The 68,576-nt window shown below is 52.1% G+C and overlaps 4 protein-coding genes across 5 annotated transcripts in view; all 4 read right to left on the bottom strand.

Annotated features, from left to right (window-relative positions):
• Nucleotides 1–2,616, bottom strand: part of FEV (FEV transcription factor, ETS family member) — a 5,132-nt gene extending 2,516 nt beyond the window's left edge. Inside the window, exons 1-2 of the mRNA XM_056496336.1 lie at nt 2,531–2,616; nt 1,502–1,576 (exon numbers count right to left, since the gene is read on the bottom strand). Of these exons, the coding sequence (XP_056352311.1) occupies nt 1,502–1,576; nt 2,531–2,582 (127 nt within the window). The 5' untranslated portion in view covers nt 2,583–2,616. The remainder of the gene's footprint in view (nt 1–1,501; nt 1,577–2,530) is intronic.
• A 4,091-nt stretch (nt 2,617–6,707) lies between these two features.
• On the bottom strand, nt 6,708–9,235 carry CRYBA2 (crystallin beta A2). Its single transcript, XM_056496390.1, has 4 exons — nt 8,986–9,235; nt 8,443–8,584; nt 7,267–7,409; nt 6,708–6,896 (listed from the first exon to the last, which is right to left on the bottom strand). Exons 1-4 carry the CDS (start codon nt 9,144–9,146, stop codon nt 6,749–6,751), a joined length of 594 nt encoding a protein of 197 aa, XP_056352365.1. The 5' UTR covers nt 9,147–9,235; the 3' UTR covers nt 6,708–6,748.
• A 14,876-nt stretch (nt 9,236–24,111) lies between these two features.
• Nucleotides 24,112–55,830, bottom strand: CFAP65 (cilia and flagella associated protein 65). Of its 2 annotated transcripts, none has more exons than XM_056496313.1 (33): nt 55,785–55,830; nt 55,278–55,346; nt 54,792–54,946; nt 54,007–54,109; nt 52,445–52,611; nt 51,142–51,341; nt 50,342–50,472; nt 49,054–49,276; nt 48,466–48,731; nt 47,050–47,250; nt 46,265–46,627; nt 45,404–45,541; nt 44,292–44,537; nt 43,650–43,874; nt 43,255–43,407; nt 41,848–42,013; nt 41,160–41,288; nt 40,444–40,669; nt 39,385–39,513; nt 38,937–39,113; nt 38,210–38,276; nt 34,293–34,403; nt 33,324–33,515; nt 32,424–32,582; nt 30,975–31,115; nt 30,403–30,519; nt 29,717–29,854; nt 29,130–29,195; nt 27,335–27,549; nt 26,843–26,992; nt 26,043–26,321; nt 25,240–25,377; nt 24,112–24,671 (listed from the first exon to the last, which is right to left on the bottom strand). In XM_056496313.1, exons 2-33 carry the CDS (start codon nt 55,344–55,346, stop codon nt 24,635–24,637), a joined length of 5,277 nt encoding a protein of 1,758 aa, XP_056352288.1. In that variant the 5' UTR covers nt 55,785–55,830; the 3' UTR covers nt 24,112–24,634. The 2 variants fall into 2 exon arrangements, with proteins under 2 accessions (XP_056352288.1, XP_056352289.1); XM_056496314.1 differs by having other exon boundaries at nt 24,121–24,671; nt 40,444–40,663; nt 46,472–46,627.
• Nucleotides 55,831–59,193: 3,363 nt separating this feature from the next.
• On the bottom strand, nt 59,194–67,876 carry LOC130255793 (motor neuron and pancreas homeobox protein 1-like). The gene is made up of 3 exons (XM_056496807.1): nt 67,268–67,876; nt 60,240–60,400; nt 59,194–59,720 (listed from the first exon to the last, which is right to left on the bottom strand). Exons 1-3 carry the CDS (start codon nt 67,701–67,703, stop codon nt 59,412–59,414), a joined length of 906 nt encoding a protein of 301 aa, XP_056352782.1. The 5' UTR covers nt 67,704–67,876; the 3' UTR covers nt 59,194–59,411.
• Nucleotides 67,877–68,576: the final 700 nt, after the last annotated feature.

Genomic DNA, 68,576 nt, shown 5'->3' with positions numbered 1-68,576 from the left:
ATCTGGACTTTTGGACAAGGAGGATTCCTACTGCTGGGACCCAGCCACCCTGCAGAGCAGCCCTGCACTTACCTAGACACCCCACTCTGCTCCTCTGAGCAGCATTCCCTGCACATTGCTGCTCCTGCTGCAAGTCCTTGCAGCACAGTCTCTTTCCAGAGCAGATGATGTGCCTTTGCAGTTATCCCTGTGCTCTTCTACCATTATTTTGTCTAAAGGTGCTTGGACCCTGTATAGAGGTTTGGCACCTCAGCAGCAAGAAGTTCTACAGCTCTGCTACTTTTCCCACAAAAAACCCACCTTGTTCTGCTTGTTTTAGACCCGCCTATATTATCTGGTGCTCCCTGTATCTTGCTCTAGAAGAAGCAGTGAGCAGCTCTTCCCCATCCATCCCCATTCCACCAAAACCCACTCAGACATCCCGAGCCAGGTGGTGGAGCCCCAGTTTTTCCAAGGTGTTGTATTCCCTAGTTTCCCATCCTAGGACCAAGGTGGGGGATCTCTCCTCCCTAGGGTGCACCTGCAACCCTTGCCTCTTCTCCATCACCACAGCCCCCTCCCTGGCTTCCAGCTATCTCCCACCCGTGGGTGTTCCACCCCATGCCAGGAGGTCAGGCAGGTGTTGTGGGCTGCATCTGGGTGGGGTGGTGAGGCTCAATCCTTCCTGCTGCAGGGTTCAGTGATAATGCACCTGAGAGCTCCCTAAGGAAATATCCACGCACCCAAAAAGATCCTCCTCACTGCAGCACAGTGTTTAGAGTATGGCTGGGCAGCCTGCAGTGCACAGGCAAATGGGTTCCCCCGTTTCCATCTTTTCTCCCTCTCCTGCCACTAAACCAAGGGTCCATTTTTCCTGCTCGGAGCACCCCTGGTCTCTGCCTCCTAGCAAACAGGAAAGCTACACAGCCCAAACCAAACCAGGCTCCAGGCTGCTCCCTGGCCAGCGCTGGCCGATGCCCGTGACCCCTGTGCGGGTTGTTCCAGATGGATGGCTCCGGTTCCCAGGGACCCATCACTCCCCAGCCCTGTCCGAGCCCCAGCACTTCACTGGCAGCTCCCTCACGAATGATGTCTCAACTCTCCTCTCCACTCGCAGGAACGGATCTCCCTAGCCCGGATTAGCCCGCCCCGCTCCCGGGATGGGTGGCAGCTCCCTCCTCGTCGGATGTCCCGAAGCTCCTGGGAGACCGGAGTTAGGACCCTGCACTCTCCCCGCTGCGGGGCTCGGGGGGATGAGTACCCCGCTCCCCACTGATGCTACGGGACGGGAGCTTCCGACCGTCGGGGTTCGCCGCTGTTCCCGTGGGAATTGACGGCAGGATGCTCCCAGCCCGGGGCACTCGCAGCAGGGAGCGGGGGCTCCGCGGTGGCCGTGTCCTGCATGGGCAGTGCCCGGCAAAGGACGCGAAAGGGTCTCCGGTGGCTGCCCCAGGACGTCCCCGCTCCGTGCCGGCCGAGGGGAGCGGGGCCTCTGCAGGGGAAGGGGCAGCGGTGCTCTTACCTTTCTGCACGCCGGGGCTGAGGGACCCCCACGCCTGGCTCTTCCCGTCTTTGAACAAAGTTTCCCCGACTGGATCTGGGGGAAAAAGGGGGCGCGGGTGGGGTGGAGGGAGGGCTGGACCCCCCAGCGCCCACCCGCGGGCAGCGTCCCCGCAGCCCCCGGCCGCTCCCCCTCGCCTGCCCCGCCGCTGCGGCGAAGCCAGGAAACGCGTCCAGGAAAAAGGAAATCCGATTTCCGACCCAGCCGGGGAAGCTTTTAAATAGGAATAGAAGAACCCGCGGGCTGGGGTAGGGAAGAGAGAGGGAGTGAGGGAGAGAGCTGTGGGTCAGGGGGAGAGGGAGAGGAGGCAGATGGGTGGCAGGATGGGTGACAGGAGCGGCGGGTGGAAGCAAGAATGTCTGTCGGCATCTGGGGAGTGGACCGCTGCGGAAAGGAGAGATAAATGGATAGATGGATAGAAGGAAGGAAGGAGATGGGTGAATGGATGGAAGTACAGAAGAGACGATGGTGAGTGGGTAGATGGAGGAAAGAAAGTGAGAGAGATGGATGGATGGAAGGGCAGGTAATGGATAAGATGATGGGAATACAGGCTGATGGAAGGGACACTGGGTAGATGGAGGGGTTGGCTGGTAGCAGGGATGGAAAGGGGGATGCAGGGACAAGTGGGTGGGGTGGAAGGATGGATGGAAGAACAAGGGGAGGGTAGGTGAAAAGATGGGTTGGAAGAAGAGAAGGAAGGATGAAGAGATGGAAGGACAGGGTGACAGTGAGTGGATGAAGGACGGGAAGAGGAGTGTGCAAGTGTGGAAAGCTGTGAGGGCAGCTGAAAGGAAGAAGGAAGGGATGGTTGTGGTGCTGGAGGGCAGGAAAATAGAATGGACAGAAGGAGAGGGCATAACAGGGCGGGCGCTGGAAGGAGATGGGGCAGAGGAGAGCCCCAGGGCCTCAGCGGGACAGGGCGGGCAGGGGCTGGGCGCTGTGCGGCGCACGGCGCTGCGGCGGGGCAGCGGCCGAGGGATCCGCCCGTACCTGGCAGGTACATGTTGAGCAGCAGTGGCACCGCTCCGGTGCCGTGTCTCATGGCAGCTGTGGGGGCGGCCCGCGGGCTGCATGTTTTAATATTCCTGCCCCTATTATTATTATTATTATTCCACTTTATCAGGGAGCAGCTGATGGCGAATAAATGGCAGCGGGACGGGCAGGGGACGGGCAGGGGCCGGGGGAAGCGGGGGAGGGGGGAGTTTCCAGGCAACTCGCAGGGGCTGGGGCCCCGGCTCCAGCAATTTCCTCCGCTGTAATTAAAGCGGGCGCTGCCCCCCCCTCCCTCCCCCTGCTATCGGGCCCGCATCAGACTTTAATCACGGCCGCGGGTTTCTATGGAGAGCGGTTCGGGCCGCTTCCTGCCTCTTCCGCCTCCTTAACTCTTCGCAAACACGGCTGACATCCCAGCTGGGAGCGGGCTCGGACACTGCCTGGAGACTGCCCGGGCCCGGCCGCTGGGCCAGCATCGCCTGGACCCGGCTCTCGCTGCCGGCACCGGCAGCAGCCCCGGCGCTGTCCCCTGGCGTCCGGCTCTCCGTGCTGCTGCCCGCGGGGTCCGTGCCTGCCCCTCGCCCAGCTCCAGCATCACCAGCACAGTCCTGGGGTCTCCTCGGAGTTCGCAGGGCCCTGGGGTGGGCCGGGTGAGCCCCCACCAGGTCCCTCCGCCTCCAGGACAATGGTCATGGGGTTCCTTTGCAGTGCCCAGGGTTTTGGGGAGGGTAAGTGCATTTCCAGCAGCTAGTGGCACCAGGTCATACTACAGCTGTGCCAGCTTCCTGGCTCCTCTGTGCCCTTCTGAATAGTCCCTGCCCCAGAGACAGTAAAGCCTGTGACTATCCCACACATCCAGCCCTGTCCCAACCTGTTGCACATCTTTATTAGGATCTGTAGAAGCAGGATAACCCCCAATACCCACACAAACCAGGATGGCCCCATCTCCGTCTGCTTGTCCTGGGTACATTCTGAAGACAGGAGGACATTTCGTGGAGAAACTTACAACGGAGAAAGGTGATACCAGCTCCAAAAAAGACACATCTGGCCAGGTCTTTCCCAGTCACCCGTGGCTCCAGCTGCTATATGCACTTGTGGGGTGCTGTCAGAGTCTCTGTCCCCCAGGTCATGAGTGGGCCTTCCACTTGGGTCCCACAGCTTGAGGCAGCCAGGCAGTGTGCCAGCAGCTGTCACCAGTTCTACTCCATGAATCCAGCACCGTACAGCCAAGCTCACAACTTCTCCTGTAGTGTTTCATTGATATCTGGCAAAAGGATGAGCTCTTACGCTGGATTTTGCTGCCTTTCTGGAAAGTCATTGCAAGACATGAACCTAATGGAAATCAGGATATGGCCATGCCAGACTCACTGTTATTATTTATACTGCAGCCAAAATGTGCCTGCTGTGCATGAGAAGCTGCAGCCCAAGGGGAGCGATGCTCAATTGGAGTGGCACAGCCCAACAGAGCTGCTGTCTCCTCTTGGCAGGAGGTGTCCAAAGTGTTTAGGGAACAGAGGGTCCCTTGGTTACTGAGCTCCACCTCTGCTCCAGGTGCTCCACCTCTGCTGCCTGTCTCCATCACGGGCAAAGAGCAGATGATGGCAACAAGAGACATGAGTAGAGACCATGGTATTCCCCCAGCAATTCCCCACCAATCCTGCTTGGTTATAACAACCTTTAAAGAGTTTATCTTACCCCAGCCTGTCCCCTGAGCTTCCTTGAACCTCTCAGTGGGGTGTCGAGCTCTGTACAGCCCAGCAGCCCTGGCTGCTTCCTGCATCCCTCTCCTCCCCAGCCCCGCAAAGTGCAGCTCTCCCAGCAGCGGCTCCACAGCCTCCCAGACTTGCTTTCGCTGCCTGAGTCACTGAAACAAACCGCAGGCAACGGAAAACAAGCCCCGGAGACAGCAGGGTAAGGTGGGGAGCGTGCCAGACCCACCAGCCCGTCCTCTTCTGGCAGCCTGGGTGACCATGACACTCGTCCTGCAAACCTGCATGGTGGAGGGCATGGAGGGGGCGTCTGGGCTGAGGGAGATTGCATCAGCCCAGAGTGGGGAGGGGGCGGGGGTGCAGTAGGGATCAGGCTGAGAAATTGGTTTAGGGCTGCAGGAGCTGGAGAAGGGGATGCTTTGGAGGGCACTGGGGATGGAGACATCTGGGTCCCTGGGAAAGTGGGGGGCTTAAAGTGGGATGTGAGAGGACTGGGATCTTTGAGTGATCTAGGGTCAGAGGTGTGCAGAAGGGTCAGATCCTAACAGCTGGCAAGTCCTGTGTCCATGTGGAGCTTTGGGGACCTGAGTGATGTGACCCCAAGTCCAGGAGGAGCTGGGACATGGGGGAGCTGGGGCAGACCCCAGGATGAGGAAGGCAGAGTATATGAGAAATCCAGGAAACAGGGACCCCTGCTCATGGGGGAACAATGGACTGGACTGTGGGTCTGAGAGGGATCTAGGAGATGAGGTTTCAGGTCTGTGGGGCTACTGGGGACAGAGCCCATATATGTGGAACACCCAGCTGGAAGCAGCTGCAGGTCCCTCCGGCTGCAAGAGGCAGTCTGCCCCCCACCCCCCTCTCCAGTGCTCTCATCCCACCCCAAGAGGAGCAATAAGGACCCCAGAATTTACAACGGCCCCCGCAGCCCACCCGTATCCCCCCATCACAGCCCCGTGTGCAGGAGCCCGGGAAAGCTTCACCTGTGAGCCGGCGTTGTGGAGCGGAGCCGAGCTGACGTGGCCCTGGGCTGGCTGCACCTGGCCAGGTGTGCCGGAATGTGTTTGTGCTGGGGGAGAGGCCGTGGCGGGGTGGGGCCAGTGGGGACACAGAGGAGACAGGGGAGGGCTGGAGGACACCCTGGAGCCGGGATGGGGATACACAGGTGTGGGTCTTCTGCACAGCAATACTGGGGCTGGAGGGGAGAGGGGGCACACAGGGATTCACTTGTGTGCTCAGTCGTGTGCAGTTCACACACACACACACACACACACACACACACACACACACACACACACACCAGGGCTGACACCTTGTCAGCACATGCTGACTCACACACCAGGGCTGGGGTCTCTGCTCACTGCTGGGTGAGGGGTATGCACAGAGTGACCCCCAACCTTCTGAGACACTCCCTGTCTCAGGGCCAAGCATGCTTTTAGCAGGGGTAGGCATCAGGGAACCCAAGTATCTGAGGCACTCAGAACTTTTCCACCATTCATCCATGTCCTGGGTGTGCGGAGCACCTCGGGACTGAAAGCCTGTGCCCCGGGAGGGCTTTGGAGTGCCAGAGCAGGATAGAAGACGAGGAGGAGGAGAGGAGGATGAAGCAATGGGCACTGGGAGCACCTAGGGATGGGTAGCCTGCAGCCCAGGAGAGTTCAGGGTGCTGGAACCAGATGGAAGAGAAGGAGGCTGGGAAAGGGTGCTGGAGGAGGAGGAGGCTGGGTGGGGCTGCCAGTGTCCCGGAGCCGGATACTGGCACGGATATGCTGGCGTGGCAAGGCTGGGGGAGGACACACACACCTGTGAGCATCAAGCCAAACTCCCTAACACCTGTGGAACACTACCCTCAGACCTCCTCCCCCCGAGCTCTTCAAAACCCACCTCCCCCTCAGCCCCTCTGTGCCAGTAGCCCCAAATCCAGCACAACTGTGGCTGCCCCATTTGTTGTCAGTGTCCCATCCTGCCCCAGACTACCCCTATGTTCTTCCTCCTTCCCAGGCCCACAGGAGGCAGGGACCACCTTTCCTCTTCCCGAGGGGAAGGAGACCTTGAGTTCACAGACCTTGTAGCAATCAATTTCCCTGGCACTGATCCTGGCAGGAGAGCCCAGGGCACGACCCTGCTGGATGCCTCTTCCCAGGGCAGAACCCTCTTGGATGCCCGCTCCCACCTGCAGCCCTTTCTTTGCCCAGTAAGTTCCCATTTTCCCAGCCAGAGCATCAGAGCAGTGGAAATGTGCACGGATAAGAGGTGGGGTGCAGAGAGCTCAGCCCAGGGTGGAGCTGGCCATGAGCCCAAAACTCCCTGGGGAAGGGGAAACCTCACCTTCCACCCCACAGAGGGTCCTCCCAGCATGGCAGCCCACTGAGGAGCAGAGCAGAGGCAGGAGCACTCTTTTTTTTTTTTTTTTTTTTTTTTTTTGACAAATGCCTTTATTTGCTACCGGATAGAGGTCTATTGCACAGCAGCCTGGAGGCTGCAGGGCACACAGCCCTGCCCCTGTTCAGTGCTGGACGCGGCGGATGGATTGGATCTGGTTGGTGTGGGCCTGGCTGCTGTATTCATTGTACTTCTTGAACTCGCCGTTCTGTCTGTCCCGCTCCAGCACATACTGGTAGCCCCTGTATCCTGGGTACTGGTATGCCACCCACCTGCAGGCAGACCCTTGGCTCAGAGCCTTAAGCCAAATCATCCCATCCCATCCCATCCCATCCCATCCCATCCCATCCCATCCCATCCCATCCCATCCCATCCCATCCCATCCCATCCCATCCCATCCCATCCCATCCCATCCCATCCCATCCCATCCCATCCCATCCCATCCCATCCCTCTGCTTGCCCTGGGAGGAGAGGGACAGAAAAACACCCAATGGCTTGTATTTTCAAGGAAAAGGTAGGAGGAAGGCATCCCTTTTTTGAGGGGGTTTCCCTTCCACATCCAGGGGTTTATGCAGGAGGGAAGTGCTTGCTGAACCTCTGCTGTTGGCACCCCCCAGTCCCCACCCCACTGGCTGCACTCACGCTCCAGCGTTCACTTTGATGGATGCCACCTCCTTGTTGCCCCAGCCCATGGCCTGCAGTGAGGGATAGTCATCACTCAGCTCAAACTTGTGACCCTGGAAGTTCTCAGCCTCGTAGAGGATGACTTTGCTGTCATTGTGGTTCTGTGGAGAGAGCTGGAGGTCAGCAGGAATGGGTTGGCTTGCCCAGGCATAGGGGATGTGGTGTGGGACACACACCAAGGCACTTTGAGAGGCCTGGGATCGTGACCAACTTGGCTTCAATGCATGGGGATGTCCTTCAACCTGGCACCCCCTCTCTGGGACACCCCAGAACTGCCCCAAGGATGCTGCTGTCATGTCCCTGTGGTTCCAATGCATAGCTGTCAGTGAGAGTTAGTGTCTACAACCTCTGGACCCGCACAGACTGCTACCCTCAGCACCATCACACTCCCCAAGATTTCAGGAGGGTTCAGGGCACGGCAGGATGCTGAGAGAGGTCCCCTCAGCTCCGTGGAGCCTTTCTGGGTGCTGGACACAGAGGGGTTAATGCTGGGACACTGAGTGATGCAGCACTGTCCCCCGTGCCCAGCCCCCACATGCATCTATCTGCACCGAGGAGCAGTCCTGCCAGTAAGGAGTGATCTTATCGCATCCCCTTTATTAAAGCCTGAACATATCTGCCTGGTGATTATTAAAAGTTGGGGGGGGACCCCCCGCTCGGAGGCGCAGACGTGCCGCTGCTGCGAGCAGCAGTGTCTCTGCAGATGGAGCGATAGAGCTGTGTCTGCTGGGCACGCCCAGGTACCCGGGGTGGGAGGGGGACAGACCCTGCACCCCCAGCATCCCTGCGCTCCTGCCAGCTCCTCTCTGCTCGTCCCATCCCTGGAAATCAGGGCTGGGGGATAAGGCATTGGGACCCCAGTCTGGAAGGTTGCTCTCCAAAGCACAAAGCAGAAGAAGCTGGAATTGTGGTTCAGGCCAGATTTTAGACCTAAAATGCATCCCAGGACCTTTGCAGGGAGGTGGGAGCTGGTGGGTGCAGCTACTCTCCACTTCACACGTAGCTCTGTGTATACCTCACCCCTCCATCCCATGCCCCATCCTTCAGCCTGTCCCTCATTGCCTCCATGCTGGGCTGGCTGGAGGAGGCTCTGCCTGCCCTGAGCCCTCCCTCTGTGGTGTCCCAGTAACTCACTGCGCATTTGACAGGCCGGAAGGAGAGGAGGTGCTCGGTCCGGTAGCCACTGTTCCCGCTCCAGGCCTCCCACCGGGGATAGTCACCCTTCTCCAGGATAAACTGCTGTCCCTGGTACTCAGGGTATTCGAAGCCTACCCAGCTGGAGGAAGAGGAGGAAAACCCTCAGGGATGTGTGACACAGTCCCCAGGATCAGTCAGGGGTCAGCTTCTCCTTCCTGGGCAGGGGACAGAGACATCCTGGCAGCTTGTGGGACTGTCACAGATTGGGGTCCTGGCTAGCAGCAAAACATCCCTTTTAAAAGCGGGACCTCTCTCCCTAGAGCCACATCATTGCCTCCAGCCTGCGCCTTGGCTTGGTAAGGTCTCCCTGACTAGCAGATGGGAAAACACAAAGAGCACAAGCAGGGAGGTCGCAAGATGAGGCTGTGTCATAGTCGAGGAAGAACTTGGATGTTTTAGCTCCCTAGCAGCTCCCAACAGTCCCCTGGGTTTGCTGGAATGGGGTGTGCCAAGGGGCCGCGGGGCTGGCGGGGCACTTACGGGCCAGACTCCACCTTGATGGAGCGGATCTTGCGGAAGCCACGCTCCATGATGCTGGGGCACTCCATGAGGAACTCGCAGCGCTTGCCCTGGAAGTTCTCCTCCTCCCACACCGTGATCTTGTACTGCCCCAGGGTGTCCATGGCTTCACTGCTGGTCATACGGGTCGCTCGGCTGCTGGCAGAGCCCCACGTATCACCCCAGGGCAGGTGCCCGCCATCAGCCCCAGCCACCCTGCTGCCTGCCGCTGAGCCCGGGGCGCTGCTGGTGCTGCCCTCACACAGCCCACGCCACTGGCCCCTTGCCCGCCCAGGCTGGCATGGGGGCATTTCCCATCCCCTTTCCTTCAGTGCTGGGGGATCTCTGTCCGGTGAACCCCAAGTTTCAGGGGGAATTTGCAATGCCCCATCTCTCCATGTGATGTACCCAGGACTGCCTCAGCTTTTCTTCTCCCAGGCTCCCTGCGATGGCTCCAGGAGTTGTCTGGGTGCAGTGGCACTGTACCCACTGCTGGGAGGTGGCGGTGACCCCAGCTCAGACGCTCGAGTGTAGCCCTGGGGTAGAGCAGCCCGGCTCTTCCATCCCTGCTGGCGGGGTCCCTCCTGCCCGCACAGGGCACCCCCTGTGCCACACAGCACCCCGCCACTCGCCTTCCCGGGGCGAGCGATGGGTGGGGGGCTTGGTGTGGGGTGAAGGGAGCGGGGCAGCGCCTGTGCAGTGGGGTCTTGGGGGCTCACAGCCTGGTACTTACTTGGTCGGAGGGCAGGGCACAGAGGCGAAGGTGGCGGTGCCGGCGCCGGCTTTTCCCCTCGCCCTTTATAGGCGGGCGCTGAAGTGCCGATGGTGCAGGCGGTCAGGGCGCTGTGTCAGCAGGCAGGGGACGGGGGGACGGGCTGCTCACCCACCCCAGACTCCGGCTGTCCATTCCACTTAGGCAGTGTGGCGAGAGCGGCCCCCCCGCGCCCGGCCGGGCTGACAATGAAAGTGCTGGGCTGTGTTTGCGCAGGGGCTCAGGGCACAATGGGCAAAGGGCCTGACGCGCCGCTTTCCTTTCTGCCCCCGGACAATGTCCCCGCTTGGCCCAGGGATTAGGGACACAGCCTTTCCCAGGGCACCCGCAGCCTTTGCCAGGGTTGAGGCTTGCGGGAAGGAGGTGCCAGGGTGGAGTGGGGATTTGCCATCTGGGAGCTGAGGGGCACTGATGTCCTCACGCTGGAACACAGGGCTTTTCTGGGGCTGCTTCTGCCCCTCCACGTGGGACTCTGCCACCATGGGTTCCTTTTCCAGACAGGCCCTGCAGGGGTTCCTGTGTTGGCTGCAGACTGGGCGCTAATGGACCCCAGTTACATGCTTGCAATGTCCCGAGAATTTCCTCTGACTTGACAAAGAGCTCCCCGTGCTCCCACTTACCTCCCACTCGGGCAAGGGACACTATGCACAGCAGGAAGGGGATCAGCTTTGGGACAGAGCTGTCCCCTTCACCTGGGCAAGAGTACCAGCCCTGCCTGAAACTGCACCGTGCCATGCAGTGTCTCCTACCAGAACCTGGGATGGATGAGGCCAACACAGGCTGGGGGAAAGGAGGAAGAGTGCTCTGTTGAGCTGTGAAATCCTGGGTGTCTAGGCAGCTGTGTTTCTTGCAGCATCCCTGTGTAGTCTGTGGGGAGACCGGGCACTCCCCACCTTCAGCTGGGCAGATGCCACACTGGCCACTGGGCAAGGGCTGAACCATAGCACCTCAAACCTTCCCAGGAAAACTCCAGCCCTTCTGGGGGTCCTGGGCATGGGGTCAACACCACAAGGGACCCGGGCATTGTTGGTTATGGAGAATGCAGTGTGGGCAGCTGGGGGTGGTGTTAGTACACCTGGCATCAACAAGAGCCGGGGACTGAGGGGTGACAGCAAGGACGGGCTGGGGCAGGACTCGGGGGCCCTCTTCGTGTCCTCCCCACTGCTCGACAGCTCCAAGGCTCGGTGCGAGTCCGCGCCGATGCCTGCGGGTCCCAGCAGAGGGTGCAGCCTGGCAGCGATTGGAGTGGCCTCCAGCTCAGGGATATTAGTGGCCTTTGGCCGGGAACAGGCGCTGGGGAGGCGACCCTCAGCTTGAATTGCCTGAAGTGCTCCTAGCAGGGAGGGAGAGACCCTCTTGGAGCTGTCTGGGGAAGCAGAAGGTGGAGGGAAGGATAGGGATGCTCCCTGGAGAAGGAAGAGCACTCCGCTGCAGCCTGGTGGCCTGGGGACATCTCTTAAAATGCTGGGAGACAGGTCCGGGCAGCATTTAGGGAAGCCATCCCCTAGGCAAAGTGAGGCAAGATGCAGAGCCAGTGCACTGCAGGGTCCCCCCATGGTGTGGTCACCCCTCACCTGGGCTGTGTGAACAGAGGTGTGGGGCACTGGTTAGTTTGGGGTGCTTGAGGCATGAGAGCAGTTGGGGACTCTGAGGTGCAGGGCACTGTGGGGTGTATTACAGAGCCCCAGTATGTGAGGCACCACACAATGCAAAGATCCTGCAAGCTGGCATAGGATGTGTGTGGAGTGTGTGCGGTGTGTGTATGGTGTGCTACAGCATCTATGTGCCATGAGGAGCATGCACTTCAGACAGTACTCACTGGGATGTGCCTCATCTCCTGCTTGATCCATTCAGGACAGCCACATGGGAGCCACAGCCACATTAGGGCACAGTGCATCAGTGGAGTCACTCACGAGGAGCCCTTCCCTGCTGCATCCCAGAATGCTGATGCAGCTTGTCCTCCCTGGGCCATCTCCAGGTAGTCTCTGTCACCAGCCAGCATTCCCCTGGCTAGGCCACCTGCAAACCCCCAGCCACACCTGCCCAGCAGGGAACAGGGCAGAGGGAGGCTGGTGCGGGGGCAGGCAGTGCCTCTCTCAAGGGCAGATGCTAATACTGGCTGTGGGAGCTGGTTAGCCTCCTGCATAGGCTAATTTAATAAGGGCCCCTCGTAGCTCCCGGCTCAGCTTGTTCCCTGCACTAGCAAAACAGATCATGTTTCCGGTGCCACTGGGCACAGCACGGCAGCCGCCTGTGGTGGGAGCACAAGGTCACCCCAGTGCTCCCTGCCGAGCCCAGACCATGCCAACCATGGGGCTGTACCCTGTGCCTTGTGCAGGAACTGGTCCCAGGACAGTGCACAGCTGGGGGAGCTGAGCAGGCTCAAAGCCACAAGAGAGGTGAGGCAGGTGCTGCCCAGAAATCCTGATGTTGATGCTGTGTCTGTGGCAATACACAATTGAGACCCACGGATGTTATGAATATCTGGGCCATTGATGTTATGAATATCTGGGCTAGCTGACCAAGGCAGCACAGCTGTGTGCTGTCCACCTGGCTAACACCATGGGCTGAGCCCTGGTCACACCCTGCAAGGTGCTCTCTCTGCTCTCTCCTTCTCCCCAGCCCTGCTGGGGGCTGGCTGGCCACTCCAGGGGGCTGGAGGTCTGGGGGCTGGGCTGAACAGGAGCAGATGGAGCGGGTGCCGGCCCTGTTTGTCTTTCTCCCAGTTGCCTGGTGTTCTGTTTGTTCTGGGGATGGCTTCCTGCTGTCAGGGCCATAACAGGTGGCTTTTATTTGCAGGGTCTGGCTGATTAGATCAGGGGTGGTATGTCATTGCCCCCACACAGCACCACTGCTCCTTTTTTCCTCCCCTTTCTCCCCCAGCCTCATTTCTGCGGGAAATCATCCTTCTTAACAAGGATGCAAACACCCTCCTTCCCTCCCCAGTCACCTGTGCTTCAGGACTGCTCTGAACACACCAGGATTGGTTAATCGCAGCCAAAACCCCAACCTGCTGGATCCCTGGATCCCAGAGCCAAGAGGGTTGCTGGGATCCCCAGCATCACTTGTCCCCTCCAGAAGCTTTGCTGGCCACATGAGCCATATGTGTACAGGCACACACCTGCCACAGAAGCTCCTCACACAGGCGCTGTCTTGGTCAGGGAGCCCTGGCACATGCCGGCTGCCCCACACGCACGTGTCCCCTGTGCAGCCAGCCCTCCCATCCCTGCAGCCATAAACTCCTGGGATCACAAAGAGCCTGGCAGATGTTGCTGGGATTAGCTCCCACGCAGGCGCACACGCACACCGTGGGCTGCCAGCTGTTCCATGCTGACAGAGGTCCCAGGCACTCGGATTCCCTTAAGGCTGGGCTCACCACATACCAGATGCAGCTCCTGCTGCTCCCAGGGCAGGATGAGGCCAGAGGGTGGGGGGAGAGGAGCCCACTGCAGACCAAGGTGTTGACTGGTCTCAGGGTACTGTCACCAATAGCTAGGGAAGGGCAGGGGTGCAAGTGGGACACAATGCAAGAGATACCCACATGTTCTCACTCACAGCTGTGTCTTGCAAACAGCTGGCTGAGATGGTCCTCCCCGCAGCAGCCCTCATCCCTGCCTCAGATTTTCACAAGGACTTTAGCCAGCCACCAGTACCCCACTGGAACCTGCTCTGCCCACCTGCTGCCCCCACTGGCACTGTGGCCACCCCAGACACTCTGCTCATGCCCTCCTTGTGGGACTGTGGCTGCCCACACTGCCCTGTGGTACCCACAGCTCTGGAGATGCACCTGCAACAACCCACCAAGACAAGGATACTGCCAGGGACACAGGCTCACCCTGTGCCATTCACAATCTGACTCTGGCTGCCCCCAGCATGGGGGTGTGCTCAGTCCCCAACTCTGCCAGCCTTGCTCAGTCCCCACGAACTGCCAGGGGAGCTGTGGCCTCACCTGCCTGCTCCCCACTGTTCCCATGGGGACTAATCCCACCTGAAGGTCAGGGAGACTCCGCCAGCTGCTTACCTCCTGCCTGTGGATTACAGCCTGGGTGTGAGCAGGTGGCAAAGGCTGCCTCCCCAGGTTGGCCCAGCCCTGGCTGGGAACTGACAGCAGCACAAAACCAGGCCAGACTGTTCCAAAAGGGAACCCAGCGTGGCATGTCCCTTTCAGCCTTTGACACACCCTACTCAGTTAGGGATGCCAGGCACTGAGGCAAAGGAGTCAGTATTTGGTCCTCTGGTCCTCCTGTCCAGATCCTGACCTGAAAGGAGCCCACTGGTGCCAGCCACTGTGACCTCCTGCTTCTTACCACAGCTGACCTCAGCCCGGCACCTCCAGGGCACTCCATAGCTTCAGTGTCTTGGAGAAGCTTGCTGGTCCTCACAGAGTCCCCAGTGCACACCAGTCCCAGGGGTGCAGTGATGGAGACAGGAAGATTTCCCAACCCATACCCAGCCTGGCCTGAATGCAGCTGCTGATGCATCTCCTTCATTGTATCATATTTGGAGGGATATTTGGAGGGATACCACGAGGTGAACAAGCTTCCCAGATACCAGCTTTACCTATTGCAACTAGCGTGTTGTCGTGGAGGTGCAGAGTGCAAGATTAAGGCTGGCAGCCCCTGGCAGTCTCAGAGCCACGGGGTACCATCTCAGCTGGCACCTGCCAAGGTCCCACTCCACCCCAGTGCACCTCCACTGCCCTGTTAGCCACATGTGTAGTGGTGGGCACCCCAAGCCTGGCTGATGCTCATGCAGGAGGCAGATGAAAAGGTTGGCAGTGGCAGGTCCCCTCCTCCAGCAGCTCTGGGATCAGCGCAGGCGGGGGCTGAGCCAGGCACTGCCGCAAGAACAGAACATCCTGCCTCAGGGCTCCCAAAGCCAGTAACAGCTGGGCCAGAAGCAGCAGCCCTGGCAACCTGCTCGGTGTCGGGCAGGCTGCCCACGCACTTCCCAGAGCCCCCTCACCCCTTCCCTGGAGGCCCTGTGGGAGGATGGGGCTGATATGCTCCAAGATGCAAGACTAGTACAAGGTCTGAGTTTTTCCCCCCAGCATCTTGAATCCTTCATCAGGGCTCTCCCTTATCACTTTTTCTCATAGAGGTTCAAAGACATCTTTTGGGGGCAATTGTAAAACATGTCCCCCCCACCGGGTCTGTGGGTGCAGGGAGGAGGATGCCAGACTGTACCTATGCTGTCCCTGATACTCCTCATGGCCAGGAATGGGTTGGAGTGTGCAGAACTGCCTCTAGTTTATCACAGCAGAGTGCAGATCCATGCCTGGGACCCACCTCTCCCCTCCATCCTATCTGACAGAAGGTGATAAACTCGTCTCAGAGCCCAGGCAGACTCAAGACTGCCTCTTCTTGTCTTCAGCTAGGGGTGATGTGTGGGATGGACTCATTGCCAGGTGACAGTATCTGAAGCTATAGCCTGGCAAAGGAAGTGCAGGACCCCAGCACAGAGCGGGGCCAGTCCCTATGCTCTATGTCCCAGGTCTGCCCATGCCAGGAGCAGGTTGGAGCAGCATCCTGGCCTCCAACATTAGCTCATCCCCAGCGACACAAGCAGCCTATCTCCTTGTGCAAACTGTCTGGGTACCCACAGTGGTGCTGGGACAGACTGACTTTCAGGGGCAAGGAACTCCTGCTCTGCCTTGTCACCTCCTTCAGGCACAGCAGAGATGTGCCAAACAGGCTGAGTGGGGTCAGTTGAGGTCTAAGGATGCTCACACCACCCTTGTTCTCAGCTCCTGAGGTGCCCACACAGCCCTGTGGGCTGGTCCCTCCAGGGCACTGGCATGCTGAGGACAACCAGCACATCCTGAAGTAAAGCAGTGCCTGCCCCAGGATGGCACACCCCATCCGGGCTGGGCCGGACATGAGCAGCCCAGAGGCTGCCAGCAACAGTGCACACCTGTACTCACACCCCACCTTCACCTGATGAACACACATCAGGAAGCAGAGCAGCAAGCACAGCAGGGGCATGGCCAGCACCACCTGTTCAGCTCAGCAGAACACACACACATGCACACACAGGGCAGGGATGCACCAGCTCTGCTCTGCCTGCCAGGAAGGGCACACACATTGAAACACCTATGCAAATACACAGGCATGCATGCACATACACACCTGTGTGAAACTACACCTATGTGCAAATCCAAACCTGGGCACTTGCGTCTCCCCAGTGTTCCTCCTGCACCCTGCCCTCCCCATGCAAATCCTCCGGGTGCGGAACTGTGCCACGGAAATCCCCAGCCCAGGTCCCAAGGTCCCCAGAGCCGTGCCACCGGCCATGCAGAGCCTGGGGTTTGGGGAACAGCCCCATCCAGCACAGACAGCAATACCCCACTGTGCCTCATCCCAGGCCAGCCTGGCGCAGCCCTTGGTACACGCACTGGCACTGACATGTAGGAGTGGGGTTTAATGCCTCTGGCTCTGCCTGTGCTGAGGAGATGCTCACACCTGGGTGCTAATCCTGCCAGAGAGTCATTCCCCAGGTAACACAGCAGCCCTCAGGGCAATGTGGCTTCTCAGGGCCATCCCACCTTTGAACAGTTTCCCGGTTTCCCAGTGCCACTGGGCTGGCAGAGCTGGGGCAGTGAGAGCAGGCTGGGAGGGGGGCATGGGGCAATTAAGCTAAGGCATAAGACAGCCCAGAGGTGCTGAGCAACCAAGTGAAAGCGAAGGCGGCATGGCCGCATTTCCACAGCCTTGCTCTGCCAGATACCATCTCCACCAGGCTCTGCCCCCACAGGGACACACGTGCAGCGACTGGAGCACATGGACAGCAGGGTCTGGCTTTGCTCAGAGTTATTAATCATGTTCTGTTTGATCCCAGCCCGAGCAGGGCAGCTACAGAGGGTTGTACATATCGGGGGATGTGTTGTGCTTTCTCAGCTTTTCAACTTTGCCAGGACTGGTAGTGGGAGACACAGAGCCTGGAGACACAGCCTCAAGGGGCCCATGGTCACAATGATGACAAATCACCCCACTGTATGGGGGCTGTTCCCAGCCTAGGATGCACACTTAACTCTGGAGGGATGCATGGAGCAGGCAACCCTGGAGATGCTCTTTGATTTTGGCCCCTACTTACACCACCTGTTGGAAACTTCCCAAAGCATCTGCCCAAACAGGAAGCCTAAGAGATGCCTCATCTCTGCCCCTTGCAGAGGCACCCCAAGGAGGGAACAGGACTCTCCTGCTCATGGACCAGGGCTGCTGAGCTTTGTCCTGTGCATAGCTGCATGGGGGTGAGGGAAAGCAGCAGGAATTATCCTGTACCTTAGCACACTCCTGAGCTCCTTCACTTCAACCTCTCCTCCATCCACGCTAGGTGGATGAGCCTTTTTGGTGTTTGCAGAAAGGCTGTAGATGGGATCAGGATCCTGTAAACTCAGAGCATCCCTGAGCATGGCGGGACCAGAACTGGATCTTGTGCTACAGAATGCCTGTGCCTGAGGGGCAGAAGCAGCTCAGGGCTGACAGAGAAATCACAGGCAGAGCCAGGTATAGACAGCAGGGAGGTGAGGGATCTTTCCATTCCCAAACAATATCCTGAGGTGGCAGAAAGCAGGTTCACTGCTGTCCCATTTCCTAGCTCTCCGTGACTCCCTGCAGTCTCTACAGTGTTAGGAGCAGTCCTAGGCTCTGAATGTCTGCTCTGGCTGCTGGGGGAGAGGGATGGGACAGGACGTGGAACGGGACAGGAGTTCAGGTCAAGCACATGTGGAGAGCAGGGCAGGCAGTGAGCAGGGCTGTCCTGTAAGACACCCACCAGCTTGCCAGCACCACCCCCATACCCTTCCACAGCAAGCAAAGACAGAGGGATTGCCACCAGCAGGAGCTGGCACCTGGCCTGCAGGCTTAGGGTGCACGACAGGAAACACCCTGGACAGTCAGACAGTCCTTGGAAGGGCTGGAAAGTGCAGGTCCTAGGAGCGAATCAAGGCAGAGGCATGCGAGGAACGATGTGACACCCCTCATCCTCTGCCCTGCTCCTTGCTGCCTGCTCTTGCTCTCCCTCCCCACTGCTTCACTGTCAGCAGTTAAAGCTCCTTTGGTGCCAGCAGACCATTGAGACCTACCTGGGTGCTTGGCAGAGCCTGCCAAACTCCACCCTGGGCCACCACCGTGCCAGGGCTTTGCCTACCACAGCTCTGCAGTGCTGCTGGGCCAGAGTGCCCTTCCCCAGCAGGCTGCTACAAGCAGCAATCACAGGCAGGGTGCATGTGCCTAGTGTGTTACATGTGCCTGCCATGCCACGGGCACATGGACATGGGTCCTGTGCATCACAGCCTGCAAAGCTGAGTGCCAGAAATGCCATGTGTACCACTGCCACCTGGGTCCCGTGTCCCACAGTGCCATGTGGAAGTCCCATGGTGTTCATGCACGTGTGGATTGCTTCATCTGTGTGCACTGGCTGCTCAGTGCTGCGTGTGTTTGGGTGAGACTGCGTGTTGTGCATGTCCCTTGAGCTGGATGTCCATCCTGGCCCGCAGGAGCTCAGCAGGCGTGTGCTCCCTCCGCGGAGCGCGGCGGTGCCGGCGGTGAGCGCCAGCCGTGCGCTTGCAGATGGGCTGGACCTGCCTAACGCGAGCCGAACGAACAAAACGTTCAGGTCAGGTATTGCACGTGGGGCTCGACGCCAGGCAAGTGCAGAGATGCTCCGACTTGGCATAGTGTGGGCTGGAGGGGTGCTCTCCCTTGGGCTGTCAGCAGCCCCTTCTGCACCCTTCCTCCCGAGCTGGTCCTTCCAGGCTGGAAGACGATGTCCTTGCTGCGCACGCTGCTCCAAATCTGCTCCTCCGGGGGTAAAGTCCAGAAAGTGGATGCTTGACACCTGCTGCTTGGGAAAGCCAAACAGAGCAGGGGCGGGTTAAACTGGCATGGCAGGGTGGAGAACAGGGAAGAAAGAAAGAAAGAAGAAAGGAAGAAAGTAAATGGAGGAGGAGAGGGGAACAGAAAGGACTGGAAAATACGTGTGAGAGAAAACAGTTAAGGAAAAGGGACAGGCTGGATGGTGTCCCCTGAGCCCATCCCCTTCCTTCCCGGGAGTTCGGGTGTGTGACCAGACTCCCAGTACTTGTCCTGGGAAAGCCCCCAGGCTGTTCTCCATGCCCAGTACCCTGTTCCCAGGCAGGCAGGCAGGACCCTGACCAAGGTGTGCTGGGCTATAGCAGCTCACCTGGCTCCGGTGACACGCTGGCAGCTGTCAGGTGAGCGGCTTCACCTTCCCCCGCTGGCTCACAAGCAGAAAATGAGGGTGACGCTGGCTGGCTGGGGCTTTTATAGTCCTGATAAAAATAGCGCTGGCTGGCCGGTGATCGGGGGGCCGGAGAGATGTGACTGAGCAGAGACAGGCGAGAGGGCTGGGCTGGCGGCGGCGAGCCTTCTCCCCAGCACACCTGTCACAGCTCTGTGTTTGCTCAGAGCAAATATTGACCCAGGGAAGGCAGGCTGGGCGAGGGAGGCGATTAGCCCACCTAGATTAGAGGCAGAGCAGGTCTCTATGCAAACTCTCCAGGGCTGCCTTTGTTAATGGGAGCCTGATGGGCTGATAGGAGCCAGGAGCCTGGGTGCTGGGGTGGTGGGGAGGAGGAGGTGGGGGGGAGAGGAGGAGACATTCATTAACCTGCACTGGAACAACACCAGCTGTCACTTTTCCACCCACCTGCCTGGCTCACTTTGCAGCCGAGATGAGAGGAGAGCAGGGGGCCAGGGGAAGCAGGTGTGAGGATACCCTACCTGGGCAGCTCTAGGATGGCAGTGGCTTTCTTGCAGGGTTTTGGGCTGCCGAAAGGTCAGGGAGTTCTGAAGTCTCAGGGCAGAAAAGCTAGTGCCTACCCCAAGCAGTCTGAGTGCCAGTGATAGAAAAGTTTTCCTTGTTCACACCCCAATCCCCCCACTTATGCTGAAAATTCCCATGCCACACCAGGACAATGCTCACACTTCATTCAGAGCAGCACAAAGACTTCTGAGCTAGGCAGCAAAGCAGAGCTCAACAAAACTTTGTGCGTGCTCTCTTTGGGAGTGTTCCCCGCATGGTCACACGGGCCAGGAGCCAGCTGTCCTAATGCAGCAGCAAGAACAGGATGTGTTTCACTTCATGTGCACATGCTTCCCTGTGGGTCACTGCATCCCAGAGTCACTCCTGTATCCCAACTGTGCCACGGCCCAGCAGGGTAACCAGTGCAGACTGTTACTGTTACCTGTGCTGGCTCTGGGAGCAGTGTGCAGAGCTCACGGAAGCCAGGAGAAGTTTAGACACACTCCTACAGTGCCTAGCCACGCTGCTCAGCCCTGACAGCCCTCTGCTGATCTCAGCCAGAGTCAGCAGGAGCTGGGCTCTCTCTCCCAGGGACATGGCATCCACAGCTCCGTGGATAACAGAGCATGAAGTGCAGCAGGGGTGGCAGGAGAAGCTCCTTTGTGCAAGTGCAGTGGCCTGTTTGTTTGTGTAGATGGGTGTGCTTGTGGGTGGGGAAGGGGGTAACACTGCTTTAACCCTCACGGTGTACACCTGCAGGAATCCTGGTCCTGAGTGTGCTTTAGAAACCATCACCATTGGAAGTGTACTTGCATGTTGCAGTAAATGGATTCCCAAATGTAAGAGGATAGTAGCAGATCCTTAGCAGCCACCCAATTCTTCTTCCTTGGAGACTTGACCCTCTCACACTCAGGATTTTGAAAGGCGGGCTCCATCCGTCCTGTCTGCTGCTGCCTCTGCAGGCTGGGATCCCCCAGGTCTGGCACTGGGAAGAGCTGAAGTAATGCCATCCTGCTGCCCTTGCTCATCCCGGTCCTTTTTCAGTAATTTTGGCAGCAAAGGAAATGCAATACCACCAATACTCTGGGTTGTGGTGCAGTGAATAAGTGTGATGTTCCCCCTCTGTTTGATGCTGTACAGGCTGTGGTGCTTGGACTTACATATTTCTCCTTTGCTAGTATGGGAAACATGCTGGACGGGACTCCCACCCCTCCCTGCCCTGGCACACACCAGTAATAGTGGAGCTGCAGCTCCTGGCATAGGCTGATTGCTTCCCCCTCTCTTTCTGGAGAAGCAAAGAGACCCCAAATACCACAGGTGCTGCTGCAGTGCCAGCAGACATCTCCAAGCCTATACACTGTATCAGAAATGCTCTTTCACCCCAGCCTCTCTCCTGCAAGGGCAGAGCTCACCATTTGCCAAATAGCAGCAAATACTGTGCCTTGCAGGGCTGCTTTACAGAAAACAGGAGAAAAGCAGGTCCCTTGAGCTTTCAGTGTCCTGCACTGCACTGGTACTCTGGGGAATGTCTTCCACCTGTTCTGGCATCTCTGAGACAGCATCTATCAGCTTGTGCCCTTTCCTGCCAGGCAGGTGGGCAGCACCAGGACCAAGATCTTAATAAGGCTGGCCTTGGAAAGGCAGCCTCAACCTCCTCTTGCAGCATCCAAGGGCTTATGCTGCCTTACTGTGCCATGGGGACTGACTAGCTCACATCAGAGCACCTCTTGTGTCCATTAAGAGTCAGCATGGTGCCCTGGCCTGGCCTGAGCATGGCCCCCACTGCCAAACACCAAAGTGACACAGCTGAGCCATCAAAGCCCAGTATCTTGGACACGAGAGGCCAGGAGTGAAAGATCTGTCCAGCTCCAATGGTTTTGGAAGAATCACACTCATGCTTTTGCTCTTCAGACACTGCAAGCTGGTCAGGGCGGGACTTTTCCAGGTTCCTACATCATACACTGTACAGAGGGAGAAGGGGCTGATGCCAACCAGGGAATTGTTGATTCCTTGTCCCCTAACACTGCTGCCTTCCCCACACTGACAGAGACTTTGGAGCTTTGGGGCTTTGCAGGAGATTCAGGTTTCCAGCTGCAATAGGACAGCAAAGCCTAGCAGACACCCCGACGAGGAAGCCCAAGAGCAGCTTTGTTCCCTTCCCTTTATCTCCCACACAATGGCACGATTTAGCAGGTGTTAAATGTTTTAATGGGATTCAGGATAGCTTCTGTTGCCCACCTGCCCCAAGGCCATTTCACCAGTCCCTGGGAGCCAGGAGTAACAGCCAAGAAGAAAGCGCCTGTTGTGTGTTGCATTAACTGCCTGATGACTGAGCGCTCCCGATAATTCGCACAAGGAGAGGGGGAGTCCCATTAGCTTGCCGAGCTTATGCTCAGCCACTGTCGTGCTGGCTGTTTACCTGCCACCAGCCTGGCCTGGCTACCAACCCCAGTCCCGTGGGAACATCACCCATTGCACCACCCAAACACCAGTGAGAAGAAGCAGGACCGGTACCAACAATATTTCTTCTGGAGAGACATGCAGTAGAAACGTAGCTCTTTTGCGCAGGGCCAAATCCAGCCCTGGGAGACAGTACAACAAGCTCAAACTTCCTCCTGCCTGAGACCCAAATGTCATTAGCAGAAACAGGACTTCTCCTCTCTTTTGGAAGCTGAGCTGGGCTGTAAGTCTGGGCCTGCTACAGTCCCACAAATTCATCGGCCTTGGCAGTGGCTACTAACAAAACCTCTTGCTAAAGGAAAGTGCCTCCCTGCCAGTTCTGCACATTTCTGCCCTCTCCTCACCTCACCATTGCCACAAAGATTCAAGTGAGAGAGAAGCCCCCCAGTGAGAACACCCACACTGTACACTCCACAATATGCAGAGCTTGTTCCCAGGACTATCTAGGAGTCCTGTTGTCTCTCTTTGCTAACAGGACAGTGATGTGGCTCTGTCACACATTAAAGTGTTTTCCAAAACCAGGGTTAGGGTCTAGTTCCCAGCCTGAGAAGAGGAATTAGGAATTTCTCCCACCTGGGAAAGAGGCTTCCCCTGGTGTATTTATAATTTAGGAGGAGGATAACAGAAGAAAAACGTGTAACAGCTGCTACTCTCTTTGCTTAGTGCTCTCAGAGTGGTTCTGGTTGACAGGCATCAGAGAAGACCTACAGCAAAGGTGACATACCACTATCTCACAGCCCCTAAAAAGAGCTGAGAGAAGAAAAATTTCTCTTTCACAGGTGTAAATAGCTCTCAAATCTGTTTCCCTGACTCACCAGTTGTTTAAAGTATCATCTTCGAGATCTCTACTAGAGTGATGCTTATCAAACAAGTGAATTTCCCTCTAATAGTGCCCCAACAGGCAACTACAGTATGAGTTCTGTTTTCTCCAAGTCCAGGATGGGAGCTCAGGAGAGTGGGGAGAATAGGAGCTTTAATGGCAAAAAAAAATAAAAATAAATAAAAAAAAAATCCCTGCACATTTGATGGGATTCAGGCTCTCTCCATTTGTTTTTTGCCATAGTAAGGTTTCTGCCCCTGCCTTTGCTATCCATTTGGGAACTTTGTTGCAGGACTACAGAACACCTGCAGTGAGCAAATCCTAGCGAGGAGCCTGGACCAAGAGGAATCAGTCCAAGTGAACTGAACAGCCAGCCCCTGCTGCTGCCTTGAGCTATAGAGGAAGGAAGTTCTCTGCATTACCTGTTCAGCACTAGCCAAAGCCCAGAAGAATACAGAAAGACTGCTGTGACATAGGAGACCTGGCACATAGAGTATTGGGAAGGGAGGAGAGGGTTTGCACTTCTCATAACAAGGATCCAGGACCCATGTGAAGGCCCAAGGCGCTCAGGTTGAGTTCAGGAGCTGGCAGTGCCTCCTCTGTATGTGTGACAACAGGAACAGCTCAGCCCTGGGGCTTAGTAACGGTTACGCACGCAGGGCTCCTGCACAGAGAGGAGTGCTGGGGTGAAACTGGGTGAGAAGTACCCCAGGCACAGCAGGCAAATGCCCTCTGCTGAGCAGGGCAAAAGCCCTCCACAGCGCCTTTTGCACAGTCTTTTCTTAGGATGCGAGGGAAGAATATGCAGCTCTGGTCTTTGCTGGGTCCTGGCATTGGGAAACAAGGCATGAGGGCTTGGAGGGGGATACCAAAGCTGCATCCTCACCAGAGCTGGGTGGCTGCATGAGTCCCATGTTGCAGAATCCATAGCAGCAGTATGCTTCTAGTACACTAGAAGCAGTATGGCAGAACAGGGCAGATGCTGCAAATGCAGCCCCACTGCCTGGCACACCCCTCCTGCAGCTCCCGCCCGGGAGCAGCAGCTGGAACCCAACACCAGCCTGTTCTGTGCTGGCTACTGGGATTTCTCACAACTCACACTGCCACCTCCCGGCTGTGACAAACCTGCTCCTTCGTTGTGACACCTCTTGCAGCCTGACAGACCCCCCACGCCAAGCCAAGACTCAGAGGATCCCCTTCCCTAGGTGACAGCTTTGCAGTTTGAAAAGGGAAAGCCTTGTCCAGGGCTCACAAACACAGACACATGAATTACGTATGTTATACACGGTGTCAGTGTCGAAAGTGAAGTTGCTTTTATTGGGTTGCCACGTGTGCTGATGGTGCTGCAGCAGCTCCCTCGGGCTGGTCACTATAAGGGGAACCTGCAGCCACCACTGGAGCAAGGAGGGGAGGAGGATTTAGTACCTGCATCCTACTGGTGTAATCACCTCACTGCCCAGATGTCAGTCCTTCCTCAGCCACATTTCAAACAGATTCCACAACTCTCAGCTGGTACGAACTGAGGGTAGTGGGAATTGTCATAGTGGTTGTCCATGTGCTCCCTATAGCACAGTGTTCTTCTCCGATGATGTGGCCAGCCACAGAAAGGAGAGATCTCATGAACTGTGCTGTGGAGTTGTCAGAGGATTCAAATCGGTGCTGAGAGCATAACCAGGACATACCTCCTCTGAGAAAGCCAGCATGCTGAGCTAAGGTCATGTGTAGGAGGGTCTGAGTTGCTCTGGATGTCACAGAGATGAAGAATGGACAGAGCTGATGTGCTTGAAGAGCTTCAGCAGCACAGTACCCAGCAGCTACGGTCCAGAGGGTGGGGCTGCCGGGTTTGTGATTCTGAAGAAGAGACAGCAGCTCTGGAGATGACATCTACATCCAACAACCCTCTTCCATTAACCCTCAATCCCATCTCTCTGCACTTCTGCCCAAGCCAGGGAAAACCTTTATGCTTTTCACTCAGGTCCTAATCTATTTTCCCTACCAGTTGCCATTCCTGCAACCTAACTAGATCCCACACCATCTTGGACTGCGAAAGCTTTGCTCCCTTTCTGCTGTCAGAGGCTGTTCTGCCTGCTCTTTAACCCCTTTTCCCAAAGGATCATCCTTGTGCTAGGCTCTCCAGTGTCTCAGGCCAGCCATTCATCCATAGTGCACTGCCTCAAAACTGCATGAGGGTCTCAGGTCCACAGAAAGGCTGTACTGTTACCACCTCTACTCTGTGGCTCAGGACAAGCCAAGAGGGGCACTCTCTTTGGGAGTGGATTCTTTGTTTTGCACAGGCAGCCTTGGCATTGATAGGCAGGGATTCAGCTAACCCACATGGTCTAGAAAATGGGCTGTGCTTCAGCCTGACATGTTAAAGACAGGTCCTGGCCCCCACCAGAGCACAGATACACTCTGCTACCTTCGGGAGGGGCTGGGGGGTAAAGCAATGACCCTGGGCTGGGCTGTCAGCACCACTTCCCCACGGCTGGCTTCGATCAGGATATTCTGCAGTGTGTTTTCCAGCACCAGCTCCACAAGGTTCCCAACAACGGGCTGCCTAAAAGGACAGAAGTACAGCAGAGGACAGCTATCAGAAAGCAGATAAGGCAGGCTGCTTGCTGTGACTCCTGCCAGGAATCATCAGGCACAGCAGTGGCGCATACACTATTTCCTACACACCGAGACCAATGAACCAAAGACTTGTGCAATGGATTTGCTGACCCTTGTCCCAGAATTGTCACCAGCTGGTGTCAGGCCCTGAACTTAGACAGAGCTGGGTTATATAGTTTTACTGGTTTCTCCCTCCAAGCTGTGATGTAGTTGCTATAAGTGAATAACGCTTGGAGCAGTGTACAAGGGAGCAGCCACAGTAAATGCAAGGTGATGAAATACTGCAGTGAAAATAAAACATAAGGTAAGCACATACTGCACCCTAATGTCGAATATGGCCTGGACTGCCTGAGGGTAAAACAGACATCATTCTCTACCAGCACCCTGGCACTGCCCATGGCTCAACCCCAGACACAGTAAACCTTCTCTCCCCACAAACCACATTTGGGACAGGGTGGCTAGGTGGGCTAGCATTGACTTCAACCCAGGCAACACAGAACACACCAGCAGAAATGCTGCAGGGCTGAAGGAGAAATGGATTTCTGGCCAGTGTGCTGCCATGGCTCTCTTGACTGTGCACCTCTTGGATTTTACATGTGAACTCTTCCTCACCTGCTTATTATCTCCTTTTCCCTCAAATGGTTATGGTGAAAAGTCTCGCAAGGCTCCAGCAAATCACTGGGAGTGGTTTCCTGACTCATTTTTTTCCTCTCTCCATCCTTCTCGAGGTCAAGATCTGTTGAAGCAGAGACCCTGGAGGGGATCGTGGAGCCCTGCCTACTGTCCTGGAGCTCTGCTGATTTTGCAGACTTGAACTGGGAGAAATATGGAATAGGCTCATCTTGGATTTTTCTCACTGACTTCTGGAAGCGGCCATCCTCCAAGAGGCTTCTAGGAGGAGGAAAATAAAGGATAAATTCCAGCAAATCAGCTATCTGTATGACCCAGAGGATTATTACAAGACATGACAAATCAGAGGAAACCACTGACTGATGTCAGTGTTTGGTCTGTATCTTCTTGCTTTCCGGGCCTAAGGGAAGCAGCAAGAGGGCTTGAGCCAGTGAAACTACCTCTGTTTCCTCAGTGCTGGTTCTTTACATTTGCACAGCTCACCAACTGAACAGATGTACCCCAACGCAGCCTCTTTCCAAGATCACAGCAGGTAGAATTCCCTGGTTCCTGGGAACTCTGGAAAGATGGGCTCAGCCCCTGGCTGGGAAGGAAGCCCCTGCCTTGGCTGTCATTCCAGGATCTGAGTTCCTAGGTCCCAGGACAGTCTTTGGCAGGCGGATCCCCCATTCTGGCAACAAGAGTGCACAGACTCCTCTAGGATTAGCAGAGGGCTGGCCATGCTGCACGCATTCTCTGGAGGACAGAGGCTCCAAACCAGGTGAGGGTGAAGGGACACGCACCTGATAACACCTGTGAGCATGTCAGTGACCACCTCCAGCTCCTGTTTAGAAGCAGCAGCCAGGGACAGGCATTTGGGCTCCATGTCCGTCCTGTTTCTGTCCTTACTTCCATCCACAAACTGGCTCTCTGAGGCCTGGGGGCTGAAAGAGCTGGGAAAGGAGGAGTTGTTCCATCAGTGGCAGCACTCTCAAAGACCAGCACCCTCCTGGCACTGCAGCAGCACGTCAGGCAAGCAGTGCAGGCAAGCAGGGGAGGGGGTGGGAGCTGTCATATTTGTGACAGGAGCCATAAAAGAGGAACACTGAGCTCTGGCAGTTGAGATGAGGAGAGAAACAGGTCATGTCAGCTAATGCGGGGAAAAGCAAGACACCTCTCACCTAATTCTGAGGCACTGGAGAGGAGCAGAGCACAGTGCCAAGGTCAGTGCATATCAGAGCATGGGTAGCCCTGGCTCAGATGAAGCTGCCAATCCAAAAAATTCTATCTCTCACCGGGACAAGAAGTATCTGGGAAAATCCAAGGCGAAGTTGCTGAGAAAATCCTCGATAGCATATGACCTGGCTGTCACATCAACGTGTAAGAGCAAGGGTGTGGGAGGCTCTGGTTTGACCCACACCTGGCTGGTATCTTTGTCCAACAGCAGCCCCTTCTTAGTGTGTCCAGGTGGCTGACTGGGTGTAGAGTGCTTTTTAATAGGGGATAATGCCTGTTGGAGAGAAAGAAGTGGCAGGCATATAGCTGGTCCTTTGGCCACAAGTAGGCTGGTGTAGGTTTGAGCACAGGTATGACTATTGAAAGCCCAGCAAGCAGAGCCACCAAATCCTGGGTGTCAAAATAATCTTAGCACCACAGTACTGATAACAGGCATGAACAGCCATAGTCCTGATAGGAAATCAGGTCTGTTCCCTTCTCACTGCCCAGTGTGCCAGCCCTTGCAAGCTCTTGCAAGCACATCAGGAGTGCTGCAGGAGAAGTGGTGTACATGGATGGAGTGCATGGGGAAACTGCCCTCCCGCAAACCTGAAGGGAAACCAGGAACTGATTCCAGCCACAATATATGGGCCAACCTGGGGTTGCATTACCACCAGTCAGGTTGGGAAAAGTTTCTTAGAGCAGTAGCCAGGATGCCTGGGCCAGGAGGACACCACTGAGATCTGGAGAAGTCCTCAGGCATCGCAGGACCTCAATGACCTTTGAGACATGATTGTCCTGCCTCTGGGAATAAGGCTAGAGACCTTCACTGCTCCTTACACAAACACAGCAGGGTCCAAAATACCACTAGAGGTTAAAACCCTAGAGGACTACATTAAACTGTTTTACTTTTCTGCAGCCATCCTTATGCTCATCCAGTGAATGCCCTGACCTGCACCACTGATCACACCAAACAGCACAGGGCAAACAGTCCAAGCTAGAGTTGCCCTGAGCTGATTCCTTCACACAAAACAGAGCAGGGCACGCAAAAGCACTCCATGGGGTCTCAAGGTCCCTGCTACAGACTCACTGCAGTGGCATTTCTGAGATAGCAAGCTGCATCTCCTTGTTGCCTCAATCCTCTCAGGCCCAGCCTCCCCTCAGCTCCCCTAAATTTTTCCACTTCTTGGGTTAGTTTGAGCCCTGTCATTCCCATAGCAAGTCCTGATGATGGCTATAGGCACTACTGATTCTTCTTTTGGGCCCAGGTAGTTCTGCAGAGCACTCACTGGGACCTTGTCTCACACCTTCCCACCACTGTTGGAAAAGCTGTCCTACAGCAGCGCATACAGTTGTGCACTTGAGTGGAAACTGATGAACCAGGCAAACTGGGCTTTAAAGTTTTCTCTGCATTTAAACCAAGGCAGTTCCTGCCTGCAGCTTCTCCTGAGGAACAGAGCACAGCTCTTCTTGAGGTGATGGCAAAGTCTGCACCACATTCTGTCAGGGTCCTGCTGCTTTCTGCTGTGGCACACATTCCATTGTGGACCCCAAATGAAACAAGTACAGGTACCAATTGCCCTGTCTATGTGCATCTTTTCTGCTTATTTGAAACCTTTCCCCCTTTCTCCAGTCATGGGTGCACGTTTGATGCCAATTTCAGTTCCCATTCACCTCAGCTGGAAAGTTACTGGCCAGAGAACACAGCCAGACAGTCTGATTCTTCTGGCTCCTCCAAACAGTCTGTCTCCCAAAGCCTTGAAGCTACAAATCCTGCTGTGCTCTCTGTTCAGACTCCCACACTGTGATATCCAGCATCTGTCTCTTTTCTAAAGCAGTCAGTTTGATTCTACAATTGAGACAGGCCTGACTTACCTTGTGTTTCCTGATCACAGCTGAAGGTTCAGGAAGATTTTCTGTTTGAGCAGAATTGGATAACCTCTGTAAAAAGTGTGGGGAAAAGAAAGAAAAAAAAAAAAAAGAAAAAAAAAAGGGGGTGGTGGGGGGAGAAGAATTACCATGTGGGGAAGATATGGAGCAGAACAAGACCTTAGGATTTTTTTCAAACTTTGTGCCAGCTGAGAGTCAGTGATCTCATCCTCCATTCTTCACTCAGATCACATTCTTACTGCTATCTACACATTTCTCTCCAGTGTTTATTCATGGTTACAAATCCAACCATTAGTTTTCAAAGCCATTGGCTTTGTTTTTCTAAAAGTTTCTCATACACTTCCAAATTTCAGATGGTCACTAGCAATTTCAGAGTTTGTAAGATGATTCTTGGCTAGAAAACAAGATCTCATTTTCCACTAACCACAGAACAGCTTTGAGGTCTTTAGCAGATCAGAGCCCCATGTCCTCTTAACATCTTGCCTAGGTTTTCCTAAATAATGTTTCTTGTCACCACTGGCTGCTGTTTCTTGAGCCAAGATAAGTTGGTGCAAGCTTTTGAGGACACTTACTACTGAAGGTGATGTCAGCTTCTTCTTAGACCCAAGGTCCTTCTCTGTGATGGTGAATTCCACAGCCTGCCGTTCCTTCTCCTGTTCCCACTCATGTAGCTCCCTCTCATACTGAACCAGGGACTCATGGAGGTACACCTATGAAACAAACCATAACTGAAGGGAGCAGAGCTAGGAAAGAATTGCAAATAACAGTCTCTGGCTCAAGTCCATGCCTGTTTCTCCACTTCAGGAGGTCCCAGAATGAAACCCACTTGCTTTCCATGTATTCCAGTGGCAGGAAGAGGAAAAAAACAGTGCTATTTTAAGACTCAGACAGTGAAGATATACTCTCTTGCCAAAGAAAACCTGGGAAGTGTCAAGGGGGACACTACTGTTAGTCTGGGCCCCCAGTAATATTAAAGCAGCGAGACCCATTCAAACCATCACTTCTAGCAGCTGGATTCCCTTCACAAAGCCATACATTGCACAATTATACTTCATCTAGTGAGCCACACAGACAGACAGAAAGATGCTTAAAGCATCAGGAAGGGTGAAACTAAGTGTATTCAGGAATGAAAAGTGTGTATCAAAGAAGGATTCCTTCTGCTGAAAGGAGCAGGCAACTGAGTGCTGGGATCAGCCATTTGGGAACCACAACAACATGCCCAGGTCATGGTAATACAGAGGTACCTCTTGGGTCTCACCTCACACATCAGATTTATTCTGCAGAAGGAGGGAGTCCTTGTAGGTTGCAGTGTGATGAAGCAGGGGATACTCTCTCCAGGCTGTGCAACTCCTGACTCTGGAGCAATCTCCAGCACCTGGGCATAGAGGTGGGGGAGAACAAAATTTAAAAAAAAATAAAAAAAAATAAAAAAAATAAAAAGAAAGAATCCCAAAGGTACTATTTCATTGTCCTGGGACCTTCCTGTGTGCTTTCTCTTTGCAGGAAACACACCTCTCCTTCTCAGAGGTATGTGGTATGAGAAAGATGCAGTTGATATGTTCTAGGAACAAACATGGCCTTTGCTGGTGGACAGAGTCCTGAGGTTTGTTACCACATTTTGTAGTTTCAGCTCCATATATCCTCACCAAAGTCTTCAGATTTCCCTTCTGAATTCCTTTTGCTCCCCCTGTCCTAACCCTTGCCTTCACTTTCCCTTTCATCATCTAGCCAATTCCCTAGATTTGAGTGTCTTGTTGAAAATGGAGCTGTAAGGTCCTTTCGTGGCACAATGGAGATGGGCAGGAAGGCTGTAGATCAAAGAGGACTCACATTTTCCTTACAGGAGCTTATCTGCCAGGTAAATGCCACTGCCTTGCTCTCCGAGATATTGTTGAGAAAGACAAGTCGACCAGCTTTGGTGCAGTCTGGGATATTTCCAAGGCAAATCCTGTGATGGGACAAGGTGGCTGCCTGCAGGAAGCAAGGAGAAACCAGAAGGAACAACAGGAAAGAAGATGGGACCTAGACTTTGGAGGAGTCATACAGTTATCTCTAAGTTGTCCAGCAATTCACTGATAATATTAACCAGGTATCTTTACCATAACAACTTGAGAGAGTGTAACAATTTTCTCAATTTTGCTCTGGTTACAGTGACTTTACATCAAAAGGCCAGCTGTGTTGCAGTGGGATTGAGTGAGCAATGAATAAGACAGAACACTGCTGCTGGACAGGAAAGGATCTCAGGAGCACAGAGGACCAGTAAGACTCCAATTCTCTCTGCAGCACTTGCAGTCCAGGCCTTTTCCTACCTCAGCTGAAAAACATGAGGTGTGTGCTTGTGCAAAATCCCTATCAACCTGACTGTGAATTTTGGGAAATTGATCCCTAATACTAGTATGCTACTAGTTTGTGCCATTCTCCAAGCACAATGCAATCTCTAATTAAGTACAGTAAACATTTGAGAAAGAAATTTGATTTTAGACAACAAAGCCTTGCAGAATGTCATCTTCATTGTCAGACTCAGGCAGTTCTCAATCATCTTCTCTTTGCTATTCTCAGGAACATAACTGCCCAGCTGGAAGCAAAAGAGCACGTGGAGCTGTGACTGGCTCCAAGGAAGGCATGCTAATGTCACACAGGTTGAATCCTTTACCTGCCAGGAGAAAGCCTCTGCTGCTGCTGCTGTGTAATGCTCATTCACTGTGCTTGGATGTGTGGGTGAGTTTAACAACAGATTGTCCAGGCTGGCAGGCCAGCTCTAGCCAGGCCAGACAAGCTCCTGCTGAGCCAGTGGCAGGTCACACAAATGCACTCCTCTGCATGTGCCTGAAGAGGTGACCATCCTGCAGTCAGCATTCAGGTTATGCATCACCTCAGTCTGGCTGGGAAATGGTGGCAGCCAAGCCCTGACAGAGTATGGCATGAGTATAATGGTCTTTTTGAGAATGATTTAGCATAGAAAAAGGTGTTGTAGCTTCACAGAAGAAAGGCAGCTGTGATGGGAGGTAACTTCTAAGAAAAAATTCAATACATGAACAAACCCAAACCCATTTTTGCTCTAATAGCTGTGGAAGTGACAAGCTGGAAGGAAGACACCTTTCAGCTTCCATGAGTTACGCTCTAGATCACCTGCTGGAAGGGAAATATCTTGTGCTATCTCATGGCAAACGAACTCTTCTGCAACACACACTACTGCAAGATGGTGCCACTTGTATATTTCAGTCTCTCTCACACATTTCTGGACTCATCATATTGCTCATATCCCACACTTAGACTTACCTGCCCAGGCACAATTAGCTTGGCAGAACCTGGAATGACTGCAGAAGAAAAAAAATGGCTGGATGTGGTAGCCTCTCCTATAACACTTGGATTGTAGCCTACTCCCTGGAAAGTAATCTGGGTCGACTCACCACCCAGGATCTGGATGAGAACATCAACCTGCCTCAGACAAGATACAAGTTGTAAGTCCAGAGTCATATCTGGGAGAGATGTGCAATAAGCTAGCATACTTGCTAATGGACAGGTCTAAATACACCCCACACATGGATAAAGACAAATTCAGTCTCTTTTGCTCTTTCAGGTCTTTGCCTTTCCTGCAAGCCCAGGAAAGCTGGTTAAGTAGTCAACTAGCCAGTTACAGTATGAGATGGATGGAGACTCCCTCTTGGAGCAAAGGTTGGAGTTTTAAAGTTAAATTTATTTATTTAACCATGCATTCACCACAGACTGAAGCAACAAGTAGTGCTACAGCTTCTGGCCTTCCCTGCCTGCTGCAGCCCAGAGCAGAGGTCTTTGGGAAGGCAGTTTCCAGAGATTTGCAGAAGCATACACTGCAATGATAGAAGACACTGACTTCAGTCTCTTTGGTGGGAATTTTGGAGGCCAACAATGAACCACAAATCTGAACAGATACTATTGATAGCCCCAGTTACTGTTTGATCCTTGAAAAATGTATACTGGGATGACTCTGGTTGTGAAAGATATCCCTTCTTGGGAAGAAAAACATTATGAGACAAATTTATCTACTCCATTTCCAGACCTAACCAGCCACTCATTTGCTCTCAAGACTCTTTGCTTCTTGGAGGCATAGAGCTTAATTCAGCTGTAGCATTACATGGACCTAAAGAATTTTAGGTCAACAACAGAGTCTGTTTCTTTCAGTCATAAGGAGGCTCTTACCATGTATGTTTTAGCTTCCAGTGGTGAGAAGATCCATTCAATGTGGCCTGTTTCACCAGGGGGGATTTCTCCTCTACGAGTTAGGCAGACGAACACAGGATGCTGAAAATTCTTCTCCTGCACTTTCATAATGCTGTCCAGCTGAACCTCAAATGTCACAGGCATGGAGCCAGCATTGTAGAGTGTATAAATCTGAAGTGAGTTAGAAAGAGCAGTGCTTATTATACTAGGTACAAATAAACTAGTTAACACTTCTCCAGAGGATGCTGATAAGCATTAATATTTAATTAACCAGCTTATCTCCTAAGAATGAGGAGACCTCATAGCCTCAGGATTTAACACTGAGGCTCTGATAGCCAGCTGTGCTGAAGGTCTATCACCACACAGGTACCTTGATAACCAAAGTGCCTCTCCAAATGGTGTCCTGCCAATTCACACTAGGGGAAAATTAATACAGATTAGCTAAAGGGATCACTGTAAAGCGGATTACTTAAAATGCAAAAACACTTGTATTAAAGTGCTCTTAATTCAACTTGTTCATTTCCCAAATTAGGCAGAACAGCATCAAAGCTACCTTTTTGCTGAATAAATGTTTAAGGAAGTAAAATTAATTTACTAAAAAAATAATTAGGATTTATTTGCAGGGTACTTGGAGCAGCTAGGCAAGTTTTCACTCAGATCCAATGCAAGAAAGTAAGTGAACAGCCCAACACGCCTCATAAGCATTCTGATTAGAGTGAACACCAAATCTTGTCAAACTGGAGATGGTGAGAAGTACTTCCCCTGCTGCCATCCCAGCAGCCATTTCCAAATTCTGCCTAGAACTGTCCTTAAAGTTCTCCTGTAATGCTTTCCTATGGAGGCAATTCCATTTTCTGAGAATTGCCTCAGACACTGCCTATCCTTGGGATACAGCAGTACTACCTCCTTCCCTATGCTTGCTGCTGGGTTTGGCTCCAAGATGCTCACCTGTGTGGGGGGGTGGGAGCGTCCAACAGCAATGGGTGCGAAGCGGTGCTTGGTGGATGCAAAATGAACATACCGCTGGTGGAGTTCCACTGTCACACCGCTGAAGGTCAGCTACAGCGGAAAGAAATGCAGTCACTTTCTCACACGGCCTTGGTTCCTTCACCAACAACTGTACAAGGACTCTGAAGTACTTTGCAAAATGAAGGCCACACAGTTACAAACTTAAATTGATAATACCAAGATAGGGTGTCCCAAGAAAAAAATCAAGGAGATGGAGAACCTACTCCAGATTTTCTCTGAAAGATTCTCCTTTTGTATCAGAAAGACTGTATTTTTCTCTCTGCTATGCCAGGCATCAGCATCAGTGCTTCTCTGTGCAAGTGTATGGTGGAAATTCTCCACGAATGAAAGTGTCTGGACTGCACATAGGAGAGTGTGCAGCTGTCACAGCCAAATACTTTGGAAAGAGAGGTTAGTAATGGCTTCCTCTTGGAAAGGGCCATCTGGATGTCCTCTGGAATGCTCCAGGAATGTGTCTAGCAGTCCAGAAGCTAGAAGCAAGTCCAAAAGAAAGAAGATCCCAGCTGAACTTTAAGTGATCAAGTGATGATCAACAGTACCCTGTTGACAAAGCAGACACTCCAAGTAGAGTGGAGAGACTTACAGAGCTATTTCATAGAAAGGGCTTTGCATTCACACAGGCTCCTGCATTTTGAAAAAACTGCAATCAGGCTGAAGATGCACTGATAATGCACTGTTTTCTGCAGGATCACCCCAAAGTACCCCTGAGCTGTCTGCTTTGGGGGGAGAGGCTGCAAAGCAGTCACCGAGTAATGTCTCTGCATGGGCCAATGGGAGTCAAGTTGCTGCAGTTCACAGTAAGTTAAGCCTGAAGCATGGCTATTTTTAAATTATATGTGTAAAAGACAGATAGAATATTTGGCTGCAGGAGATACTATATGAGCTGCTTAAAAAAGAGCAGAGAATGAAAACTCCTTTTGAAAAACTCATTGCATTTCAGATCTGTAAGGAAAATTAAAAGAGAGAAAGAACGAGAAATACAGTGTTAGCAAGGTCCCACATAGGATCTTTTCAAAGCTCTACATGAGTATTCAGCCTCATGAGAACAGCTTGCCAGATGAAGTAAATGCAGGAGAAAGGCAAAAGCTTTGCTTTCAAATTTCAAGGGAAAAAAAAGGATAGGAACCTCCCTGAACTTTGGGAGCAAAACACCAACTTATATAACTTCAGTTAAAAAGCCACCTTGCATTCCAACAGACCAGAACTGCTCAGGAAAAACTGTCATCAGTTTCCATTTGACACAGGATATGACATTTAGAGGATTATCAGTTAAAGAGAGACAAATAGAGAAAAGTGAAGACCTGCTGCAATCAGCTCTCCTACAGTACATATATTTCACCCCACAGAGAAGACTACAGAGCATAAGACGAATGCCAGGGGATGCCAGATTCCCCAGGGAGGAGAGTTGCCTGGAGAACACATGCTGCAGGTGATAACATCTCACAATACCTAACTAGCAGCTATGAAGTGAAGTGCAAACACTTGCAGTTTATAAAACCTGTGTGCTCAGGGATTCTCCCTGGGATCCGGCCCTGCTCTCCAGGGAGTTCTGTGAATAGCCTACCTCAGCCTGCAACACATGCAGCTGGCTGGGCTTTTCCTACTAAAACTGTTGGGGGCTGCAAATTCTATCTGGCCAAATGATCTCAGAGCTCTGAGAACAAGCAGTCTTACAGGTGAAGAGGCAGAGGACAATCTGTAAAAGCATTTAGGCATTGGGAGGCCTTGTTTCCCAGCTGCACAAGGAACTGGGTAACACACAAGTCCTACAGATGTCTCCTCCTACAGCCAGAAGAAATTGCTAATAGGAAATCAGTTTGGGTCCTTCAGAATACTTATAAATCATCAGAGGACTAGAAATTGGCCACTGAATCGGGAAGGAATAATAGAGAAGAAGCTTCTCCTGAAAATTAAGTTGGGGAAACAGAGGAGCAGGACGTCAAAATCTCTCTGTGTAGGTAAAGTCATGACAGAAGTGAATTTAAACCCAAAGGAAAAACAGGCATTGGCTTGCAGGTGGCTAACTGCACAGCTCTGAAGCTAAATAATTTGGAATTTGCCAGAGTAACCAACCATACCCCAGCCCAATGATTGATCTCCTTTTATTGTTGCTTCCTGAAATTTCCAAAGCTTAACTTTTGGGGTGACATTACAGCATTTGCTTCCCTTAAGGTAAGCATATGTTCTGCACATTTCACCAGAATCACAGGAGAGCATTTGCTCAGCCCTGGAATGTGAGCACACTTAGGGCAATTTCTGCCACAGGAGCTGGAAATTGTGCACTTCATGCTATGACTGCAAGGAAAGCAGGCACACTGTACTCCATCCCTCAGCTACCCTCTTTGCTGAAGAAGCATCTCCCACTCCTACTTTCCAATATCAACAATTCAGTAGTGGCATTGCATCTCTGCAGGTTCCAACCACCTGCACTGCTCCATGTCTCTGGATTGGCTTCTATAGCTCCCATTGCTGGAGCTCAAAGGCACTGAGGAATCTTTTCATCCCCAGGGCATCACATGCTTTTCTAGCCCCTTCTGCAGTGACATCATGAGAGAGGGTGGTGGCCTCTGGTAGCTACCAGAGCCACTGGCTATATGGCAATAGAGGATGTATGCCCTATAGGCTTCTGGTGCTCTAAAGCCTTTTCCCTCACTGGCCAACTGGTGAAAGGCTCACAGTCACTCTCAGGATTGTGCCAGGCAGGCAGAGCACAGGGAGCCTGTCCAAGGGCTTTGAGGGAAGGCACAGTTAAGCCACTGTTTGAACAGCTTGGTCAAAGGGTTGGATTTTCAGCTGACAACAGTCCTGAAAGAAAAGAAAAATAAAAGAGATATGTGAACACAATGGTCTCATAGGAAACTTCAGAGACAGACAGGAAGGCTCAGCCGGGCATGAGTGGTGCCTGGCAGAGCACAAGGTGACTTTGACTCTAACTGACAGTTTGAGAGAGGGGGAGAGAGAGAAATTATTTCCAAGCCTGAGGAGATGCTCAGGGAAAACACACCACAGATCAGCTCTGGGATGCTTTAGAAAGCAGTGAAGCAGGAAGAATAAGTAAGAATCTCCTCTATCATTGGTAAGAGAAATAAATGGGTGGACAAAGGCTGCAGCCAACCAGGAACCCAGGGAATATCTTCTGGACTTGGGGAAGAAGCTGACCCTGTAACCCCAGAGCTGGAAGATGCTTTGCCACCCTGTGCATTCCCAGACTACAATCACAGCAGGTGGAATATTTGGAGAAAGGCACATTCCAGGGGTGGTTGAAGAGTATGGAGGGTTGATGAGATGAGAGATTCAGGAAAGCTGCATAGAAGAGAAGTAGAATGGGCCACAGATCTGAACTCCAGGAACTGCATGGAACAACTCACAGTGAGGCAAATGAAATGAGGGGAAGCATGCACAGGAATCCTGACTGAGTTACACTGAACTGTGGAAAACATGCAGGGACTGTAAAACCTGGAACTGTAAAACCTGGGAAGGCTGTTTTGGCCTTGGACTTGTCTTGAAGGAAGATGCAATTCTGCACTAACACCATTAATAAAACACAAAGGTTAATAATAAATAAATGATACTAGTCTTGCTGAAGAACCCAGCAGATGCAACATCCCTATTCTGCCAGTGCACTGCCCACATCACTCTGTGCTAGAACCACGTGTTTATCAGAACACTGTTTTTATGTCTCTGCTTGGCCCTCTGTTACTGCCTGTCTAGTGCAAATTCCAGGGGAAGGCTACAGCCTTCTGTACACTATGCAGCTTCTGGGGAAAATTCCTCTTAATTCAGGTCCTACCTGCTATTGTTCTGCAAATGGAAGGAAGGGACGCCTGCTTTCTTACCAGAACCTCATGGCCATAGGAAATCTTCAGGAGGACAGGGAGGCGATCAGTGCCAATGAAATCATGTCTAGCAGTGAATGAGGAGAGAGAGGAAAACAATAGAAATCAACCTTGTGCCCAAGATGAGAGAGTCAGAGTAACACAGAATATGAGAGACACTTCAATTCCCAGCTAAAGAGTCACTGCCGTATAAGGGCCCGGGGGAGGTTGGGGTGAACCCAGTTGTGTTTGAGTGGGAATGAGTGATACAATGTTGATTTTAGTCATACATCTATTTAGGGATGCAAGTTTCTAAGCCAACAAAATGCTGGTACTTCTCAGATACGGCCTGCTTTAAAAGGGGAAGTGTTCAGCCTTCTTCATACCTCCTACAGGCACGCAAAGGCTAGCAGCTCTAGCTGATGACAAAAATATTACTGCATAATCAAAACCATAGGAAGTGCAGCATCTTGTTCATCTAAACTGTCAGGTCAAAGCAGGCCAGTGTCCCCAGCATGTCACACTAAATGCCTTTTGCTCTGCAGTATTAAAGGACCTTAAAACAGTCTCCTGAGAAAGGCAAGCTCTGTGGAGTCCAAAAACTGGACATGTTCAGGAACTTTTTACTTGCCCAGCCTCTGCTGAGGAACATGTGATAAGAAATCTGGCATGGAAACTCAGGAGACTGATGGCATGTATTGTTCTGGCACACAGCATGAAGCTCGGAAGAAGAGGTACTTGTCATCACCTGTATGAGAGCTGGACAGATTTCTCCTGCCCTGGAAGAAGCGTTCCTGATTTTGGGGAAACACTGAAGAGCTGTTTATCATGAATTCTCATCTGGCGCAGCTCCTGGGGGGTAAAGTCAGCATCTTCTGCCCAGTGCTCCATGTCCATCTTCTGATCAGAAGGAAACAAGAAGGCCCTAGGGAACCAATCATCTGGTCAGCAACAAGGATATGCAACTTCCCCAGGGCTATTCAATCCAAATGGGCTTAGCCCTGCTGGTGGCCACATCACATTTCATCAGGTCTGATTTGCAGCTCCCTGATTGCTTCCCCACCCAGATTCACCAACAAATCTCAGCTGCAGCTGCACCTGCAAAACCCCCCCTATTAATCTATAAATTTCTCACAGCCCTTTGAGCACTTCCAGTCCCCCCAAAAAACGGCTGAGCTCCAATGGGCACTGCTTACCAGTCCACAGGTACCACACCCTTGTTCTCCAACAGAAGCATCACAAGGCTAGGCTCTGAGCCTATCGGGGCAGACCCAAAGTCAAAATCCAGCAGGAGAGGGGTATACACTGGAGGGATCAAGCATGTGCTGGTCACAGGAGAGAAAGAAGATATTAAACTGAAACAGGAGGAAGGATCATCAGGGCATGACAGGGGAAAGGTCATTCTACACTGGCTGTCTTCCTCATAACTCTTGTCTGACCTTATGTTCTTGGCCCTTCTGAGAGAAAGGATACTGGACATAAGGTAGACCTTCTGATTTTCTTTTAAAAACCTTTTATACATATCTAATGAGAGTGAATGACATAAGAGAGTCCTGCTTAGCCTGAAGTCTCTCTTTAGCTCCATAGTATATAAGGAAGTCACTGATATACTGGAGCAGGCCCAATGGAGGGCCACTAAACTGGCTGAGAGCTGGAGCACATTGGCCAGGCTGGATGGGGCTCTTGGCAACTTAGTCTAGTGTAAGGCACCCCTGTGCATGGCAGAAGAAGAACGAGATGATCTCTAAGGTCCCTTCCAATCCAAACCATTCTATGATTACAAGAATTGACAAAGAGACCTGGATTTGCTCCATCTTATGAAGCAAGGGCTCAGGGATGGCAATTGCACAAGTTGCAATACAAGATATTCTGATGAGATACTAAGAAAAAGGTTTCTACCATGGAAGTGGTTAAACAGGAGCTCAGACAAGCTGTGGTTTCTCCATCCTCAGAGATATTCAGCATTGAACTGAATAAGGCCCTGGGCAACCTGATCTGTATGTCTCTGCTTGGAGCAAGGGACTACACCAGAGACCTTTGGAGGTCCATCGCAATTAAATTATTCTCTGTTTCTGTGGCTCCTTTCAAGGGAGCTTAAGCAGAGAAGTGGAGGTGAGCAACTGTCTGCAGCAGTTAAGACAGAATAACAGGGTGCCATGCATCACAGAGCTACAACGCATGCCAATAAGCCACAGCATCTCTGTGGGGCTCATGCAAGGGACTCAAAGATCCTCTGAGCCATTTCCTCATCTCACCTGTGCCTCGTGGGAGATTTGTAGATGAGCTCTCCAGGAACTGGGTCTCGCTCCAAGAATTCATTCAGAGTGTCCAAGGAGAAGAGCTTCCAGAGGTGCAACTTGCTGATACTGCTGGAAACCCCTGTTGTACAAGCATCTACAATGCTCAAAGTTGGGTAAACGCCCATTGCTACAACACAGCAGAGGGGCTGCTGCTCCTCTTTTTTGCTTGCAAGATCTGCAGCTTGGGAGAGAAAGAAACACCAAAAAGTAGTCATGCACCATTAAGGGGCTGCTGCCTGGATCATTTTGACAGCAGCAAAGGGGAAACAGGCCCTACCAAGAACAGAGAAATAAAGAATGGGCGTTGTACACAGTCTTTTCTTTGGCAGCTTCTCAAAACCCCATAACCACTCACTTACAGTTGTACCTCAACTTCTGCATTTAGACATCACCAAAAGACTATGAATATGATCCTATTCAACAGTGTATTTGCACAATATAGTTTTGCACTATGTGAACAAACTTTTTTTTTAATTTCAGCCTACAGGCTAAAAATTTTATGAAGTGCCCCTTTTTTCACACTGAAAAATTATAAACAGTTAATCTTGTCTTCTCCCATTCATATGACACTACATTTTTCACCTTCCAAGCTGAAAACTCCTTGTCTTGCTAGTCTCTTCTTTTACAAACACTGTCCCCCACTTCTGCACATCCCAAAACATCCATCTCACCTCTGGGTGTGCAAATAGCATATTTGATTGACCAGGTGTAACGCAGCCGACGGGCTGGCCTTACTTTTATTCGGACAAAAACTTTTGATCTTGCAGGGATTGTTCCTCTGGAGTGTTCCAGCTCTAGAGCTGTGGGATACAAGAGGAGGTATGAGCTTATGGCATTACTGTCTCTCATACCACACATGTTGTGGCACACAAATCACTAAGTCTACCTGCACTCTAGCCACTGCCACACCTTGCTTAATTGTTAGGATTAGCTTCAGGTGCTGAACTTGGGACTCCCAGAGTACAGCTGTAGGCAGCTCATTGGGAGTACCCAGATTGCCTCTGGCCAGCAAAGAACAGGGGACTTCCCAATCAGAGGTCCTCTAGAAAGGCAGCTAAGAGCTGAGCTCCAACACCTCTTCTGGCAAGGTCCTTTATTTAACTTCCTTCTCTGCCTGGGAAATTGTATCTTATTTCAAAGTCCAGATTGATCTAACTTCAATTGTTGGCCTCTGGATTATGTTTTTTCCAGCAAGATAGAAAAATCACTTCTTATGCAAAGCAGCAGACAACTTAAGGTTTGAGACAATCAGTGCAAGCCAGCCAGGAAGAAGTCCAACCTCTAAGTTAATTCTAGATTGATTTTGGAAAAAAGAGGGGAAAACTAAGGTCCTGTCCCATGCTAATTCCTTTACAATACCCAGTGGATCGCTGTGGACCTCCTCAGGGGCACGGGGCCCTGTGATGAGCTGTTCCACACTGAGGATGTAATTCAGAGTACAGATCCCATCATTTAGCAGTGCAATGCTGCAGCTTTTTTGATCACCAACTAGAACATTTCCAAGGTCCAGATGTTCCTTTTGTGCCTGGAATACAAACCCGCCACATTAGGTCACTTTAACATGTCAAGCATAGTGGTTGAGTGTAGCCACCACTTATCTCACATGCTGATCCCTTGGCATGTGCAGTGCAGTGCAAAGGACTCCCTGCTTTTTGTAGGACATAGCATGCCCTGGGAGATAGAATTGTTAAGATTAGAAAAGATCTCTAAGATCATTGAGTCCAACCATTGACCTCATACTGCCAAGTCCACCACTAAACCATGTCCCTGAGTACCACATTTACCTGTCTTTTTAAGTACTTCCAGGAATGGTCACTCAACCACTTCATTGGGCAGCCCATTCCAATGAGTGACAACCCCTTTCCTGAAGAAATTTTTCCAGGTATCTAATCTAAACCTCCCCTAATGCAATTTTAAGTAATTTACTCTTGCCTTATTGCTTATTGCTGAGGAGAAGAGACCAACATCCACTTTGCTACAAACTCCTTACAGGTAGTTGGAGCACAGTAAAATGCGAAACAGGTCTGCAAGGCACTCAATCCCTCCTCCAAATGCTTTCTCCTACTGTTTTTTAGGCTGCTTGGTGGGTAGGATGTAGCATATTCAGGGCTGTGAGAACACTTGCTGGTCAGATGCACTTGGGCCAAGGCTGAGAGACATTTTCTGGCCCTTTTCTGACTGCTTAAAGAGTCCCTATCTCTTTTGCCTGGTTGTGCACTCACATACAATTTATAATGACTATGAACCTCGAAGACATTATCAACCATCAATCAGCATGATTGACATGGGGCAATAATTTGCAAAGTATCATTTTATTTACCTCTGGTTCATAAAGAAACCTGACTAATAATGAAAGTGGTTGCACAGACCTGCAGGTAACAGGAGGAAAGCCAGGCGGAAGTGTACTGGCTTTAAAAGGTCCACTACACTTAGAAATCAGACTAATAGCAAAACAAATGGAAAAGGAGGGCAGACAGAATAAGAGGAGAGAACCAAGGAGCCAAATGGCTTGCTTGGTTTAGTCTGGAACAAAGCAATCCCAGAGGATTTGTAAAGGTTGTATTTGAACTGGCAGGACATTTACAACATGTTACCATTAGGCTGCTAGAATGAGTACTGTCATTTACACTGAAAACAGTGTCTGGAAGTTTTGCTGTGAATCCTTATTGGCTGCCTCCAGCACAGATTGTGCAAAAAGGGAAAGTCCAAGACCCCTATCCCACCCTAGTCCCCCATACTACTACTCAGTGGCCCCCTGTTCCTTACCCTGATGGTGCCCAGCGCTCCTTCTCCAATGACCCGTAAGACATAATGAACACCTTTGGGAGACTCAGGGTTTGGGCTTTCCCACTTCACAAACACCATAGCTTGCAGTAGATACTTGGTTTCCTTGTCAGGAGTAAAAGTCCATGCCTGAGCCTGCAATTACAAGAGGGAAGAGTGTTCACAGGAGCTCTAATCCAGAGATAAACCCAAACACCTCAACAATTGCATTTAATGCACATTCCCTTCCTCCATTATAGCTAACCTCGTTCTCTACAGACACACTACCTCCATCTGTGTGAAAGATTCACACTGGGAGTGAACATCTAGATATTCAAAGCCAGGCTGAGGTTGTATTGTACAGAGGAAACTACAACTTTGGTACAACTTGAACTTACCATGGCTTCATAGGGCTGAAGGATCCCTGCAGCAGGGCTGACAGACAGGATCTTACTGTCAGACTGACGGATCTTCCACATGAAAACCATGGGGAGCCTTGTGCAGTTTTTAATGGTGTACATTCGTGTAGAGGAGGTCCCTATATGGAGAGGCTTGAAGTAGAGATTTCCATCGCCTTCTAAGAGTAAAATAAGGGACTGCCCACAACTCTGGAGAACAATCTTCTGTGGAATTAAGAGAAAAAGTAACAGATATTAGCTAGAAGTCTCAGCTGCCTCTGGAGGAACCTCTCAAAGATGTTGTTCCTTCCAAGAGAGAAGAACAAACTGTCTCTTAATAAGGAGGAGAAGGGCTTTAGGCTGTGCTGTCAAGTTGGACCCTTAGCATAATACAGTGTATTCCAAGAGATGGGAATGCAAGGAGCAAGTGATACAGGATGTTTGGCACCACAAAGGCCTTCTTTCTGCAGCATTGACTCCACATTAAATATTGAAAATATTTTTTAATTCCTATCTCCAAAGAGAAAAATCCAAACTAACCATTAGGAGATGTAATAGGTATCACAGTGCAAGTCACTGTGAAAAGGGAAGACTACAAGGGAACAAAACTTTATTCACCATCTTCCATTTCCCTCTCCTTACCTTGGTGTATGCAGGATAAGAGTTCAGCTCCAAAGGCAGGAAATGCTGCTGAAAGACTGTGTTAACTGGGCGAGTGGAGAGAAAGAAAATCTGGTGGCCTCCTGGAATGATGTGTCCTGAGCTGGGCTTGACTAAAACAGAGGGACAGGCAGTTTGGTTCACACTGAAGGTTATCAAAGAGGTACCCGTGTTGGACAACAGCATGCTGCAGTAGGTATCAGTGTCACAAACCACAGGAGGAAAAGTCTGGTGGAGACAAGCAAGAAGGGTTGTTTTCATTTGGTCTAAAAACTAGCATAAAGAAAAAGTTTTCACTATATTCAATTCCAGGTTCCAATTAGCACTATCCTGAGTCTATGGAGAACTTTCTAACTGATTTTTTTCAAGGAAAAAAATGAAACCACCCAAGGGTACACAAATGGTCTTTTCCCTTCCCACAGTGGCCCATTCATGGGCTCATGGGACTCGTGAAAACTATTTCCCATCACACCATTCTTTATGCCTATCCAGGAAGTGAGCTACTTGCTGGTGCCTGCAGTTTCTGCATGGATAGTGACATCCTGGATGAAGAATTCCAGCAGGCTAGAATTTGCTGCACTTCATGCATATCAAATAAAAGCTGCATGGCCTAGATTAGCTGAGGAGATTTCATAAGAGGTTCTCAAGACTATTCTAACTTCTTAGGATCAAATCTCACTTTACCTTATAGGAAAAATACCTTACTGTGCTACAGAAACAGCAGGAAAAGAGAGAGAGAACCTTCCCCTCTATCTTACAACCACTTCTCTTTCATAAGTGAGGGTTCTGTTTGCCCAAGTGCATGCAGAATTTTTGAGGCTCCTGAGAGGGGACTGAACATCCTTGTTAGTGTGTATGTCCACCTAAACAGAAAGGACATCTCAGCAGCTTTTCTCTCAGAGCTAATGAGATGTCGGTAGAGCTGACATGGTAGGGGCTGGGAAGCTCATGCAGGAGAAACAGCATACTACTTCTGTATCACAGCAGGAGCCTCCACACCGTCAGAAACCACCAAAGACACATCTCAGTGCAATGGGAGACAAAGTAAAGAATTCAGAGGCAAACGCTCTGCAAAGTGTCAATCAGTTACCCACTTTGGGGACATCCAGGATGTACTGTGGAATGAAGTGCTCCCGTTTTTCTTCATATGTGTGTGCTCTCAGCCTCACAGTCAGGCACCACGATGGACAGATGGTGGCATCATTCTCAATGTTGGTGTAGTGTCTCATCACCTGCAGACACACAAGGGGCAGCACAGTGTGTGCAGGAAGGGATTGTGGCAAGTGCCTTCACAGATTAATCTATGAAGAGACCAAGAGCACTTACTATCTCAAGCAACTGCTTTTTCAATGACATCCCTGGGGCTAAGGAATTGACATTTTCAGGGAATAAGAAGTGACCAATTCCAGATGAGAAACAAAGTGAGAGAGACTTGCAAATACTAAGTTTCACTTACCAGGACATTTCTGGGTGCTAAATCTCCTGTAACTGCAGACTCATGTAATATGAATTCTACAACACTTGGGAGAAGAGTGACAGTGCCTTCAGCAGCTTTATTTGTGGAGGGCCAAACACAAGGACCAAGTTATTGCCCATCACCCAGGCAACAATAATTCTTGTGCAGGTTCACATCTACACTTATCGTGCAATAATTCATAGTAATCCCTCCTTCAGTGAGGTTTACCATGCTTCATGTTCCCTAGGGGCAAGAGCAAGTATACCTGTGCACGTGCATGAGCTGTGACTTGTTTCTGTAATTTTTCTGCCAGGACACAGATGAAAGAAAAACTTTAACCCAAGAGCGTTTCAAAACAGTGGCCAAAAGAGTTAATAGAGGTGCTAGTTTGTCAAATTCAAAATTAAGGGTTTAAACTGAATTTTAACTCCCCCAAAATACTTTTTTCTGCAAACAGTTGCTTGCTAGGTCATCTCTGGTCTTAGTAATTCCTACTAACCTTGTAAAAAGCAAAACCTTCCAGCTCTGCTGCATAAAGACTGTTGACCTCAGTGGGCTTGCAAAAGACATAGAAGGTTGAAGACTTCAGTGGTAGTATGTCACAGATTTTGGGGTGCACTTGGAAGGCACTGCCAGGGTTTGGAGTCCAGGCAACAATGACATTTCCTTTGGTGTGGTTGGTCACACAGAGAGAAAGAGGTTCTACCTTGTGTGGTAGCACGCAGCATCCAAAATCATACTCCCTGGGGCTGACACTAACATGAGCAGGAAACAAGGCCTGGTTGCTGCTTACACCATCGTAGAGATATTCAGTCATGGCATTGGGTTCAAAGTATTCCTTGGGTGGCTGGTCCTCAGAAATCTACAGGATGGAAATATCTTAGCATGAGCAGGGCAAGTGTGCCTGTGGGAAACACCAGGCACTGATTGCCTTCATGAGCAAGAGGGCATGCAAGATATATTTCAGAAAGAGTTCCTAAGATAGCTCAAAGTCTAGGCTTCAAGGAGGCTTCTGCTTGTAAGCCTCAATCTGAAACTAAACATGAAGCAAAGATGACCCTGTGATCGAGTTAAAGTCAGAAAGAAGCTTCGTGGCTGAGCTAGGGTAAAAGCCAGCTGACAAAGATAGTGCTGGTGTGTGCTGGGAACGTCAACTGCAGAAACACTAAAGAAATCAGTCTGGCAACTGCAAGCTCTTCTAGATCTGTCCTCTGTACAACAAATACCCAGCATATACAGAGAAGAGCTAGAAGTGTCTTAGATTCCAGGGAGGACAGCTCATACCTCAGGGGGCAGCATGAGGGCTCCCTTTTCATCCATCTGCAACTTCCCATCCTTCAGCATCATACTCAGGATATCAGGGGGGTAGAAGGTCAGTCCCCTCACCATGTTGGTTCGGTACCAGGAGAGGTGTCTTTCCTGAAGGGTGGTTGGCTTAGCTGTGTCTGAATGGCAGGTACCAAAAAAGTCCACATATAGGGGTTCCTGGGAAAACACAAGGCAGGATAATAGGACAAAATGTCCTGTAACTGCTTTGAGAGTTACACCATAACAGTATCTCACTTCCAAAACCATGCCTGGGAAAGGCTTAGCATCTCCAGTTTTGGGCTGCCATTTACTTTATGTCTTGATGTGAGACAAGATCTTTCTTGAAACTGGAGTGAAAACTGAAGGCACCCAGTGCACAGCTATGCAGCTAAAGTTAGGAGAGACAAATGGACAAGAACCACAGAGGATGCACCTCACCCTATCCACAGGCATTACTGGCTGTCCATGTCCTATTGCTGATAGGGACCTGCACCATGGGGATTCTGCTCAACAAGAGTCCAGGTCCTGTACTTGGGTCACAATAGCAGCATTACAAGCTTGAGACAGAGTGGTTGGAAAGCTGCTCATCAGAAAAGCACCTGTGGGTGATAGCTGACAACAGGTGAACATGAGCCAGTGTGTGCTTGGGTGGCCAAGAAGGTCAAGGGCATCCTGGCAACTATCAAAAATAGTGCAGCCAGCAGGACCAGGGCAGTGATTGTCCCCCTGCACTCAGCACTTGTGAGACTGTGCCTTGACTACTATGTTCAGTTTTGAACAAGAAAAAAAGTTCAGTAGAAGAAAAACATTGAGGGGCTGGAGTGTGTCCAGAGAAGGGCAATGAAGCTGATGAGGGGTCTGGAGCACAAGTCTTATGGGAATGGAGGAGGAAGTTGGGGATGTTTAGCCTGGAAAAAAGAAGGCACAGGGAATTTTATTGTTCTCTACAACTACCTGAAAGAGGATGTAACCAGGTGGGGGCTGATCTCTTCTCCCAGGTAAGAAGTGATAGGACAAGAGGAAATTACCTCAAGTTGTGTTTGGGCAGTGGTTAGATTGGATAATGGGAAAAAAGTTTTCACCAAAATGGCTGTCATCTCAGGCTGCCCAGGGATGTAGCTGAATCATCAGCCCTGGAGGTATTTAAAAGACATGTAGATGTGGCACCTGGGGATATGGTTAGTGGTGGACTTGGAAGTGCTGGGTTAATGGTTGGACTCAATGATCTTAGAGGTCTTTTCCAATCTTAATGATTCTGTGGTAGGTATCAATGAAAATGCAGTGGGAAGAGATTTGCAGGGACTACTAAGTGAGACAGGCCAGTCCTGTTGGACTACACTGGCAGTTGCCTCTAAAGTATCACAGCAATGAAACTACCCTTTGCCTCTGTACCTGGTGGTGGACAAGGCACACGACTCTGCGGTGGTAATTCATCGGGTGAGTCGGTTGGAAGATCACCTTCAGTGTTAGTGTTGTTGTGCCCTCCAAGACTCCACAGGGGCGATCCAAGGAAAAGACACTCCCTTCGCAATCAATATCAAACTGATAATAGGCCGGGACATCTGATGTGTTGCTCATTTTCAGTGTCTGCATCAAACTTTCTCCAAGACTGACCCAGTCAAAGTCCACAGAACACTGGTGCAGGGACACAGAAGGACCTAGCACAACAAGCAAGATAAGATCCTGGACCTATCTTAGCTGTTTCTTCCAACATGTCACAAGACACTGCTGCGCTTAACTGATATTCCCAAACAGATTCAACTCTTCAGCAAACCCACTAGTCCTAGTAAAGAGTTGGACATTCACTTAAAACAGTTAAGCAAGTATAAATCCCAAGCAGTACACCAGGGACAGACAGAATCCCAGCAGCAGTTTAGTCTGTGCCTGCAGGCTATGATAGTTCCTAGCCCTTTCCTAAGCATTAACTTTTCCCCCCAGTGGTAAGAAGCTGACAGGGAGAAATGGGAAAGGCTCTGGTACCTTTACATGAGCCAACTACTTTCAGAACAGTCTCCAAGTGGCATCCAGCAGATGTGATAGTGAAATAGTCAGTACTGTGCTCTCCTACTACTTGAGGCTGAAACCGTATACACAAGGCCAGCTTCCCTTTGGCAGGAACAACACCATAGGACACATCACAGGAGAAAACATAATCACGAAGCAGAGGGTCTTTTGCTCGTTCTATTCTACATGGTGCATCAACCTATAAGTAGAAAATAAATAGGTTAACAAAGGAGCCAACATGAGCCAGGATGGCTCTGAATGAAGGACATTAATCATTAATAAAACTGTAGTTTTCAGCAGTGCTGAACAACACCAAGAACACCAAGGCCACCACAGAACCACTGTGCAGCAAACCTCTGCCACCTTGTTCTGATGGAGAACAGATGGCAACAAGCTCCCACAACATGCTCAGAAATCAGTAGGCTGCAGCAAAACTCCCAGTGATCTCTGGGGTTGGAGTGCCCCTCTTGGTAGGTGGAAAGATGGCTCAAGGTGTCCCTAGGGCCCAAGCTGGCCTAAGAGGCTGCTGTGACCAGGGGAACATGCAGGCAGGTAACTTATTCCCCTCTATCCACAGTTACCCCTTGTTTCTGGGTCTTCTTTTCTCAAAAAACAAAGCTGGTGCTCTGACACATCACTCAAGACCCTTTAAAAACTGTCCTGATCTGCGCCTGGCAATGCTGAGCACCATGCAATGTGAATAATAACAGTACAAAAATGACTGTGTCTTTTCCAGTCCCAAGCTGCAGGGCCTGTGGAGGAGTCAGCACTGCTGTCATCCATCACTTAAGAGGCTGGGATGGGTTGAGCTGGCACAGGTGCTCAAATCCTTTTGACTTTTTGAACAATTCACTGGGCTGCAGTCCACAGAGGGCAGCAGAAGATCCATTCATTGCCTGGGACACACACACGCCAATTTGAGACTGACACAACTGCCACACAGGACTGATGGGCTTGTCCAGGGTGAGCAGGAGAGCTGCAGGATGCAAAGAACTGGTGGTTGCCTGATCTGGACCAAGCACAGAAAGGATGCGGGGGAAACTGCAATACACAGTGTTGTACAACTGCAAATGGCTAAGTAGCCAGCAGGGTAGCTGGAAGGCAAGGGTGAATGGCATGGTTGGTAGGAGAAGGCTCATCACCTCTGCTTCATCCATATTCACACTTAGGTTATTTTCACAGCATTAAGGGAGATACACAAGACCACAGAGAAATGTGTCAGCTTGCCAGCTTCCCACAAAAAGTCAATCTCCCTCTCCCATACCACAGACATGTTGAAGATGTCCACAGACTTCTCCACAGTTGTCCCCACTGGTACTGATCCAAAACACAGGACATCCTGAAACTTTCCAGACTTCTTTCCTGTCACACTCACACGCAGGCAGGGGTATTTGGCTGTTAAAAATAATTGTATACAGGATTAGGAAAGATATCCATTCTTGGATATTCAACACTCAACTGGACAAGCCTCTGAAGAACCTCAGGTAACTCTGAAGTTAGATCTGCCTTCAAAGTTGGCCCTGCTTTGAACCAAATAAGCTTCATTCCAGCTCTAATTTACTCAACTCAGAATCACATTTTTTGTTTGTCAGTGGCCATACAAGTCACTTCAAGCAAGGACTTGCTAATGAAATCATTGCTTATTTTAGTTTGCATCCAGAAAGCTTTAGAAATTACCCTCTACTTCTCTGTCTAGCAGGGACAGACAGGAGACACTGAGTGCAGACAAATACAGGAGTTTGTGGAGCCTATTTCCAGTGAATTCCTCTCATTTCTTCCCCATGGTCAATTTAAACAGGCCTTGGAAATGCTGGTTCGGCCAAAGCTTGCCACAGAACATACTGGACCCTCTGTTTCTTCAGATAACACTTCAAAATTGGCAAAAGTACATTAGAGAATTTCACAGACCACTTTCAAACCATGGGCTTCACTTGCTCATCACCAGGTTGAGCCAAATGCAGCAGAGTCTCAGAGTGCCGGCCCTCCATGTATCCCTGTGGAATGCTATTCCAGACTTAGGGGTAATACACATTTCTTTGATTATTAAATGCAAGGAAGACTCACCCAGGGCATTTAGCTGGATTGTCCTCTTTTGTTTCATTTCATCTCCAAACCAGCATGTTGCTGCTGCATCATGCATCCCAGCCACCGTGGGCTCGAAGATCACCTTGACCATGCACTCAGCACCTGGGTTCAGCGTGCCACGATCAGGAATCATGTAGAAAGGGACTGGTGTCTCCCAGGCAAAGACACTAACGAGATCACTAGGAAATGGAGATACATTTTAAGCAGATCAATGGCTCATTTGCAGCCTGTACAATCATGCATAAGATGGGCCTTTCCCAATAAGTTATTCAGTTAGGATGTGAAGCAACCAGTGCCAAATGGAAGAATCCCAAATACAGTTGGACAAATATGTGGTGCTGTGAAGAAATTTGTCTCTAGTTTCTGCAAATTCTCTGTCCACACTTTAATGAATCTTAGTTTTTACAGCTGAGAACTTTATTAATGACCACAAGGTGATAGCAAGCAAATCATCTCCACAATTAAGTATGTGCTTTTCCTGTATCTAAATTTGCAGCTACTTAATTCCGAATGAACATTTTTACCCCTGTTATATGCTCAAGTGAGAAGAGAGGATTGAGCCATTTCCTTAATACCTCATTCAATTTTCCAGAACCCACTTTGCTTGTTTGATTCCTGCAAAGAACATTATATACCATCAGCTTTTTCAATTTTATTGAGATAAGCTGTGTGTTGCTCACCATCCTTATCCTCCAACATCTTGGGCCTCTCACTTGTAAAAAATTATTTCTCCAAGTGAGACTGAAACACTTGAAATGGTTGGAATCACTTGGTTGGAAATACACCTCCTCCTTGCCTGGGAACTTCACTGCATTCCTTTCTACAGTACTGTCCTTCCTCATTAAAATAGGATAAACCTTGGTAACTGGGAGCAACCTTGCTCCTAAATGACTAACATGTTTCCAACTGATGGCTCATCTCTCCCTGCTCATGCTGGGCAGGTTGCCTTCAGTTAATGGGAAGCCCAGGCCTCTCCAGTGAATGTGGGATGTTCTCAATGGCACACTGTGCTTGTCCCCACCTAGTTCCTGTGCATGAATGCTTCTCAGCATATGCTGGCAACATACAGATGTGAGATGCCAAGATGTGCCCCAGTGACTTTTACTACCATTCTGCTGCCTTTTCTGCCAAGACCACAGGGAAGGCAGAGTTTTGCTCCTGTTAAGGCAGCCAGCAGAGCTAATAACCATTGGAATGAGCTTCATTCACTGGAGAGTCCAAGAAAGTGGCAAAATACCTGACAAAACAAAAAGAGTTGTTTGCTTAGCCACCTCTCACTCACCCAATGTTGCACAAAGGAAACGTTGCCTCTGTAACATCATGGATAGCACAGACAGGCAACTGGACAGCAGCCGGGATGGACAGACAGAAGCGTGGAAGCATAGCGTGCAGGGCAACAGAGAACTCGCCCTCAGCTTTTGTAAAGGTGATGCTGTCTTCATAATCCCTCTGCACAGAAAAGCAAAGGGAGACAGCAGTTAGACGGAATCCATCTTGCAGGTGCTGCAGCTGCACCCATGAATACTCGTCACCTTCACCTCTGCAAGTATTGGGCAACAGAGGCACCCGTGGAGGCCTCTGTGCAGATCAGAGAGCGTAGGAATCACTCAGAAAAGGCAGGCAGTGTGGAAGGTATTAAGGCATACTCTTCTGTCAGGGAACACATACACCCTCATGGAGAGCAGTTAAAGCCACATTAGTTTCACCTGGTTTGTTTCCATGCAGATGGATTTCTTTCAGTATTTTCAAGATCCCAATTCAGCTGAACTGGAGCATGCATAGTCTTTCTTTGAGCTCCATGAGCACAGAAGTATTAATCTTTGATTAAATGCTTTGTAAGCTAGAGATCCAAGCAGATAACACATAACTTAGAGATGCAGTGTTGACAGAATTGTGTACAAATAGCCTAACCAGCCAAGATAGAAGGAATTGAAAGATATGTGTTTTGTATGCTTCCCTGTTGTCACCCCTCCTGAGTAATACTTATACAGGTAAGACCTTGGACACTGCAGCACACACAGTCCTTGCTCTGTCTAAGAAAGGCAGCCTCCTGCTTTAGCGACTGATGTGCTGCAGACAAACTATTCACTGAAAATGGAACAAGGCCAGTAGCTTATTTCATAAAGGGAACACTGAACAGTCATCAGAAAATCATTATACTAAGAGAGCAGGGTACTGGGAATCTGTCCAATGACCATGCTCTATGGCTAGGACAGAGATACACATCAAAGACATACAGCGATCAACGGGAGCCAGAGATCAACACTCAGAGCCAAGACAGACACTACAAACAATCTGAAAATCAAGAAAAGGGTCTGGATAGAAAGAATCACTGCTGTTTAAAATAATGCTTAAAGAAACACCATCCATTCAAAAGGGAGGTCCCTGACATATTCCTTTAGAAAACCAGTAGCCCTTGAACGAAGAGGCTCTGGAATCTCCTATAGGAAGTCCCTCAACCTAAGGTTCTGCACTAAAACCACTAAAAACACCAAGATGTGTTTCTCTGGGATCAAACCAGGTGTGGATAGTTTAAGCACATTATCTTACTGAGCTGAAAGGCAGAAGTAGTAGATGAAAACTTGGGAATACTTTTTTGTGAGGATTGCTCTCATAACTACTGGCAAACTCTGCAGAGAAGTCAGGGATTAGGGCTCCCTCAGGTAAGGAAGACGTGGAGAGATCAAGAAAGTCATTCTGCCCACTCCTTCTATGCTAGAATTTCCCCAAGGACTCATGCATGCAAGTGAAAACAAATCAGAAAGGACAAGAGAGGCAGAGGCCCACTGCCCTCCCCCAGAACGCAGCCTGAGCACGAGAGCAGTTGTGATGTTGCTGCTTTACCTTTTCAGTGGGCCGGAAAATGATGGGCAGAGTTACAGAAATACCAGGGTTCAGAGTAATCGGCTGCGGGAAAACAGTGAAGAAGAATGGCGTGGAAGGAGCTCTAGACAATAAAATCAAAACAAGAGATTTTGTCTGAGGGTGGGCAGCTTAAATTGGGCAGCAGAAAAGAGAATAAATAACCAACACCTCCAGACCCCACAATTTAGAAGCACTTTACACACTGGACCCCAAGGTACTTTGGCAGCAAAATAGTAGAGAGGGTCAGAACCCAGGTGTGCTGAAAACCTATTCCCAGCTCTAAGTACCTACCCCTTCCTTGAACAATATTTTATGTTTTCAGGACATGCAGTATGAGCAAAACCCATAGGGCAGAGACATTTGAGTTTCAGAGCAGGGAGGGCCACAGGGACTGCTGGAATGGTTCAACACCCAGAGGGACTCCGGGAGCAATGGTTTTAGGTCACACTAGTGACTGGCTGGCATACATCCACAATTAAAATCTCACTAGACTGGAAATGCCTCACAGACAGAAGTATCAGCAAAACAGAATTTAAAACAAGGCATTTCATTTAACAGAATTCTGCCAGGAACAAGGCCTGTGTTTCTGAATTAGCAGGTTTCTGTCCTGCAACATAAGGGTGCACATATTGTCTCCAGCACGGCACTCAAGGGGAGAGAGGAAAGGTGAGTCTGAGAAAAGGTGCTGATGTGACTGATACAGCAGGAGGAGTGAAGATGCAGCAAGTGTGAGGAGTAAAAAGGATAAAAAACTTCCCACGCACCTGTAACTCAGCTTCTGAGCTTTCCCATGAACATTTTTCAAGGTCAGGTGTTTGATTATCTCTTTTCCTAGCTCCCATCCACGCCAACTGAGTGTTTCAGGCACCTCAATGCCCCAGAATATGTTCTTCTTCTTCTTTGCCTCTCTTGTAGACACCTTAGAGAGCAGCAGTTTGGGAGGAAGGGAGGAGAAATCACTCAAACAGCCGTTTCTCTATGCTAAGCGTTTCTGACTCTGGCAGTGGAGAAGAGCCACCTCGTGGCAAAACTCCAGGAGTCTCCCAAAGCCCTGCTCCGGGGTCCAGAGAGGACACCTCCCGGCCACAGCCCAAACAGCAGATACTAAAAGGTGTGATGAACGATGGATGTAAAGGCTAAACGTTTTTGTTGTTTTTTGTTTGTTTGTTTTTGTTTTGTTTTGTTTCTCTCCTCTCCCTGCCTGCCAGACAATCCATCCACTTCACTACCACCTTTACTCCTCCGCTCACCTTCCTATCATAGCCACTCTTCCGAAAAGAGTCCGAGTTTGGGGGCTTGTCGTGCACCTGAGCAAGCATCTGAGAAACAAGAGGGAAAGGTCCTCAGATGTGCTGCTCCTGCACCCGCTGCCAGGAGTGGGCACTCCCACTCCCGACGCCCCTCCTCAGGCCCACGGTGGCGCTGAGCCCCCCTGCAGGGAGCAGCCCCGTTGTGTCCCCAGTTTGCAGCCCTCTCCCCAGAGCACGGCTGTCCCGGTGACCCGTGGGTCATGGCTCACAGCCCGGCCCTGCGGAAGAGCTCTCCTTGCCGCTGGACAGCACAGCCCTGCCCGCTATGGGCGCACAGAGCACAGTACAGCGGAGCTGTGCTTTGGAGCCTGGCCTGGCCCCTCGAGCCCCGTATGGTAACTGTGGCAGGACGCGTTCCCCAGCTCCCTGGGGCACGGCCCGCTCCATTATAACCCTGCTTGCCCCCGGGCCAGCCCGGCTCCCTAAAGCACCGGGAGCCCGGGGCACCTCGGTGCCGTTCGGTCCCGTCCCGGTCCCGGTCACTCAGAGCCGTGCGGGCCGGCCCGCGTTGCCATGGAGACCGGACGCAGCGGCTCCCGGAGCGACGACGGCGGCCGGCTCGGGTCAGTTCGCGCGGGCAGCGGCGGCCGCCAGGGGGCGGCGGAGGGACGCGCAGGGATGTGGAGAGGGAACGGGACCGGGCCGGGAGAAAGAACGGGCAGGCGGGGGTCCGGAGAGGGAACAGGACCGGGCCGGGAGAAAGAACGGGCAGGCGAGGGTCCGGAGAGGGAACAGGACCGGGCCGGGAGAAAGAACGGGCAGGCGAGGGTCCGGAGCGGGAACGGGACCGGGCCGGGAGAAAGAACGGGCAGGCGAGGGTCCGGAGCGGGAACGGGACCGGGCCGGGAGAAAGAACGGGCAGGCGGGGGTCCGGAGCGGGAACGGGACCGGGCCGGGAGAAAGAACGGGCAGGCGGGGGTCCGGAGAGGGAACGGGACCTGGCCGGGAGAAAGAACGGGCAGGCGGGGGTCCGGAGAGGGAACGGGACCTGGCCGGGAGAAAGAACGGGCAGGCGGGGGTGGGGAGAACGTGGAGGAGTTCCGGGGTGCAGGGAGGAGACAGAGATCAAGGGCAGGTGGGAAGTTCAGGGGCAAGGAGATGGAGGAGGGCAGGTGGAAGAGGAAGGGATGCAGGGATGCAGGGATGCAGGAGAGAGCGCGGGGCAAGAGGTGTTGGGGATGAGTGCAGGGCAGGGCGGCAGCATAAAGCTGAGCCAGCAAAGAGGGGCCATGAAGTCCGTGGGTGCGTCGGATGGATGAATGAGGACAGTGTGGGGATCGCAAGGGTATCACAGGCTGCAGCAGGCTGGAGAGTGTTCTCTTAGGGATGGAGCGACACCTTAATGGGGCCGGGTCACCCTAAGCTCCTCGGAGCATTGGTGGCACAAGTAACAAGTTGTTATCATCGCCAGAAGTAGTTATGGGGCCAAGACCAGCAAAGGCACGGAGGGTGGGGAGCGCTGGCTGCATGAACCCATCAGGTGTCACTCTCATGGGGCACCATCACCACCATGTGAGAGTCCTACATCCCAGAGCCCTGGGTGACCCCCAAAGAGACAGGACCTTCATTTTCCCTGTGGGGAGGAACAGACAGCGCCTCCAGGGTGCACAGGCAGCACTGTGGTGGAGCATGGGGCTAGCCACATCAAACAGCACAGGGAGGGTGCCAGGGCAGAGGCAGGAAGGAGATGCAGCCTTAATGGCATTTGTCCATGTGTACAAATGAGTCATCCAGCTAAGCAGCCCAGCTGTAAATCAGCACTCTAACTCTTCCAGCATCAGTTGTGTCCCCTCCTCTGTCCCCCTAGCTTTGGATGAGTGCCTGGCTCCTCCAGAAACAACCTCATAAATAACAGCAACAAAACAAACCCTCCTGCAGCCACGGTGGGCCTGAGTGCACCAGGCGCGAGATGAACGCCTCCCATCCATCACTTTAATGATTGTACTCTGGAAATTAAACCTGTCACGGCCCATCAAGGTGAACGTTTTAAGCCTGTGACATGCCTTCAGCTCCCCTCCTCCTTTCCTGGCATTTTTGTTGCTTTCCTTCTTGCCTTTTCCTCTCTGCCTCTACCATTCCTGTTCCCCCGTTTCAGCCCTGCTCGAGTGTGTGGTACTCTCTGTGGTTTCCTGCTGAACCAGGTTCATATCAGGTGATAGATGTCTTTGTCCCTGATGCTCCTGCAGCCATGGGCTGGCAGGTTCCAGCGCTTCTGTGCCCGGTCCTGTGTTTCTGCTGGGAGCTGGAACAATTCTCCTGGAGCAATGGGTCTCTCCTCTGTTGTCCCCACATGTCAATGTCAATGGCAGAGAATTAGACACCATCCCTTCATGCTTCCCCATCCCTTCCTTTCCTTGTATTTTCCCCCCCTACACCACATTCCATTCTCTCTTGCCCCACGTCACACCAACCACGGCAGGCTCCTGGCACCAGCTCCTACCCTAGCTCCTTTCTACCCCCTTGGAGCAAGGGCAGCAGCTTCCCCAGAACCAGAGGTCCCCACTGGGCAATTGCAGGGGTCTGGACACCTGCAGGTCTTGAGATGGACTGCCTGGGGAGAGGGATCCTGGGCAGTGAGGATGCCATATACCCTGGGGAAAACTGCTGAGCTGCCAGCAGCCACTGTGGGTCACTGTCCCCCCACACAGGACCATGATCCATCTGTCTGTCCATCTCAATGCTCCTCTGTCCCGTCACCAGCGTCCCTTACCAACCCCTCTGTCCCAAAAACATCGCATCTGTCCCCCAGCCCAGGGTGCTGCTGCTCAGACACTGACAGGCTTTTCCCAGCCTTGTGATGTGTGACAGCCCCGCACCAACGCTGTCCCTTCCATCACTGCCTGTCTGCCAGAGATGATCCAGATTCCACAGGGACTGCTGTGCTCCAGCAATTCCCACCCCCACCACAAGTCCCGGGGCACACAGCCCTCCCTGCCCCTCTCAGGCAGAGACAGGGAGAGGACAGCAGGATGTGGGGACAGGAGGGACATCATGGTCTGCCTGGGAGTGGGTCACCCACCCCGGCCCAGCCTGCTGCACCCCTGCAGCTCTACATACACTGCAGAAGCAGGGCTGCCCCTCGGGCTGGCCCCTCTGCCTTCATGACCATCTCAGCATCCCAAAGGGAGACCCAGTAAGAGATCTATAGGGCCTTCCAGGACCCTCCAGCATCCTCTGAGGACATGGGCAGCCTGCTTTCTTATGGGGAGTCAGTGCTTAACCCTAGTGTTTCTAGGGAAGTGGAAGAGGGTGTATGTCATCCTCCTGCTACCAAGGGTTGACTTCAGCCCAGTAAGAGTGAGCAGGATCCCAAGAGCATAATGAAACAAGACCAGAGAGGAACCTAGAGAGGTTAAGCATCACCATGGGAAAAGGGGAGCTCACCACAGCATTGAACATTTACAACCTGAGCACTTTCCTGGCTCTCTTCATCCCCATTTATTTGAGGCAATGCCACACCAATGCAACCAGGCTAACTGCAGCATGGAAAACTCCATCAGCTTTGCTTCACAGGACAGTTTTGCCCTGCAAAGCACAGACCCTACCAGGGATGCTACTGGTGCAGGTGGAGGCAAGGCAGGCTGGCATGAACCTGGGCATCCTTCCCAGTTCTTCATGCCTCCAAGGGGAAGGACAAGCTGGCACCACACCGGGATGTGCTGCTCCAGGCACTGTCAGATCTGTAGGGAAGTGGCAGTGCAGTCAAAGAAGGGTCCAGGGTCTCTCTCTTCCAGCTGTGCCAGCAGACTTCCAGCTGTCCAAGTTTGCTCTCCCCACCTTTTCCCCCAGAGACCTGGTAGGACAGCACAGTAGCAGGACAGGGGATTTTCCCATCCCGTAAGGAAAAGCACAGGCATCCAGATAACAGCTTTATAGGGGAAGGATCTTGGGACTCCTCCTGATACACACAGAGGAATAATTACAAGTTAAATAGGATCCAAACACACATAACTTAAAGGGCAGCAGGTGCCCTGCAGCCCCCCTGCTCCTTCCAGGCACAGTCTGTGTCTGCCAGCAAAGAGACCCCCCCACAACACAGCCCAGCCCCTCTCCCCAGCTGGCTCCATTCGCCTTTCACAACACAGAGCCAATCTTCCTCTCTGTGGCACCCAGCTCGTCGTCCTCCTCTTCCTCGCCCCCCGAGCAAGATGAGTCCGGGCCGTAGCTCAGCTCGGTGGTGCTGCAGTGCAGGAAGCCCGAGTCAGGGCTGTGCCCCATGAACTCGGGGCTTTTGGCAGCTTGTCCCTGGGGCTCTCCAGGCAGCAGCTTCTCACAGGTTTTGCTGAGCCCTCGTTGTTTCTCAGCCTCCACCTGAGCCCCCTGCTCCTTGGCCTTGCGACTCCGCTTCCACTTCATGCGGCGGTTCTGGAACCAGATCTTCACCTGCCAAGGGAAAGCCCCAGGGGAGAGGATGTACCCTGCTCCATCCTGTCCCCACTCACCAACTCACCTTCCCTACATGGAGTGTTCCCCCAAATCTCTTCATTGTGGGACACCCCATGATGCTACAGGTATGTGCAATGAGGCTGACGTTGTCATGGGGAGAGGAATAATGGGGGCTGCTGCCTTCCCCCCATCTAACCTCCAGCTAAGGATATGTACAGGGACATATTCATTTTAGCCCCACAGAAAGACCCCTCCCACGGCATGTTGAGGTACGGGAAGGCTCTGAAACCCAAGTCGGGGGTGCCAGGTAAAAAGAGGAGCAGTATTTCTGGGGTACCCTTCACAAGAGAAGAGCCTGGAGCCCACCAGGCAGGTCTCTGCAGGAGATGACCTGGAAGGGACACTGATGGGAGCAGTGGGGTGTGGGGCTGATGGCATTAGCACTGCCCATGAGCTTGACTTGCCCCCATGGCAGTTCCATGGTGCTATGGCTCCATCCCCCCAGGGCCAAGGTACCTGTGTCTCAGTGAGCATCAGCGACGTGGCCACCTCAAAACGCTTGGGTCTGGACAGATACTTGTTGAGCTTGAACTGGTTCTCCAGCTCCAGGAGCTGTTGGCTGGTGAATGCTGTGCGGGGCCGACGGCACTTCCCCATCAAGCCAGACTGCGGGGCAGCTGTAGAGCAGACAGTGGGTGGGGGTCAGGAGACAGCAGACTGGTAGGGGGACAACCCCTCAGCAAACCCAGGATGAGGAGGAAGGCGAATGTCTCCATCATCTCCCACCCCAATAATGGCTTTATTGCCCGATAGGAACCAGCGAGATACGTTATCAGGCCTCGGTGTACAACTGGGATCAGTGGTGTGACTGAAATTAATTCTCTTTTTTTATTGCTGGGCCGCACAGGTGGCAGCTCAACGGCCAGGGGCTGCGCGGGGCTGTCCGTGAGCGCCGGCATCGCGCCCGCAGCCCTTGAAGGCAGAGCGGCGCTGAACCAGGAGGCAGCAGGAACAAAGGCACCTTTCAGAGTCCAGCACGGGTGGCTGCCGCACTCTGTTTGATCCTTGCTTATCTCCTCTCCGCTGGCTTTATTGTCCCCTTGGGGTTCAGCTTTTACTGCTTCTCCCAGCACCACAGCAGCAATCAAACCCAGGGGTTTGCAGCTGGGAATAAAGTGCTGGAGCAGCAGGGAGGGGTGTGGGGGAGAACGGGGGGGTGGTGGTGGTGGGCACTAATGCAAAATGACCTTGGCACATCCCTGCTGACACATCTTGGGCGTCCTGGCCCCAAAAGTGTGCCGTGCTTGGCAAGGGCCACTCCAACTCACGCACTCTTCTGGGCATGGGGCACCAATCATGCTATCTCCCCCAGATTCCAGCTTTGATCCCAACCTGCCCATCTCCCAAGGTGTCCACTGAGCCCTTCACAAACACAGTGATGACGCAAGAGGCAGGAATTTATGAAAGAGGTATTAACTGATCACAACACAGATTTGATCCCAAGTAGCTGGATGCTGGGTGGGTCAAGCAGATAGAACACAGGCTAGGCTAGGGCTGTGCAAACATCTCATGGGAGCAGGATAGGCACAACCCCTTCTGCCTGTAGCCCCTCAGTGCCAGGAGAAGCAGCCTGTGGGACCCGCCTTGTAGCCACTGGCCAGTTAAACAAGGGACTGACTGAGCAAAGACACACTGTGCCAATGATTCTGACATACATGATGCATTATTTTGCATGTGAAATATATTCAAGGCTAAAACTGAGTAAGAAGTTCAAAAGATTTCCAGGACAAATACAGATGAAAGATGTCTCAGCTCTGCAGAGTTTGGCAGCGATCTGGGCTCTGACTGACTGTGGATGCTTTGGCTGTACAAATTCTCCATGAAGACATGGAACCAAACAGGTCTGCAAAGGCTTCCTCTGGCTAAGGAAAGGAGGTGTTATAGGAACGAGCATCTACAGGGATGGGGCAGCCCAAGCTAACACCCTTTGCAGCTCCTCAGGGAGGGAAAGGCCAGGGATGCATTAGAAAGAACTGGAAGGGAAGTTCTTTCACTCTGTGTTGGTGGGGGGCACAACACAAAGCAGTCCCAGGCAGTGTCCAGCAGCCCAAGGACTCTGGGTCCCAGTGAGCCTCCTTTTCTGGAGCATCTGGAGCCCCAGAGTCCCTCCCTGCAATGAGGCTGCACTGTGCAGTTTGGCTGTACCAGGTCAGGGAAGGGCTCCTCTGAGCAGTTCCTCTTTCTGAGCATGGTCTGTAGAGAATGTTTTGGGGAAAGAGAAGGGAAGAGGTTGTGCCCTTTCAGCATCCAATAATCCAGGAGTTCTGTGCTTTCTGGAGCTGCAGGGTCCAGGAGTGAAGAGATATATTCCTAATCTGAATTCCCCACCCTAAAGCAGAGAGCCCAGGGCTCAGTTCCTAGGGCATTGCATCCTGGCTCCAAGGAGCACAGAAATCCTTCAGATCAATCTGAAATGCTCCTCTGTGCCTCCTCTAGCAAGGTCATATATGACCAGATTAAAATCAGATGTGGGAAGAAGTGCCTCTCAGAAGAATCTCAATCCTAAAAGCAATGCAAGTTTGGTCTGTCCAACTTCAGAGGAGCTTGGAAGGCAACTTGCTTTGACAACATCCTCTCAAGGGACTCGCTTTTTCCCAGGTAAGATGCTGATGAAAAGAAGAACAGAAAGTTTGTCCAAAAGTCAAATAAATACAAACAGGATATATCCCAAATAACTACCAATGCAGGGGACCGATTTCCGGAGCATGGTCCTGCTGCCAGCCCAAATTTCTCCTTCTCAGTGTCCAATTCAGTTTCAGTGCAGTGTGTCCTTTACAGAGATTGAACAGAGCCTTGGAAACTCACCCTGCCTCCTGCCCCAGCGCTGACAAAAAAAAAAAAATCCCCAATGTTCAAACCCCTCTGTGGTGCTGTCATACAGTTCAAGCCACCACCAGCCTACAGAGTGGGAGGCCACTTAATCGGTGACTTCCTCTGACAATACACCCTTCAGCAGCTATAATTACCCATCACCACTACTCCCCACTGTTGTTCAGGATCTGGCCTCCACATCAGGTGGAATAAGCCCAAGACAATGCAGCTGACCTTCTGCCACCCATGGCAGCAGATATTTATGGACCTGAATGACCAACATCTCTGGCATCAGCTCTGCTGTTACCTTTCCTAAAGGGCTCTAGCTCTTTTGTGTGGAGAGTATGAGGGAAGAGAATCTGCAGATTCTCACTGGGGAAAGAAAAAGGAAGGAGGTAGAAGTTGAGACTGAGGGAATGAGACAGTGGCTGGTAGTAGCTCCAGGTTGTCATGCCAGTGTGCTTTGCTGAATCCCATCCCTCCCTATCCTGTGGCAGGCTGCCACATGGACAAAGAATCCTCCCAAGGGGTGCACAGCAAGCATCCCTCCCAGGGCTTACCTTCTCCAGTAAGTGTCAACCAGGCTATGAACCCATCCCTATCACAATCAGCATCTCAGAAAGAATTACCCTTTGGAAAGGCTCTCCATCTTACCCAGCTCCTACCAGAAGATCACTGACTGCCTCAACATCACGCCTTTGCTTGCCAAAGGATTTATTATCTGCTCAGCTATCTCCTCCAGCACTCCATCCATGATCAGAGCTTGTTTCAACATCCCTTCAGCCTGGCAGGGCTTGGACCCCCTGATGGGTGCCTGGCATCTGGCTTCAGTATCAGCAAATAAATTGCTTGGCCTGGGGCCAGGAATGCCCTCCGACTCTGAGGCCAGGAGCTCTGCAGGGCAGCTGCCTCCTGGATAATTAGATAAAGCTTATAAAGAATTGTTGGTTTATTTGATACAGTTCCGCCTACTTGATAACAAGGGTAATCCTAGGTTGATATTAACTCACTTGTTTTTAATTTGGTTTGTTTAACTATAGGTCACTTAACTTTGTGGCCTGGCAGATAAAGCAGAGGAAATTAACACCCTGACTGCTTTAGGTGTTGCTCTAGATGTCAGAACTGGGAGTGAGGGAGGTAGTCTCAGCATCAGGGTCATCACCAGAGGCTTTTTCTGACCTGTCAGCAGCCCTGGCCATTATCATGAGGCAGCATGTGTAAGGGCACTTCTACCTCTGCTAGCCCCTTGCTTGCTCCACCATTAAACCTTGATTACTGCTTGCCAGCTGTTTCCCAGCCCATATTTCCAGCTGACATGAGACCACTGTACACCTGGTGAGCCTTGGAAGGCATTGCTTCCTAGCCCAGCACAGACCATCAGCAAGCACTCTTCCATGATGGGCAGGATCTGATCTGGGGTCCAGGCCATCAAGTTTAGTGAGTGGGTGATGCAAGGAAAGCCATCTAAGCACTGGGTCCCTTGGAGAGGATCCTTTGCTCTTCCTGAGCAAAGAGTCTACAGCTGTAAGTCACTGCTCCCCTCTTCTACAGCTCTCAGCTGCAGTGGGTCTCTGCATTCGGCTCCCACCACTGCACAGCATTTCCACACTGACAAACAGGGCAAATAAATCACAGCTCCCATAAAAACCATAGGCATGGCACTCCAGTGCCAAATGCTCCCCCTGGGTGGTTCAGGAGGTGCTCAAAGCCCCAGGATAGCAATCCAGGCTGGGGATAGTGGAAGCTGGGCAGGCAGCATCCCTGCTTTCTGCAGCAAGGGCACACCTGCTCCTGCACCCAGGCCTTCCAGAACCCTCTCGCTCCGCATTGCAGCGGAGGCAGCCAGGCACAGCTCTGCACAGGCAGCTAGTGAGGGAGGCACGGCAAACACCTGCCTCTCAGCAAGGACACTGCTCTGAGTGAGCCCAGCACCCAAGCCCAGGCCAGGTTCCTAGGGGTACAAACTGTCTCAGACCATCTCCCTGGCACCCCGCCTCCCCACACACAGGTGACAGCAGGGAGAATGTGTGCAATGAATACCCACAGAGCCCACAGTTCATGGGCTGTCTTGCTGCTTCCCCCTCCCTGACTGTTCCCAGGAGATCAAACTAGATCACACCTGCAAGACATGCACCCAAAGAAGGAATTCATTCCAGAATTTAGTCCTGGAATTCCCTTTAAATGCATCTCAAGGGCAATCTCCCCCTCAAATGATAATATTTCCCAGAAGGACATACATAATAATATATATTATTATATATGTCCATAATATGTCCTAGAAAGCTTTCAGATTCATGTCTTACAGCCATCTGTCCACTGCTCCTGGGAGAGTTAAACATGACTGGAACCAGAAGCATTGATACTTGTACTCAGTCACTCTGGAAACTTCAGCCAGGCAGGTCCGTCCGTCTGTCTAGGCTGGGTGGTGGGACAGGGACTCCCACAAACTACAGACAGCCCAGGAGCCCAGTGCCAACAATGGAAGGCTCCTGCCAAGCCCACCACCATCCTCAGAGGGATGAGGAAGGGCTGTGGAGGCAGCACATCCTAGGCAGGTGCCCTTTCCTGTCCCTGCCTACCACCACCATTGTCCCTGTCCCTACAGCATGGCCAGCACACTGGGGCAATATGAGCCCAGACACAGCCATAACATGCAGCTGGAGCCAGTCCTGGGAAGTACAAGGAGAAGGCATGCTGCAAAGGACCCTGATTTCAGAGCTTCAGAGAGCCCACAAGAGTAAGGGGAAGACACTTGAGAACACTAAGGTTATCAATGGACAGCAATAAGGATGTGAAGATGGATAAGGCTCCCTTCTGCACAGTAGGAGAACTGCTGTGTATTTGAAGTATTTGACAGGACACTGGAGAGAAAGAATCCCCACTGCGAAGGGCTCCCCAGAATTGGGAACAAACACCTTTTAGTAAGGACATAGGATTGAGGCAGTAGTCACTCTGATTTAAAAATTTAGAGTTTTGGCAGCTTTTGCTGCATCCTTGTTACAACCGCCACGTGTTTACCCTGCTTTGAGATCTCCAGAACGCAGGTATGTAATACTTGGGTCAGAAATTGCTTGTCTTCTCTCTGAGCTTCCATAAGAGCCCTGTTCAGGATTTCCCACAAGACCCATTGACATTCTGGTCCACTGCATTCTGCAGAGCTCCCTTCCCAAGTTGTTCTCATGCCAATAATTTGGAATTTGTTTCCTTTTGGTGAGGCTTTGGATACAACCCGCTGAAGAGCACATCCTGCTTTTGGGAGGAATGGGGCTGATGTACAAATACCTCTATGTTATCCCAGCCAGAAGCTGGATCAGACGCAGTGGAGCATTCTCACTCTGGTGAAACACAACCCTGTATGAAGCTACCAGGATGCTGAGATACACCAACAGACCCAGACCCTTCAAAGATAAAATGGCCTCTGCAGAGAGGCACGAAGATGTCATAAACAATAAAGATTTCTAACGAATAAAGATCTTTTTACTTCTCTCAGTGACACGTTTGAAGAGTGCACATAACCCATAGCACTGGAGGCTTATTTTACACCTGTAGATTCACAGATGGACCTTTCCTAAAATCTAGGGAAAGCCAGGTAAAGGGAGACAGCATAGGGGAAAGGACAGCCTGTTTCCCTTTAACCTGACCAGGAATAGTTTGAGATAGGAGTAATAAATGGGATTTTTTAAAGTTAATTCTCTATAATTTTTGCACTGTTATTTATCCAGCCTTTTAAAATTATTATTATTTTTGCAAAGAGGCTTCCAGATTTTAAGACACTATGCTTATCTAACAAATCTGGATACTCTGACAGGGCTTTATTAACCACTCCTGGTTTAACGCCCGTCTTTGCACTGACCAGCTCACACTGCCAGGGGTACCAGTCCGCAACGGGACGAGTGCCTGAAGTCCAATTCTTGTTCCTGCAGGACCCTTCGCAGCAGAGCAGGATCCGGCGGCTCCCCGCAGCCCTGGTGGAGGGACTGGGGCAGGGCTGGAGCCGGGCACGCTGTGGGTCCCCGCAATGAACTCACCGGCCGCTCATCCCCACGAGCCGTGGGCAGGACCGGAGCGCCGGCCCGTCCCTGCGCGGCCGCGCATCCAGCAGGACTCGAGCGGGTTCGTTCACAGCTGCGCCGGGACGGGTTTATTCGTTTCCCAGTGCAGGTTTTTGCCGCCGTTTCTTTATTTTCGTTTCCTCCCCGCCCCGCAGGAGCCCGAGCCCGCAGCGCCGTGCGGGGCCAGCAGCGGTAGGCGCGGCTCGGCTCTGCCGGCAGTGCTTCTCGGGGCTGTTGCGAACACCGGGCCGGCGCAAGGCGAGACTTTGCCCTTCGGATCTGTTCCCCAGGGCCTCACAGCCCTCAGAGGTTTCTGGAGGGCGAGTCATGTCTCCCCCCCATCAGTGGGACACCCCACCTTGCTCCTCCGGGCCCCCCAGGCTGGGAAGCAGCTCTGGGTACAGGAAGAGCCACGAATTGCGGCCAGCCCGGAGGGCTCAATATCTCTGCGGTATCCCGACCCGGACCACCGGAGGGCCTCGAAGGGGTGGGTTCGGGAAACCGCAGTCGAGGGTTGTCGAAGGGAGCTGCGCCCTGATGTGCCGGCGGACGCTCCCGGGAGCTGGAATGGCCCAGAGCCGTGTTCCGCCTGACGGGAGGGTCAGTCGCCGGGTCACTCACCATTGAAGTCGGAGAGCCTCGGCACCAGCATCCCGGCTCGGATCCAGTGCTCCAGCGGGAAGGAGCCGGCCACGGCCGCCTTCAGGTGCTCCGCGCCGGGCGGCGGCAGGTGCGGGATGCCGGTGTAGGCGAATGCGGGGTGCTGGCCCCCCAGGGCCGGGAGCGGGTACACGGCGGGCGGGTAGAGGGCCGGCAGGGCGCCGAGCCCGGGGCCGGAGAGATGCAGCAAGCCGGGCTTGGGGACGAAGCCGGCCGGAGCGAGGGGCGCAGCGGGCGGGGGTGCCCGAGGCGAGGGGGTGTCGGAGCGCCCGGCGGGGCCGGGGCTCCCCGCGGGGCTCCCGGGGCTCAGCCCCGGCGGGGAGGCGCTCCGCGCCGGCTCTTCGGCCAGGAGCGCTTCGATGCGGAAGTTTTGAGACTTCTCCATGGGCTTGTGCATGGCCCTGCCCCGTGAGGAGCCGTCGAGCCCTCCGGCGCCGCAGCGCTCCCCTGCCAGGGCACAGCCCGGCCGGCCAGCCCCGGGCCAGCCCCGGCAGCGGCGGGCATCCACCCGCGGGGCCGCGCCGCGCTCAGCGGGGCTGCCCTCGAGGGCAGCCCTCCTCTCCGCTCCGCCTCCCGGGCACTCGCTCGCCCGACGGCACTGGGGTGGGTTTTAACCCCCTCTCCACCTACCCCAGCTCCCCATTGGCTCCGCTCCGGCCCCCCGCCCTCCTCACCGGCCGCCCTCCCCACCGGCCGCCCTCCTCCGGCTTCCGCAGCCCCGGACACAGCGGTGGGTACCGGGCCGGGACGGACCCGGGCTATTCTGCCCCTTCTCCAGCCTCTCCACAGCCAGAGTCCCCCCAGCCGGCAGGACCCACCCAGGGAGCTGAGCCCATCACCCTGATCCAGAGCCCCGTGGCAGGGAAGCAGGTCTATGTTTGCGGCCACTGGAGGAGATCTGGAGAGACTAGACAGACTTCAGCACATGTAGGCAAAGCCCTGCTGGGCTCCAGTGCTGCCCTGGCACCGTGGAGCCCCCAAGCACCTGGAGGGCAGAGTGCTTAGCTGGGAGGGAGAGGCACTCACTCACCAGCAGGCTTCTCTGTGCTCTGGGGATCGCCAGCTGTGCCCGGCTGTGCTGTTTCCCATTGCATCACTGCGATCCAGAGAGATCAGCGGACCTGAGCTGGACACACACAGCACACACCACCCTCCATCACCCATGACTGTCCAAGATGCCAACCCAGCAGGTTCATACAGGCAGATTGCTACTCATTTGACTGGTCTTACCCTTCCTTGCTAGGCAAGACACAGCTTAGAGAATAACACC

This window comes from Oenanthe melanoleuca, chromosome 7 (assembly GCF_029582105.1).
Source record: "Oenanthe melanoleuca isolate GR-GAL-2019-014 chromosome 7, OMel1.0, whole genome shotgun sequence".
Taxonomy (NCBI): Eukaryota; Metazoa; Chordata; class Aves; order Passeriformes; family Muscicapidae; genus Oenanthe; species Oenanthe melanoleuca.
This window is presented reverse-complemented; position numbering and strand designations above follow the sequence as displayed.

What these genes read in the sequence shown, in the direction of transcription:
- CFAP65 (XM_056496313.1), bottom strand. Translation starts at nt 55,346, where the DNA reads ATGCTTGCTCAGGTGCACGACAAGCCCCCAAACTCGGACTCTTTTCGG. An exon ending in TCTGTCCAGCTCTCATACAG is followed by an intron (nt 38,277 to 38,936) that starts GTGATGACAAGT and finishes ATTCACTGCTAG; the next exon opens with ACATGATTTCATTGGCACTG. An exon ending in TGGAAGCTAAAACATACATG is followed by an intron (nt 32,583 to 33,323) that starts GTAAGAGCCTCC and finishes TGTCTGAGGCAG; the next exon opens with GTTGATGTTCTCATCCAGAT.
- LOC130255793 (XM_056496807.1), bottom strand. Translation starts at nt 67,703, where the DNA reads ATGCACAAGCCCATGGAGAAGTCTCAAAACTTCCGCATCGAAGCGCTC. An exon ending in GAGGCTCTCCGACTTCAATG is followed by an intron (nt 60,401 to 67,267) that starts GTGAGTGACCCG and finishes TCTGCTCTACAG; the next exon opens with CTGCCCCGCAGTCTGGCTTG. An exon ending in TGATGCTCACTGAGACACAG is followed by an intron (nt 59,721 to 60,239) that starts GTACCTTGGCCC and finishes TTCCCTTGGCAG; the next exon opens with GTGAAGATCTGGTTCCAGAA.
- CRYBA2 (XM_056496390.1), bottom strand. Translation starts at nt 9,146, where the DNA reads ATGACCAGCAGTGAAGCCATGGACACCCTGGGGCAGTACAAGATCACG. An exon ending in ATCAAGGTGGAGTCTGGCCC is followed by an intron (nt 8,585 to 8,985) that starts GTAAGTGCCCCG and finishes CTCTTCCTCCAG; the next exon opens with CTGGGTAGGCTTCGAATACC. An exon ending in TCCGGCCTGTCAAATGCGCA is followed by an intron (nt 7,410 to 8,442) that starts GTGAGTTACTGG and finishes CTCTCTCCACAG; the next exon opens with AACCACAATGACAGCAAAGT.